Genomic DNA, 72,089 nt, shown 5'->3' with positions numbered 1-72,089 from the left:
CCTTCTTCCATTCCAGGAAAAACCTTCTTTTCTCCTTAACTGCAGCTTCTACACCCTCATCCCACCACCAGGTTACTTTATATTTTGATGGTCCTCTTGTCCAACTGCATGTTACCTTAGTAACTGTCAAGAGATTGTTCTTGAGGGCTCTGTACTGTTCATTAATGCCTCTGTCTACAGCTCCCTGTTCAGCCACCACTCTCCTCATCTCGCTGTAGAAGGCATCCCTTACTACTGTACTTGGTTTTTCAGCTTCCATATTTTCGACATATTTGTCGAAAAAGATGCCGAAATATTAAGATCATATAAGCAAACAATTGCACAATGGAAGATCGTATAGTGGGGTTTAGGTGCACTGATGTATTGAATATTGGTTAGGTAGTATGTTGTTACTGGTAATAAGGTAGAAGGGAGTGTGCTTAGTTGGTGTGGTCATATGCTATACAGGTATTTGCCACTCGGTGTCCACAGTACGTTCCGAAAAATAGGATGTTAAGTGATCTGGACATTAAGCGACTACCATAGCTTATGCACTGAATACTGTACTGTATATTGTACTATATATACAGGTATGTGATATATACTGTACTGTATATTACTTGTAAAGTACAGTATGAAAAGCCCAAATTAAGACAAAAACACATATAGCCACATGACTGGATGTGGGTGCCTGTGGCCGGTGTTGATGACACTGTTATACAGTAAACTTTTTACTGCATGTTAGTAAACTTTTTACAGTTTTTTTTTTTTTGGTCTATTTTTTACAGCTTTTATGTAAGTAGATTAGGTTAGCATAGATATGGCTAGGTTGGGTTAGGTTAGATATGGTTATGTTATGTTGTTAGGTTAGGTTAGCTTGGGTTAGGTAAGATTATATTACCAGCATGTTAAGTTAGATTACCTTAGATTTACCGGTAGTAATGTTCAGTTAGTGAAGGTTAGGTCAAGTTAGGTTAGGTTAGTAAGAATGAAATGACTTAGGATGGATTAACCTTCGGGGTGAATTGATGAGAAAACCCTCTAATCTGACGCCTCTCCCCAGGTACTGCACCCATGTTGTGACAGATGAAATTAATGAAGTGGCAGCAGAATTGCTCAAAGCTGTGGTTCTGTTCCAGAGGCGACTGTATGCACGGGACCCTGCCAAGGGTGCCATCAAGTCAGTTGATAATTTTTGTTGTTGCTGTTGTAGCACAGGTAGTAGTAGTAGTAGTAGTAGTAACTGTGACCCCAGGCCTATGTAAACAAGAAGCCAGTGGACTGTAGGCTGAAGCTGACATTTTTCTGCAGTCCACCATTTTTCAATTGGGGGATGGGAAGGAAATTGATGGTTGTTTGTAAAACCAGGCAGTGGAACCACCGAGTTATATAGGCACCGGACTACTGGCACATGAAGGCGTTCTTTGCCAGCACCTGCTTCAAGTGAAACCGCCCTAAGTGAGACATATTTCTGGTTTGTGACTGAGTGGTTAAAGCTTAAAAACATTCATTTCTAACTTGCGAGCAACTTTATAATGAATCATAAGTAACTTTAAGTGAATATCGTCATCATCATCATCATCATTATCTAATCCTGTGTTGCCCCATGTGGAGTGTAGGAACCCAGGGCTAGGCAAGTTGGTCCAGACATTTAAGATGAGAGTGACCAGCCTCACTCATCCCTGAGTGGCATTACATGAGCAATAAGCCCCAACCATCCCTTTGATGTAAACCTACATTGGCTTAATCTGGCAGGAGTGCCTTAGTTACCCACTAAACCACCAGGTGCCATAGTTTGGTTATGTGGTTATCACCCAGCGTAGTAAATGGTTTCCTAATGTACAGGAGACCATTTGCCATGTCAGTCAGTGGAGAGTCACCTGTAGACAGAAGGAAGAAGAAAGAAAGAAGGAAAGAAAGAAAGAAACAAGAGGAAGGAAGGAAAGAAGAAAGGAAGAGAGGAGAGAACAGTCACCTGAGAGCAGCACTACGTCGAGTGAGTGGATGGTGAGCGCCCCCACCTACCACTAATAGATGTTAATTCATCAGCAGCAGAATAATGAAACAGCTTTTAAAGTGAAACAGCTCTAACCTATTAAAGTAGAGTGATATTTTCTATTTTATTCTCTCATGATACAGTTTTATTCAGCATAAGAGAGACTTTGAAGTAGAGAGGTTAGAAATACCCTCCATCAACCCCATCACCATAGAAAGTCTTCCAAAGGAAAATGAAATAATCTGGTAGTTATGAAAATACAGTTGATTAATACAGCGTTGGATTCATGCTATTAATTTAGGCCAAATTGTAACTCCCTCTTTTTTGACAGGCAGAGGTTTGTGTGTGGGCTGAAGCAGACAACCAAGTTAATGGGCAAGATGTCATGCATCATTATGGCACCAAATATACAGAAGTGCTATGAACCAGGTAACAACATATTTGCATGTTTCTTTTAACCCGGCTCAGATCCTAACCTCTTTCAGCTCAGTTGATGGCCAAATGTAGTTGGATGAGAGTCAGTTTGACAAGCAACCAAGGAGATTCCTACCTCATAATGAAGGCTTACAGAATTTCATATGCCCTTGACTTGGTATTCAAGGTGTGGAAGTGGCCCAGCTTTGTCAGCTGAAAATTAACCAACAATAGTGTGTCAGCTGTTATTATATTACTGTATCCCTTTTCTATGTGCTTAATTGAGTGAAGTAAGCGGTGATTGATTATTTATTTCATGTCATTGTTTGGTCCAATAAATTTTGGGTTAAGAGTGAATGCGTGAGAATGTTGTACAGTGTGGTACAGTACAGTACAGGTACTGTAAGTAGTGTTATAAACAGTAATGTAGTAGTAACCACAACCCTAGGCTTATCTGAATGTGAACCCAGTGGATTACAGGCCAGAGATGCCATCTTCTTGTAGCTCACCATTCTCCTTTTAGAGGAGAGGGAGGGAGTTGAGGGAAGTATGTATAACTGGCCAAGTTAGAGTAAAAAGAAAATAAGCTAAAAGGGGAAATCTTTGAAACCCCTGAATTATAAGTCATGTGTTATTTTATTTATTTATTTACTTACTGCATGAAAAAATATAATGGAAATTGGCTGTTTGGGTTTGGTAATGTGTACTGTATTGTAAATGAGTTTTTATTCCTGTAGAACAGTAATAATTGGATGAGAATGAATGAATGAATGAATGAAAGAACAGTAATGAGAAGCTGCACAGTCTGTTGCATAACACAAGCACAGTGGCTGCCCTGGATGCTGGTACCTTCAGCTGGATGTGGGTCTTCCAGTCTGCCTGCACGTTTTTCTTTAAAGTGTGTGTATGTGTGTGTGTGTTCTTACCTAATTGTATCTTTACAGGAATGAGTCAGGCTCATACTGTTCTGTGTATTAAACCATTTTTATCATACATGTCCATAAATTTGTGAATAGTTTTGGCACACACTATTTCATTTGGTAGTGCATTCCACTGATCAATTGCCCTATTTGGGAAACTAAATTTCCTTGCATCTTTATCACCTCTCTTTTTACATACATGTAGTTTTTTGCAGTGTTCTCTTGTTGATGCTTCCCCATAGGTTATATATTCATTTATGTCTATTTTCTCTTTCCCTGAGATGCATTTATATAGCATAATCATGTCTCCTCTTTTCTGTCTCTCCTGTAGTGTTGGTAGATTCAGTTTTTCTAGTCTTTCTTCGTAGCTTAGATCCCTTAAGCTTGGTACCCATCTTGTAGTTGCCCTTTTTACTTTTCCAGTCTTATCTATGTGTTTTTTGAGATGAGGACTCCAGACTACTGATGCATATTTCAGGGTTGGTCTGATGAATGATGTTATTATCTTTCTCAGTGTGTCTTCATTTATATATGTGAATGCTATTCTCATATTAGTAAGCAGTGAATACATGTTATGTAGCTTCTCACTGATGTGATCATCTGGAGATAGTTTGTTATTGATAATCACTCCTAGGTCCTTCTCCCTTTCTGATATGTGTAGGGTTGACCTTCCTAACTTATAATCCCAATCTAATCTTTTCTCACTTTTGCCACACTTAATTACATGACACTTGTCCACATTAAATTCCATTTGCCATTTATTGCTCCACTGTGTGTGTGTGTGGGGGGGAGGGGGAAGCAGAAACCAGAGGCCAGTGACTCTCTATGTTGTAGGAATGGCTCTGTTCCATTGGCTGAAATCTATGTAGTATTAACTCAGAATTTTCCACCCACAGAAGTTCAGGCCCCTGTATCTGCTGCCCAAGAAGACCCGTGCCATCTGATGCAGCCTGACAGCGGCAGATGAAGCGCCTCACACCTAAGATATCTATCTATCTATCTATCTATCTATTGCCAGATGCCACAATCCCGTAAGGGATGGCTTTTTGACTTTGAGTTATTTGTTTTATGGGGAGGGGCACTAATCCTCCACCAACCCACTTGCTGACACATAGGGAGCACGTATGGTTTGGTTATATTGTTACCACCCAGTGTTGTAAATGGTTTCTTGGCTTACAGGAACCATTTGGCTTGTCACTCAATGTAAAGCCACCTGTAAAGGAAAGAAAAGCAATAAGAAGTGACAGGAGAGATGGGAGAAATAGGAAGAGAGAAGGGCAGGCACAGAAAAATAATGATAAAGGCTAAGGAAGAAGTAGGCAGCACTACATCAAATGTGTAGATGATGGTCGCCACCACCTACCACACACCTAAGATATCAAAGAGGCAAATTTCCCACCCCAAAGGTATGCCGTCAAGGCATAAATGAATGTCGGAATGTCTATTCTTTGACCCCCACTGAACTGTTTTTAATTCCCCCTGAAGAGTTAGATGACTCCAACTGTGTGAGAATGTTAGATGTCTGAGCAATTGTGTGAGAATGTCAGTTGACTGCAGTTGTGTAAGAATGGTAAGGAATGTTTATTTATGTATCTTTTGTCATTTTTTATCCCACAGTGAAAAATAAATTGTCCATCATGTGAAATGTACGTTTTAGTTGAGGTTTTTTTAGACTCAACACATCTCTTTGATTCATTCTCATTGCATCTCAGCATCCTTTTGTATGCACCTAATAATGAATACAATGATGCAGGAGAATACTGAGTTGCAAAAAGGAAACTAAATCACTAACAAAAAGGAGCTACAGTGCCTACCATACAACTTTTAATGTGGCCTCATGTAGGTTGTGCCATCCACTCGTGCAATAGTTTTTCTTTGCTATTTACATCTTATGCTTATAGATTAGTCACTTACAGGAGCAGCCTAGCATGGACTAACCTACCTTAAGTTTTCCCTTCATATGCTTTTTGTTTTTCCAATTTCTTGCAGTTATCCTTTCATGTTTTTTGTTTATGTTTTGTTCAGCCAGTCTTCTGCGGTTAAACTTGCATGTTCGTGGTTACGTTCTTTGTTCTTCCAGGTTTTTGTAGCTACACTTTCATGTTCTTTATGTGCTGTGTTCTGTCAGTGTCATATTGTGTGTTTATGTGCATTTTTCTGCCTATCTTATACTGTTGTGTTCTTTATGTGTTTGTGTTTTTGTCTGCCAGCCTTCTTCAGTTATCCTCAGCTATGTTCTTCTCTTGACTCAGTGCTTAGCCAGAGTTTTAAATCATGGCATACACTCTAGTCAGTTAAGGCAGCTTCCTAACACCTCTTCCCAAGCATTTCAATTTTTCTCTTCCTCCTCTTTCTCTTCCAAGTCCTCCTCTTCCTGTTCTTCTTCCTGTTCTTCCAGTTCCTCTTCTCTTTCCTCTTTCATATCTCCTTTTTCCTCTTCCTCTTTCTGTACCTCCCTTTCCTCTTCTCTCTTGTCATCATGTTCTTCCTCTTGTCCTTTCTTTTCTTCTTCCTCTTCTTGTTCCTCTTTCCCTTTCCCCTCTTCTTTCTCCTCCTCTTCCTCCTTTTTCAGTTCATCCTTTTCCACTTTTCCTCCTCCTCTTCTCTTGTTCTTCCTGTTCCTTCTCATCCTCTTTTCCCTCTTCTTCCTCTTCCTCTTCCCTTCTTCCTCTTCCCATTTTTCTTCTTCCCATTCTTCCTCTTCCTCTTCCTCTATTCCCTCTTCTTCATCTGCCTTTTCTCTTTCCCTCCTTCGTCTTCCTCTTCCCCTTCTTCCTATACCTCTTCCTCTTCTTCCTCATTCTTTCTCCTCTTCCTCTTTCGCTTGTCCTTACCCATCCTTCCTCTTCTGCCTCCTTCTCCTCCTCCTCTTCTTCTTTCTCCTCTTCCTCTTCTTCCTCCTTCCTCTTCTTTCTTTCTTTTTTCATTTTCTATTTTCGTCTTTCTACTTTCTTCTGTTTTATTCTTTCTCCTTTCTTCCATTTCCTCTTTCTCCTTTCTTCTATTTTCTCATTTTTCTTCTTTCCCCCTTCGTCTTTCTTTTCTCTTCTTTGTCTCATTTCTTTGTTCTTTCTCCTTTCTTCCAGTTCTTTCCTCCATTTCCTTTTTCTCCTTCCATTTCCTTTTTCTCCTTTCTTCCATGACTTCTTCTCCTACTTTCTTTCTCATTATTTTCTTCATTTCCTCCATTTCTTTCTTTCTCCTTTCATCTTTATTTCATTTCTTCTTTCTTTTATTTTCTTGTTTCTTCTTTCTTTGTCATTTCTTCTTCCTCCTTTCTTCTTTCATTCCCCTTTCTTCTTTCTCTCGCATTTCTTCATTCTTGAATGAAGTACAAACTTTTGTATGAATGAATTTAAAGGTCTGCAACGTAAACATTGCCGTAACGAGTAAATTTAAAAGGCTAATTATGAATGGAACAACGTAAACAAAGGGTGACGAAACATGAATGAACGACAAGAAAATCTCTTCATTTGTAGCCTAATCATTTCAGTCTCACGTTTAACTCATCTCAGAAGCGTTTATATATGTCCTACCACATCATTACACACTGCAGAAGCATTAAGGTACAGTAATCAAGCGGAAATATGTTAAAATATGAACTTTGAGAATGTGTGTTTTGAATGGACCGCTCGTCAACTCGTATTCCCATATGGTTCTATTTGCATGCTTGTTGATTCTGGAAGAGCTAGTATATTTGAACTTCTGGACAAAAAAAAGGGCATACTAGCGTGGTTGAGCATTATGTTATAGAAAAACTAGTATAATCTCCTCTCTCAGTACATCTGATTAGCACTGAAATCATTCCAGATAATTATATTACTAGAAATGTATGGTAACTTTTCGGGCTCGCTAACATCGGCGGTTCAATCCGAGTTGATTTTTTTTTTAGGCATTTTTTTTTAGATACAGTGCCGTGACATTGCACAAAACTCCTGACCTACTGCTGACAGTAAATGCTGGCTATATATTACAGACTATAAGGGATACATAACTGCCTTTCTCGCTGAAGAAATAATAGCACAGCTGGGGCGGATGTCCAGGCCTTACGAGCCCTACGTCAATCAGCTATAGATGCCGCTGCAGGGTGGGCCACGGATCATGGCTTTAAATTCTCCCCCACGAAATCCTGTGCTATAACTTTTACGAGCCGTCATTCAATCCCTCAACCCCCTCTTACACTGTATGGTACTCCCCTGCCATATCGATTATCAGCCCCTTTCCTTGGCCATATCCTTGATTCTCGACTGACTTGGTCCCCGCATCTCACTTCCCTTAAGACCTCTGCTTCCCTCAGACTTCGGTTATTACAAACTCTCAGCCATATGTCCTGGGGTGCAGACCGTACATCTCTGCTCCGGCTCCATACAGTCTTAGTTTTGTCGAAGACTGATTATGGCTGTCAGGTTTATGCATCTGCCTCATCTGCCTCCCTTTGGCGCCTAGATTCTGTTCACCATCATGGCTTACGGCTGGCGTTGGGTGCTTTTCGCTCCACCCCGGTTACGAGCCTATATGTCGAGTCGGGTATGTCCACTCTATCCTCCAGACGTGACAAGCTGACTCTCCGTTACCACATTCGCCTTCTGCAGGTTTCCCTTCCTCTGTTACGCACCTGTCCCCTCCTTTTCCGCCCTCGTTAGCTTCATCTTTTCCTTGTAGGGTCTCCAATTTATTTCCATCCCCTTTTTTCCCTGATATTTCAGTCCTCCCTCTGCGAGATTCTATGTTCCCGCCTTGGCTTCTTCCTCGCCCTACTGTCTGTGATGTCCTGCTCTCTTGTCCAAAGTCCTGTTCCACCCCTCAGGAACTCTATCATCTTTTTATGGACCATATGCATTGTCACTCCTCAGCGACCCCAGTGTACACAGACGGCTCTAAGTCTTCTGTGGGCTCGGGTTTTGCTGCTCTTTTCCCAGACCATACTGTACCTATCAGATCCGCCTTCCACCAGTCGCAAGTATTTTCACTGCTGAATTGCTGGCCATTTTACTGGCCCTTCGTGTTATATACCAATCAAGGTTACACACTTTTGTTATTTTCACAGATTCACTTAGTGCACTACATGGTATTCAGTCTATCCCTGCCAGCAACCCGCTAGTGCTGAAGATACAGGAATGGCTGTTCCTCATTAACATCAGATTGAAGTCTGTCTCCTGTTGGGTCCCAAGCCATGTTGGAATACCGAGTAGTGAGAGGGTTGACTGCCTAACACGTGCAGCTGTCACCTCTTGCTCTGTCACACCTCATCCTATCCTGGCAACTGATTATTTCCCGATTGTTACCCGTCTCCTTGGCCAGCGGTGACAAGCAAAATGGACGTCTACAACTGATAACAAACTCCGCGCCATCAAACGTACTGTCACTCACTGGCAGTCGTCCTCCCATTGCAACAGGCGTTGGGAAACAGCCCTGGCCCGTCTGCGCCTTGGCCACACGCGGATCACACATGGCTTTCTAATGTCAGGAGGCACTGCTCCGATCTGTCAATGTTTTCAGGCCCTACTCACGGTCCACCATCTTTTGCTTGACTGCCCTTCGTTCCACGTCGTGCGCAGACGGACTCTCCCGTTCCTTTACTCCCTTGGACGTGCCCCTACCTTAGCCGATCTTCTTGGTGAATCCCCTGTGTTTTACATCACACACCTCATGCGCTTCCTATCTCAAACCCGTATCTTGCCTCACATTTAGTGTCTTCCCCGTCTTCCCCTCTACCTTTATTCCACCACAGCATACTCGTCATTTTTATGCAGCGGTTTTAGTGCCATATACTCCTCTTGGGCTTGGTGCCAGTCCTTATTACTTACTTACTGTCATCTACAACTACACACACACACACACACACACACAAAACATTCCTTTTACACAACCACCACATCCAACGCCACTTCTACCTTCTTCATTCCCTACCACTGTCATCTACAACTACACACACACATACACACACACACACACACACACACACACACACACACAAGATTCCTTTTACACAACCACCACATCCAACGCCACTTCTACCTTCTTCATTCCCTACCACTGTCATCTACAACTACACACACACACACACACACACACACACACACACACACACACACACACATACACAAGATTCCTTTTACACAACCACCACATCCAACGCCACTTCTACCTTCTTCATTCCCTACCACTGTCATCTACAACTACACACACACACACACACACACACACACACACACACACACACACACACACAAGATTCCTTTTACACAACCACCACATCCAACGCCACTTCTACCTTCTTCATTCCCTACCACTGTCATCTACAACTACACACACACACACACACACACACACACAAAACATGTATGTGAGTGAGGTGCAGAGGGGAGAGGGAAGGGGAGACCGAGGAAGAGATGGGGGGATGGAGGAGAGAGGTATGAGACACGGGGTGAAAGCTGGGAGTATGGAGGGTGAGAGACTAACTAGGAGAGTGTACGTGAATGAGGTGGAGGGTGGAGAGGGAGGCGGAGACCGAGGAGGAGATGGTGGAATGGAGGAGAGCGGTAGGATAGGGCCTATAAGAGAGAGCGAGGGATGTAACTTGCGAGTATGGAGGGTGAGAGACTAACTAGGAGTGTATGTGAGTGAGATGAAGGGGGGAGAGGGAGGGGGAGACCAAAGAAGAGATGGAGGGATGGAGTAGAGAGGTACATAAACGGGGGGGTGTAAGATGGGGGGAGGGTAGCGACATGGCAGGGGACAGGGTGACATAGAGACGATTTGTTTGTGGCCACTCCTTACGCATATGAAGGCGTCTGACTATAGATGGATATATAGATAGGAATAATACTAAAGGTAAACATTAATCAGCATAATAAAAACAAGTAATTTATCTCGACCTAGAGAAGCTTCGAATCCCGTCAGTCACCCTCTAACCGTGAGAGGGGAAGGACGCTCGAGCTGTGTGTCTATTCTCAGTGTTGATAGTGTTTCAACAGCTTGCCCATCTTGCCGAGATGAACAAAGGTGAGGCAGGATATTGTTCATCAGTTCTTTGATACTGCCTGTTCTTTCAGTTGAACCATCTATCATTCTACAGTATTGCCACACGCCTTAATTACGTAAGGGGTGGCCACAACCTAATCGCCTCCTTGTCGATCTGTCCCCCACCAGTTCACTGCCCTGCTCCCAGCTCACACCGCCCTCTCTCATATACCTCTCCACTCTAACCTTCCATCTCATCCTTGGCCTCGCCCTCCATCTCCGCCCCTCCACCACACATACACTCTTCTCGTCAGTCTCACTCTCTCCATCCTCTCCACATGGCCAAACCACCTTAATGTGTTTCTCCTAACCAATCTTTATTCGTGTGAAAAGTGGTGTGGAAATAAGTTATCTGAGAGGAATGTGGAGCTACGTGGAGAGACAGACAGGCTGAGAGGGTTGCCGCTCCGTGGAAATCGTCTGCTAATGTAGAAAAACAAATAAGCGACGGACATGCAGTTCCGGTCTAGCACCCGTAGGAGGATCACTGCCGGCTTAGTGAGACCTTCCCAGCTATGCCCGACCAGCGATCTACTGCCACCGCCTACGACCCGTTGCGGGGGGCATCCAGCAGTAGTTCTAGGCCGCCGGGAGTCACGAAGATCACAGGTGCGGTGGTGTGGTTCAACGTGAAGTCTGGGTACGGCTTCATCAAGCGCCGGGACACCGGTGCTGATGTTTTCGTGCACAGACTCCGGATCGTTGCACCTAAACCCCGACACTTTCGGCGCTCTCTTGGCGAGGGTGAGGCTGTGGAGTTTCGGCTCCGTCAGTCACCCAAGGGTCCCGAGGCTACGGATGTCACTGGGCTGGGAGGTGCTGCTGTGCAGGGCTCTGCCCATGCACGGCGGCGCCCCACGGCCCAGAGACGCCAGTCTCGTGATCCTGGGTGTTCTGGGGAGACTAATCTCCTGGTCTCGATGTGCGTCGCTACGGCACAGGCTTTTTGTGGGGGTGACAAGGCTCTGTTGCACGTTCTCCTCCCTCAGATCTTTGAGGAGAACGGGCTACCAAGACTTGTCATCCCCCAGAGCTTTGTCGGAGACGCATATTCAGCCCCTCGTCCAGATCGTCGTCCCCGGCGGCCTCCTGCGCAGCCCAAGTCCCGGCCACCTCCACCTCGGCCCCGCTGCACACCGCGCAAACGGCTGTGCCTGGACGGACCCCTCAACAGGGCGACTGGCTCGTCTGTCTCTCCCCCTACCGACCCGGCACCGATCACGGCCATGGAGCTTGACACCATCACCACCGTTGCTGAGATCCACTCCTTGCCGTCTGCAGCTGAGGGGGAAAGGGCTGCCGTCCCCGTTTCGCCCGACCACCGCGACGTCGAGGGCCCTTCCCCCCCCCCCCGTTTCTCCACCTGCTGCTGAGGGAGTGGTTCTTACAACTTCCGCCACCGATCCGCCGCCAGCAAGCCCCTCACCTGCCCTTGTTCTGCCATCCTCTGCTGAGTCCGACGATGCTGCGTGTACTCGTGAGCTCCTCGCCGCCAGGCTCGAACGCGGCATAACTCTAGCTCTTAGCCGGGTCCTTCAAGACTCCCCATTAGGCGTTCCACCTCGCCTTAGGGACTCGGGGGAGCTAGAGTTGTACGAGGATATAGATCGCGACTCCGAGTACACAGACATCTCGGACTCTGATGGGCAGACTTGAGGTGCTTTTTTTTGCCCAGCCGTTTTTCACCACTGACCATCGCACCTTCCCCTGCCCCTGCCGCCTTCCCCTGCCCCTGCCGCCTTCCCCTGCCTCTGCCGCCTTCCCCTCGTCCTTCCGCCTGCTGTTCCCGCTTTGCTCTGAATCGAGAGCTTGATTCCGCCATTTCCCTGACGGGCTCTCTGTTTGCCCGTGCCCCTACATGTGCTGGGCGAATATCAACACACACACACACACACGACGGACATGCACGTGGGAAAAATTACACGCTACTCATTTACAGAGCCGAGGAGAGGAGGGGGGGGGGTGTCAGCTGGGGATAATGCCATAGCCCGCGCCCTCCAAGATAGTGTTAAGAGGGAGTACAAAGGAATACAAAGAACAGCAAACAGCAACAGACCTTATGATCCTTTCGAGGCTTTTTGTTACAGAGTAGACTATGACTACGAGATCTAATTCTAAATGCTGAAGGATAAGGAGTGTAAAGCAAGGAGGAGGAAACTACAACATAGCGTAGTTCACTGTATGACACATTGGGTTCTAAAGCAAATATATAAAATCAAGTAGGAATAGTTATATGTAAACACAGTAAAACAAAGCTGTGCATAACACTTACCGTACAGAGTTGTGTATTACTGTATCTTTAAGCCATATTGGACATGTGGAGAGAATGGAGAATGAAAGACTGACTAAGAGGGTGTATGTAGGTGAAGTGGAGGGAGGGAGAGGGAGGGGGAGACCAAGGATGAGATGGAGGGATGGAGTTGAGAGGTAAATGAGAGGGGGGTGTGAGCTGGGAGCAGGGCAATGAAATGGCGGGGGACAGGGAGACATGGAGGCGATTTGTTTGCGGCCACCTCTTGCGGGATTAAGGCGTCTGGCAATAGATAGATAGATAGATAGGGATGTGAAGAACCGCTCACCCTCCATCTTCTTATGTAACAACTTCCTATAGACTTATCAATCCATCAGAAATGCATCTACATAAACAAACACATACTAAATAGTTTTCCTCGCTGTCTTTACATATACTATAATTTCCTTGTATTTATTATCGTTGTTTTATAGAAGGAGGGGAAGGTGGTATATCTCACTAGGATCCTTTGGGCAGTCCTTCATTTATGCAACAAGTCAACTCTGGAACTGTCTCCCCCTGTCTGTATTTCCTACATCCTATGATCTCCAGTTTTTCACACGCAGTGTGTCCAGGCATCTCGAAATGAACGGATCTTGAATTTGGCTCTCCTTTGTTTTTTTTTGTTTTTTTTCTTGGAAGGAACGGTTTCCCGGCTCCTGGCCTTTGGTTCCTCCTTCCTTGCACAAAAAAAGAAATGAGAGGAGCATGTGGAGTTACATGGAGAGACAGACTGACAAATGAGGAAGTGAAGGACCGTTGTGGTGTGGATGTGGATGTGATAGGAAGCGTTAGGAGAAACACACTGAGGTGGTTTGGCCATGTGGAGAGGATGGAGAGTGAGAGACTGACGAGGAGAGTGTATATGAGTGAAGTGGAGGGGGAGAGAGGGAGGGGGAGGCCAAGGATGAGATGAAAGGATGGAGTGGAGAGGTATATGAGAGAGGGGTGTGTGAGCTGGGAGCAGGGCAGTGAAATGGCGGGGGACAGGACGACATGGAGGCGATTTGTTTATGGTCACTCCTTGCAGGATTGAGGCGTCTGGCAATAGATAGATAGATAGACAGTTATTCGTCCCATCTATCTATCGCCAGTCTCCAGAATCCCGTATCTATCCATCTATCTGTCTATCTATCGCCAGACGCCATAATCCCGTATCTATCCATCTATCTATCCATCACCAGACGCCAAAATCCCCTATCTATCCATCTGTCTATCTATCGCCAGACGCCATAATCCCATATCTATCTATATATCTATCTATCGCCAGACGGTATAATCCCTCATCTATCTATATATTTATCCATCTATATATCGCCAGACGCCATAATTCCGTATCTATCTATCTATCTATCGCCAGACGCCATAATCTCGTACCTATCTATCTATCTATCGCCAGACGCCATAATCCGGCAAGTGGTGGCCATTTGTCTCTTGAGTTACTTGTTTTACGGGGAGGGGCACTAACCCTCCGCCAACCCACTTGTTGACACTTAAGGAACACGTATGGGCTGGTTATATGGTTACCACCCAGCGTTGTAAATGGTTTCCTGGCTTACAGGAAACCATTAGGCTTGTCACTCAATGTAAAGCCACCTGAAAAGGAAAGAGGAGTAACAAAAAGTGACAGGAAAGATGGGAGAAATAGGAAGAGAGGAGGACAGACACAGAAAAAGAATGATAAAGGTGAAGGAAGAAGTAGGCAGCACTCCATCAAGTGAGTGGATGCTGGTGAGAAATAGAAAGAGAGGAGAGCAGACACAGAAAAAGAATGATAGAGGTAAAGGAAGAAGTAGGCAGTACTACATCAAGTGAGTGGATGATGGTCGCCACCTTGGAATCATATCCATTAATCCTTGAAGTAGTCGGTCACCTTCAATATTTTGCTCAGTTGCCGCTGTGTTGGTCTCGTCATTACCGTATGTGTTGTGTCTTTGGCCTTCTCATGTTTACATTGAGTGCGGTAGGTTCCTCGTGCTCCATCTCCTGTTTGGTTTTGCTGAGTGACATGTCTTGGTGCTGTGGGGTAGCCAGATAATGTCACTCATCATATCATCAGTCAGACCTTGCCCCGGTGTTCTTTTGGCCCCTTGCACTGGTTCCCTAAGTGCACCAGTGAAGGGTGTTGCCAGGACTGACGTGTGCACGGGTGCTTAGCGTCACCCGCGTTGGATGGCTGCCACAGACGCTGCCCCTCACTGACACTATGTTTATTATCATATCCTCTCAGTGGCAACACTTCCACAATGGCTGGAGTGTCGTATCATGAGCTCTGACCCCCTGCTGTGGTGGTAAGTGAACCTCTAGGTCACCCCAGTCCTCTGTGATCAACCCAGTCACCTCCAGCCCCGTGTGTGCATTGCCTTACATGGCCGTGCACAGTAAACACTCTGAAATGTACTGGTGTTGTGATGAGGAGGGGTAGACTGAGATGGTTTGGGTATTTGAGGAGGATGGGGAATGACGGTTGGGTGCAGAAAGTGAGAAGTGTGTTGGAATGATCTCCTGACTGAATGGCTACATCAGACTGGTGGTGTTTGGTGGGAACAAAATCACTTTTACTGTTGTGTGGCATCTACAGTATAAGTGCCATGTCCAGGCCAGCTGTACGGTGCTATCATCGCTTTGTTTTTCGTCTCGTTTCGTTTATAAACGCTCCAACCTGTTTGCATGCATTGCCTTAGTCACCTACTGGCGGCTTTCCATGATGCTTGGTCTCTGGCAGCCTCCCTATTCAGTCCCTTATCCATGAGGTCGCAGCCAATGACTTCGCCCCGGTTTTTTTTTTTTTTTTTCGTTCTGCTTCTCGCATCCCTAACTCTAATGTTCACATTTCTCACTTTCTGCACCCAACTGTCATCCCCCATCCTCTCCACATGCCCAAACCATCTCAATCTACCCTTCTTCATCACATCAATACACTCCAGTCCCATCCATTCTCCCAAACCATCTCAATCTATCCCTCCTCATCACCACACCAATACACTCCAGTCCCATCCTTCCTACCAAACCATCTCAATCTACCCCTCCTCATCACACCACAAGTACACTCCAGTCCAATCCTACCTCTCAACTCTTCTGTCACAAAATTAGCCCCCCCTCCTCCCCCAGGCCTCACACTCAGGGACGCACTGCACATCCACCTAATCATTGTCATTTCTGTACGTTTGAGTCTGTGAATATCCTCTCTTTTTACTGGCCAGGTCTCACTACCATACAGCATTACACTCCTAACACATGCCACATACAAAGACCCCTTAGCACGTAGGGAGAGACCTCTCAGTGTCAGGAGAGGCAACAGCTTCCTGAACTTCTTCCAACCACTGCTCACTCTAGCCACAGAGCTGCTCCAGCCCCACCTCCAGCACATAACATGTGTCCCAGATAACAAAACTCTTCCACACACTCAAAAGACTCACCAGAAAGTTCAGTCCTTTCACGCCTCACAATTTCCACATAATAATAATGATAATAATAATCATAATCATCATTATCATCATCATCATCATCATCATCCAGACCTCCTTTACCACCCTACGGCAGGGTGAGAAGTAGCAACGTCCAGACAACCTAAGTTTGCCCAGTTCAATGGACCACGCTTCCATTCACTCATTAGTCAAGCCCCCGGAATCCTGGCTCCATCAGATAAACCAAAAATACTTTCACCACGTTCTGTAGCTTCTCATATCTGATACAGTCAGTTAGAACGCTGTCACGTTAAAATGAGGTGCCAAATTCCTGGTTATGCACTTCTCACAACATTCATCCAGCCAGGCTCATCGACTTCCATACCTCTCATCCCAGCACACTCATCCACCATATCTCTCCACCTTCTCCTTGGCCTACCTCTCCTCCTCCCTCCTTCAAATTCGCTCAGATATACCTTCTTCACCACTCTATTGTTATCCATTCTCTCCACATGACCATACCATCTCAGTACACTCTCTTCGATTCTGGTGTCCACCGACTTCTTCACTCCACATCTTCCGCGAATCGTTATTTCGTATCCTATCCACTCTCTGTACTCCACATACATTCCTCAGCAGTCCCATCTCCACTGCTCTCACTCTTGACTTTTCATTTTCATGCCACACCATGCATCATCAGCATACAACAAATTTGAGATATTCCATCCATCACCATTCATTACCAACGCCATCCTTGTCCCCATTACTCGTGTTTTCACTTCGCGCGCACACACACACACACACACACACACACACACACACAGTACAGGGAACCTCTACAAATGATAAGAAGCAGACAAGAAACATTCAGATATTATGGATCTACAGTAAGAAGTGTGAACGTCGGGGGTAGGGTTGCGAGAGGCAGACCGAAAAAGACCTGAGACGAGGCCATAGAGTGTGACCTCAGGGATAAGGGACTGAATAGGGAGGCTGCCAGAGATCAAGCAGCGTGGAGAGCCATCATGTAACTAAGGCCGACGCATGCAAGCTTATTGGAGCTTTTATAAAAGATACGATACGATCACAGTACAAAGCAACTGATTAAGCAGGAAATAACTTAGTGTAGAATCCGAATGCAGTATAGATATCGCTGGGAAATAAGCCAGGAAAGATGTGATAAACTGTAGATTAGCTGGAAAGAATGGAAAACACAATCCACTGAGTGTCCACATATAGAGCCACATGGAAATATATATCAGACCACCGCCATTAAGAAATAAAAGGACCTTTGAACATGAGGCAACGTAAGAACAAGAGAGAGAGAGAAAAAAACGAAAGGAAATTGAACAGTATAAAGATTCGTCAAAGTTACATAAGGGTCCCCTTTATTTTGTGGGAATTTTCTTTATTGCAAGCCCCGCCCCCAATGCGGCGTCAACCAGTCTGCCTCAACCCATTTAAAACCCCCATGCCCAGTCAGCGACCTTCAGTGTCGCTCTTGGAAGGGTGGGGTGTACTTCTGCTTCGGTTAGGCCATGGCGCCGGGCCGTCTACCCCTTCATCCCACATCTCGCTGCTACACCAGCCATCACCGCCTCAGTTACCCAATGTTAGACGGGGAGTATATACGCACGCCGCCCAGCTCCGCGGTGCCTCGCTGTCTGGTTACCTCACAGGGTACCAATGCACACCAGTCTCGCGTCATGGCAAGGGCGGAACATGTTCGTGTTTCGCTGAGGGTTCACTTAAGCACCAATAGTTTATTTATTACTGACCCTTTTATTAATCAACTACTTAGTTCACACCCTGCAATTCACTTAAGACTCTAAACCACCCCTACACCCATTATCAAGATCACGGCAGCCACGTAATAACCCGCCATCCTCATATCCAGCACCCCCGCCTCACACCCTCACCCCCCCATACTCCCCTTCCTCCACCCCTCCCCTTTCCTTATCCCCCTACCCAAGCCCCCCAGGGCCACAATACCTTACCCTAACACCCCTATCCTACGTCATTATTATTATTATTATGTGGGCCTGACGCTGTGCGGTGAATGCAAGTCCCGCTCTCACTGGTAGGTCTTCCCATGCTTGACTTCCAAGTCCACTGATGATCACGGTCAGTAGGACCTGTAAAAAGGGTCAACTTTTATTTTAGGTATTCTATAGGCCTATCCATAATATTAGGTAAGTTTGTTACCTGTCCCGTAGATCTTAAACTATAGGTTTTTCTTCCTCCTTCGGCATCATCAATCGAATCAGCCATCGCACCTTCTTCTTGCTCTTCGTGCAAGCTCTGCACGCTTTGAGTACTTTCCTCTGTTTCCTGCAATTGTGAGGCGTTTCCTTCGTCCGCTCTTTCTACGTCTAAAATATCTCTCTGTTCATATTTTTGCACTTCCTCTGGTGGGAGAGGATCCTCATGGAGGGGATATGCTCTCCGTACATTACCATTCATTGTCTCGTCTAAATTATCTTCGTGGGCAAGCCTGACTCTGTCTGTGTGGACTTTCATGACTCTCCCCGTGTTTATGTCTACCAGTTTTACTATCACATCACTAATTTTCCCTTTCACTCTAAAAGGTCCATCGTATAGAGGTTGAAGTTTCTTAGGCTCTCCTGGCTTGGGAATCTTTCGTACATAAACCCTATCTCCTGTACGAATCTCTTTTACTTTTGCTCTCGATGTCTGTTGATTCTCCATGGCCTCTTGACTTTCCTCAATGTACCTTAAACATCTTTTAAAGGTACGATTAGCTTTAATGGCCATCTCATTTTTATAGTTATCCAGATCATAGCAGATCGGTTCCTGTTTTACGACATCATACGGGACACCAGGGTCCCTTAGGAACATGAGGTAGAATGAGGATTCCTTTAACACTCTGTGATACGCTGTGTTATATGCCCATGTGGCAAAGCACAACATTGACTCCTATATTTGTGGATTATCCTCTACTAAACTCCTTAGGTATTTCATTATCGTGGCATTGGCTCTCTCAATAACCCCATTGACAGACGGGTGATACGCTGTTGTTGTTGTCTTTTTCGTCTTTAGCAACTCAGCTATTCCTTTAAGAGTTGCATTAACGAACTCTGTTCCTTGGTCTGTGACCATCCAGCGTGGTGCTCCATGAACACACACGACATTTTTAACGAATGCTCTGGCAACCTCATCAGCAGTCTTCGTGCGAAGCGGGACGGTTATCAAATATCGTGTCATCACATCTATTACTGTCATAATATATTTATATCCCTCTTCACGTGGATTTATAGGGCCGATCAAGGCCATAAGAATTCTCTCAAAAGGTACTCCTACTCTAGGGTATCGCTGCAACGGCGCCGGGGCGTCCCCCGACGGCTTGAAGCGGTTGCAAGTAAGGCACGCCTTGCAATAATTCTCAACATCTGTATTCATCCGTCGCCACCAACTAAATCGCTTTAGTCTTTCTAAAGTTACTTTGATTCCCCCATGACCTACAGTCGGTAATTTATGAGCTATCTCTAAAGCACTCTGTTTGCATTCATCAGGAGTTACAACTTGCATTAGGCTCTCATCATAGTCATTTGTAGCGAAGTGATAGAGTAATCCATCCTCAACCATGAACTCACTAGTACTAACTCCTAGTGCTCTATGTGCATCTTTAATTTCTTCTCTAGTCACTTCTACTTCTCCATCTCGTATACATTGAAGATACTGTTCCTTCATTCTTTTATACAGTGGATGCGCATCCTGTCTGGGTCTCACTACCAACTCTCTCCATCTTATTATATCTCTTTCTTTATCTTCATCGATCCTGGATATCTGATAATCCTCTTTCTCGCACTCACTATCATCATCATCATCCTTGGTTCTCTCTCTTATCTTTGGTTTTGTACCCGTAACTGCGAGAACTCTGTCCTCCGATAACACTTGGCCTCGATGTCTAGATAAGGTATCCGCTACAACATTATCCTTGCCGGGTATATAGGTTATCTTAATGTTATACTCGGCAACCAAAAGTTGCCACCTAGCAATTCTTCCACTAGGGCTGGTTGCGTTCAGCAGCCAGACCAGGGGTCTATGATCCACACGAACTCCACCTCGTAACCCAATATTAAGCTACTGTTTACCTGGAGACCATATACTATAGCCAAAACATCTCTCTCTATAGTGCTATATTTCACCTCAGCAGAGTTTAACCGTCTGCTAAAGTAGGTGATAGGCCGTAAATGACCTGCGTCGTCTTCCTGCTGCAATACTCCTCCTATAGCAGAAGAAGAAGCGTCTGTAGTCAGCACAAATTTCTTTGTGAAGTCTGGAAACTGCAAAGTCACTCCTTCGAGCAACTCTTGTTTCAGTGTTTGAAACGCAGTCTCTGCTTCAACACTCCATTGTATCGGGGTGTTATCTCTCTTTTTATTCTTTCTACCACCTGTCAATTTAATGAGTGGTCCAGCCTTCTCAGTGTAACCCTGAATATACCGTCGGTAGTAATTAGTCATTCCGAGGAAGGACTGCAATTCACAGACAGTTTTGGGAGTGGCTATATCACGAATAGCATTCACCCTTTGGGGTTGTGGTTTTATTCCTTTGGCACTAACAACATGTCCCAAATAGTCCACTTCTGATTTAAAAAATGACACTTGGACAACCTTAGAGAAAGATTGGCATCACTCAATCTTCCCAGCACTATATCTAAATTCCTTAAATGTTCCTCCCAAGTCTCGCCCTGAATGATTATGTCATCCAGGTACACATGTGTGATGGAGCCCGTAAGCCCAATTAACACATGGTTAATCACTCTGAAATGCAGCTGGTGCTTCTTTAAGTCCAAAGGGAAGCACATTGTACTCCCAGTGACCTTCAGGAGAGGAAAAGGCTGTCTTTTCCTTACAATCCTCTGATAATGGTATCTGATGGTACCCCTGACGGAGGTCCAAACAGCTGAAATAACGACTCACACACACACACACACACACACACACACACACACACACACACTCTCTCTCTCTCTCTCTCTCTCTCTCTCTCTCTCTCTCATACTAGTGCACAGAACGGGCGAAACTGGAATGTGACACCCGTAGACTTTCCGGCAGCAAAATTTATTAGGGAATTTATAGCCGATCGAAAGTTAGGTTAGGTCACTTTGGGCAGGGTTTGGTCTGATTAGGTAATTTTTGGTTGGGTTGGCTTCAGATCGACTAGATATAGACGGATTAGGTTAGATTGCTTTAGAATACGTCGGTTTTGATAGGTTTTGATTTGGGTTTTATTTCGTTGGGTTAGGCTGGGTTTGGTTTGGTTGGATTAGGTCATTTTAGGCTTGACTGGGTTGGGTTAGGTCGGGTATGGTATGGTTAAGTGAGACTGGGTAGGGTTAGGTAGGGTTAGATGCGGTTAGGCTGCTGCAAAATAGGTTAGGTTATGTATGGGGAGGTTACGTGAGATTGTGAGGTTAAATACAATTAGACTGGGTTAGGTGAGGTTAAGCTAGATTAGGTTGGGTTGATTTAGGTTGGATTAGGTCATTCGAGGTCAGGCAGGGTTCAGGTCGAGCAAATATTGATAAGTTATGTGAGACTGGGCTAAAATAAGTTGGTTTAGATGTGATTAGGTTGATTTGGATTAGGTGAAGGTGAAATAGGTTAGATATGGGTAGGATTAGTGAGATTAGTACAGATTAGATATGGTTAAGAGGGATCCGTGCACCATAGCATTGTCCTCCTCTGGTCAACCTACATTTTCGTTTCACTTTTCTCTGTATATTTCAATTTCTTTTTTCGACTCATCTTTCCTTGTAGCCTCACTTCATCGTCTCGTTTCCGATTCCCATATTCCAGTCAAGTTTCATATCCTTTTCCTTTTCCCTTTACGTACTTTCCTATTTTCATCATTTTTCTTTTACTCGTCTATGCATTATTTCCATTAAACTTCAGTTCCTAACGGTCCTTTCTTTCTCTTTCTCGTCCAGCCAGCCTTGTCGTCCCTCTGTTTTTATACTCACAGTTATACAAACGTTCCTGACTTTCTTCCCTCACCCCCGAGAGGAGAATGGTGGACTGCTGGAGAAGTGCCACGTAAGCCTGTAGTCCATGGGGATCATGTTCAGATAAGCCTCGGGGTACAAAGAGGATAATGATGATGATGAGGAGGAGGAGGATGAGGAGGAGAAGCAGAAGGAGAGACATGACGAGGACGAGGACGACAAGTGAATTTAAAAATATAGAGAGTCAATCAAGCATACACAAACAAGGCTCATAAAACCTTATAAACACAACCCCCTCCTCCCATCTGATTCTGTGACCTACGTCTTGGCTTCAGTCTTTCTCTCCCTATTTCACGCTCTCGTAAAAGTCTTGGTCCCTGTCGAAACGCCTAAATTTACTGCATTGTCAAAGTGGTTTATGCATTGCGGTCTTTTGTTGGTCGGTCCTTCCAAAGTCAAGTATCGCAGGAGGTGGACGTGGTTTTGTGTGTGTGTGTGTGTGTGTGTGTGTGTGTGTGTGTGTGTGTGTGTGTGTGTGTGTGCTTCGTGTTCCATGTATTTTCTGTATCTGGTGTTCCGCTTTAAGGACACACGCCATCCCTCCACACAAAACACCCACTCCTTTACATGTCCAAACCTACACACGTAGCCCTATCGCCACCTACGTAACTCCAACCTCACCTCACACACGTAGTTCCACCTCAGCAGACATAGCCCCACCTCCAATCATTCGTACACAATGACATCTTGACAATGTTGATGCATGTCACTTATGGCCCAAGTACGATATGGGACGGGGACAGTGCAGTGAATGACTAATGTGGAAGAGTGTGACGAGAGAGGACCTGACGATGATTTTTTTTACTCCTGCCAACAATATTAGCATCATCATCATCATCATCATCCGGACCTCCTTTCCCAGCCAAGGGCAGGGTGAGGTGTAGCCATGTCCAGACAGCACAAAATTGCCCAAGGTATTCTGAAGGCTTACATGTTTTTATGCTCTCGAGTTCCTTTTTCTTTCTCTTTTTTTCCACAGTGTTGTAGTTCTCGTTGGCTGTTTTGTGTTTGGTTTTTGTGCTCTCTCTCTCTCTCTCTCTCTCTCTCTCCTCTTTGGGGTGTTTATGCTCCTCTCCTGAACAGCTGTCTTCCTGAACTAAATCAAACAGAAAGGTAACGAACTCTCTCCCATCCATGAAACTGAAACCAAACAGTATATTCCCATACATTTCAGCGTGTATGATAGTTCTGAGTAGCCAAAATATATGTTTATGCTAAAAAAAAAGTTAAAATATAATATATTTCTTGAAATGTGAGGTGCATAGTTATTTCACAGCTCTGTCTTCTGTTCAATTGTTAAAATTTAAACAGAAAGTGTTGTATTTCACAGCTCTTCGCCTTACTTCAGAATGCAAAATATAGTGGGAGTGTAAATATTCTTTGTTTACCTCGCTATCACTGTTCAGATTTCACTGCCTGACGTCTGTGTTGGTACCAGGACACTATCAAGCATTGTCTTGCCTTCCATGTATGCATTTCCTGCTTTCAAATCACTATTTTCCACTGCTTCTCATTAATAATCTTTTGTCTTCCTGTCTTCCACATTTGCATTTCCTACTTCAATTCACCATCTTACACTTGGTCATTAAGTAACTTATTTTCTCCTTCCTCTTTCTTGCTCCCATCCTACGCACTCTTTCAGCCTCTTCCATTTTGGACTGAAAGAATCGTTCCATTTCCTCCACTTCCAAACCCCGCATCCTCTCACGTTTACCTCATTCAGTTGCATGCACTCACCTCTGCATCTCGTTCTCTGTCTCTACCTCCTTCTCTCTGTCTCAGTCTCTCTCTTTGTCCTTCTACCCTGCTCCTTACCTGATTTCCTCTCCTCACTTTTCCCTGTCCTTGCAACTGATCCAATCTCTCTCTCTCTCTAAATCTTCCTCTGCCTGTGCCTCTGTCTCTCTGTTAGTCTCTGCTTCCGTCTGTCTCTTTCTTTGTCTGTCTCGGCAGTTCCACTTAAGGTGAAGAGTTTTGAGATGTCATAAGTTGAATAAAATCTCCTGGTAGTTGCAATAATTAAATCTAGTAGACATCGTATTGAAGGGGTTCATTATAGTGTGGATACCGACAAGCAATTGTATTCATTTAGGAAGCAACCTTTCCTAATTGAAAGGGTGAGCTTTAGTCTTCACTTCCCCCTCATTACTGTCCTAAAGAAATACTAGTTTCAAGAATATCATCATCTTCCTGACTTCTTTCTCGAGGTGGGGATGGATTAGGAATAATTTGCCTTCTCATCATCAACTTCTTTGAATTATGTAAGCGTATCTGACTGTGGCGCAGACATGAAATACTCTCCAACTCTGGCACTCGCAAAATACGATCTCTCCAAAATCGCATTATGAAGGATGCAGCAGGAGGAAGATTTATTAGGAAAAAAAGTGCAAGGCAATCTCATCACCAGGAGAGAGAGAGAGGGATACCGAGGAAAGAACGGAGAGTGGAAAAGCTTGCGTAAGAACAGGGTCCAGTGCAAGGGGGAAAAAAAAATCCCAATGAGAGGACTTGAGATGAAAAGAAGGAGGGTTAATCTTAGTGTGTGAGACCGGGTGACCTGCCAGGTGATGTATGAAGCGGAGGTGGGCAGGAAGGGGAAGTTTGCTGACCTAACATTTGCAGGTGGATGAGAGAGAGAGAGAGAGAGAGGTATGGTTAGGAAGTAGGAGGGAGAGAGGTATGTTGGGAAGCAGGAGGGAGAGTGGTATGGTTAGGAATCAGGAGGGAGAGAAATATGGTAAGGAGTTAGGAGCGAGAGAGGTAGAAAGAAAAGTTTAATGGATAATGGGAAAGAGGTAGAAAGAGGTGAGGCTGGAGGAGTGAGGTCCAGATGGGGAACGTAAAGCAGAGATGCAGGATTGTAGTAGAAACGAGGTCAGAATGGAGAGGGGAAACAGAGACAAGGAAAGGTAGAGAGACATAGGAGGAGAAGGAGAAGTAGAGATAAGGAGAGGCACAGATAAGGGAGAGGCACATTAATATTGCTACCACCTGCCGACCCTAATCAGCTTCGAGGATCCCTCTACTTGTGAAAGGTTTATGAAAGTCACTAATAATGAAAATTGTCTGATGGTTTCAAGACTTCAATTAAAAGGTGTAGTTTTAGTGAAGGTGTCAAGATAGTATGCATGTCGTGTTTTGTATGCAGTAAAAAAAATATCGTGCACTGTTATTCGGAAAACAGTTTTGATAATAAGGTAATTAAAAACAAAACTATGAGAGTATGTAACCTAGATCCGTATTTCTGAACCGTTTACGTGTATTTTGTGGCTGTGCTTGTTAGGGAAATGACTAGAAGCAGATGTTATGGCGAGAGGAGAATGTTAATGAAGTGTGATGATGATGTTGAATGCCTGCGAGTGTGGTCTGCTGGAGTGCAGACAGTGGCAGGTTGTGTCTAGTGAAGATGTTTTGTGTTTGTTAGTGTGCTCTGTTGAAATGACTGGACTTTAAGGTGGTTGTGTGTGTGTGTGTGTGTGTGTGTGTGTGTGTGTGTGTGTGTGTGTGTGTGTGTATGTGTGTGTGTGTGTGTGTGTGTGTGTGTGTGTGTGTGTGTGTATGTGTGTGTGTGTGTGTGTGTGTGTGTGTGTATGTGTGTGTGTGTGTGTGTGTGTGTGTGTGTGTGTGTGTGTGTGTGTGTGTGTGTGTGTGTGTATGTGTATGTGTGTGTGTGTGTGTGTGTGTGTGTGTGTGTGTGTGTGTGTGTGTGTGTGTGTGTGTGTGTGTGTGTGTGTGTGTGTGTGTGTGTGTGTGTGTGTGTGAGTGTTTTGCTGATGCTGGCGACGTTTGCCCTTGCGTCACCTTCCCTCCTACATCTCAGCGCTGTCGAAGAGGGGGGAAGGGGTCGTAGGAGAGAGAGAGAGAGAGTGAGTTAGGAACTAGACAGTTACACACACACACACACACACACACACACACACACACACACACACACACACACACTTCAGCAGTCTTTACACTACTAGGGCGCTAGAGGTTAAAGATGTTAGAGGAACCAAATATACTCAGCCCTTGTTAAAAACGAGAGAAAAAAAAAAAACTCATCTTCCAAGTCCTTAGTCACATGAATAATTGAGTGACCTCCTGGAGCTGTCTTATTAAATCGAGTGAGGAGCTGGAGGATGCATCGGATATTCTCTCTCTCTCTCTCTCTCTCTCTCTCTCTCTCTCACACACACACACACACACACCTCCCCCTTCCTCTCACCACCCCGTCTCCCTCACTTCACCTGTCCCGGCACCACCTGGCTCTCGTTGTTTTGCCTGGCTGTGTTAAAAGCTCCATTAGTCTGAGTATTACCAGTACAATGAGATCCAGACGGCCACCATTGTCTTCACGCTACACCCTCATGCTGGGGTGTAGTCTACCGGGGGCCGTATTTACCAAGGCTCTTAACCAGGTTTCAGGATAAGACGGGTGCGATGGGAGGCTTAGTAACATCTCTTCCTTAGCGATTCATTTTGCTTATTTCCTGGACATTCTCTTCTCTGTTATTGATAGTGTCTTAATAGTGTCTTAATAGCGACTTAGTTTTCATTGCTAACAAACAAAAGGATAATGAGGTGCTATGTGTAGAATTAATCGCCAAGGAAGTATTGTTGCGGCATCTCCAAAGCCACTTATATCCCTCCTTGGACCTTACGTAAACAGTGAATTATCATCAGGACTCTTATTGCTTTATTGCATTTTTCTACTGCAAATATTCACGCTTGGTTGATTCTAAAGTATTTGATCGTCGTGTGAGAGAGAATGAAAGGAAGAGCAGGTAGTCTGACACACACCTTAAGTTCAAGAAAGTCCACGAATACGACTAAGGACCAAATCTTACCGTTCCAGCTCGAAAATTCTCCCGTAAACTGAAGATAAAAAACTGTAATTAGCCATCGTAGTGAAGTGGTTAACCAGGTGACTATAAAGAAGTCTCCATAGCGGCGTACTGTTACCATTTGTAATTTTTTATGTATTTGATTCTGCAGTTCTTCACTTTGAATTTGGATTAAACTTTGATTGTGAAGTGCAGGGTAGCAGTGTGAGTGAAGGCAAGCATAGAAACAGTCGTATTTACATGCATCCCTCCATCCTACCTTCCCACCTTCCCTCTTCTCTCACTCCCACTTTTTTCCGCTGGGGGAGCAGGTTATCGTGGGTAATGAGGGAGGATGATTGTGGCAGTGATAAGATGTGAAGAAGGAGGATTTGATTTGCACCTATCGACAGCACGAGAGTCATTAGGCCAGTCCTTTATTGCTTAGTTGCAGTCCTGCCCTTACCAACCTGCAGTAATCGGTGTATCCCCAGCTTCCCAATTGTACTGCTAGGAAGGATGCGAGCATATAGTACAGCATGTATGTATGTATGTACGTATGTATATGTGTGTATGTATGTATCTATATGTATGTGTATGTATGTATGTGTATGTGTATGTATGTATCTATATGTATGTGTATGTACGTATGTGTATGTGTGTATGTTGTATGTATGTGTATGTGTATGTATGTATGTATGTTTGAGAAGGTGGTGTGTCGTGGGAAGAGGGGGAGGGAGTCATTCCTGAATAGGGATAGAAACTTGTATAGGTTAGGTTGTATCGCGGTCACCTCCTTACAGGGTGCAGCGTCAGACAATAGATAAAGAAGCAGATATTTACAGGAGTCCTATCTTGGAGAACGTACCCTGCAGTATGGGTAAGATGTGTATGGGAATGATATTATCGCGAAAGAGCTATAATGAGAATGTTGACGGGAATTACAGTGAAATATACAAACATATTACCAGTTCTGTGCCGGGAATTGAACCCAGGACTCGGAGGCAGCTTTCCACCGCACCACGAGCAGGTCAAATCCTTCTCACCATGTCACACACTTATAACCAAGCTACCCTCGCCCCCAACTGGGTCGGAAAGGGAAGAGAACCACCTGAGACTCGGGCAAGCAGATCCTTTTTATCGTACCCACATCACATCCGGCAAGTCAGCGTGGTGAAATAAACCTGTATTTAATTTTTCCTGTGTGAGTGCAGGTTTATTTTATCACTGAGAAGTATCAGGAAATATTGAGAGATGCTTATGAGAAAAATATCCTGGACAAATATACATTATGGGGAGTCCGTGGGAAAGATAGCTCAGAAAAATATCATTTAGGATCTAATTGCATATGAGAAGATTTAGTAGTAGTTGTAGTAGTATTTATTATTATTATTATTATTATTATTATTGTTATTATTATTATTATTATCATGAGTAACCCCTCCTTCGTCGTGACATCAATTGATTCCCCAGCCGGGATGAGCAATTTCGACACCAATTGAGCAAGTAAACAGCAATACACCTTGATTGTAATTAGCAGGCGGTGATTTAGTGGGGGTGTTAATTAAGGCTGTTTACCCCGCTGCTTAACATATTCCACGGCAGTTAGGTCGTTTGTTATAGCCACCCAGCAATTAAGTCCCGCCTGCCTGGGTGTAATAGTGATGAGGTGTTATATGAGGCTGTTATATTGACGGGGTGTTCTATGGGGTTGTTGTGCTGGTGTTATTAGGATGTTATGGTTGTGACGGGTGATGATGGTATGAAATTGCCATCGTCATCATCATCATCATCATCATCATCATCATCATCATCATCATCATCATCATCATCATCATTCAGACCTCTTTTCCCAGCCAAGGTGAGATGAGGTAATATGGTGGCACTGATTATTGTTAATGTTGGTCTGCTGGCGTCAAATATATTATTATTATTATTATTATTATTATTGTTGTTGTTGTTGTTATTGATGATGATGATGATGATGATGATTGATAGTTGTGATGGTGTTACATGAGTGTTATAGTGAGGTACTGTATGAGCCCGTTATAATGTTAACTTATGTGTAGCTGTTGTGACGGGTTGTTGTGGTGTTATAATTGAGTTAGGTGTCATGTGTTTGTGTTGTGGTGATTTTTATATGAAGCTAGTATGAAAGGAGTCTATGGTGATAACACTGAATTGTGGTGATGTTTGGTGATGTTATAGTGGCATTATAGGTGGGGGTGTTATATGGTGCTGGGATAATAAGTTTGCATGTGTGTATTGGTTGATTATGGTGGTGTTGGATGATGGAATAGGGGGGAATGGTGCTCTCTTATGGTGGTGTTACACGATACTGATTGAGAGGTTTATGACGGTGTTAAATATAAGAAGAAAAAAGAAAGGAATTTGGGTAACAGTGCTATATAAAATCACACTGAAGAGGCTAAGGTGAGCGTTGCGTTTTACAGATACAGTATGTTGTTGGAGAAAGGGGGTTAATTGCACACGATGTAAGGAGGAAAAAATATGTTTATATATGTGTTGTATTTAGGTGATGGAAGATGGTCGTATATAATAGTGCATACTTCTCACTACAAGCTTCTTTCGTAAGGTGATTAAATTCGTCTTGTGGTATCAGGAATTAAAATAAGAAAGGTATCATTATTGCACAGGTTAAGCTGGCATAAGAGTGGTAATTAAGTTAGGTATGTTGTATTAGGACTGTTATATAAGTGCGCAGATGCAACAGTGTTTAAACCGGCGCAGGCAGAGTGAAATGTACGATGGCTGCGTAATGGTGCTATTTAGCTTATTAATGATGGTACAGGCTTGGTGCGTACCGTCATTACCGAGAGAGCGTATTGCAGTGATGAGCTGAGGTGTGCACGGAGGTGAGTGATATAATTAACCATTTCACTAGGAGAGCTCTTACCTCTGCCGAACAAAATCGGTTGTCGGTTGAAGATCAAGAATATAATAGTGATTTTTGTTTTCCTAACCCTTCACTAGGAATGGTCTCTAAGCTGAATGAAATTCCCTGCCGGTAGTACGAATTAATTGAATGTTTTCGTATTAAGGTGGTTAATCAGAAATGATGAGGGGTAGTTAGGGAGAACGTGTGTTTGAGCTGAGGAAAGAAACATTCTGAAAGGACCCTAATCAGAATTAAAGGATGAAAGTTGGAATTGATGAAGGCCTCCTTGATGCGGGGAAGAGGGTGTTTTTATTACTCCTTGCCTGTCTGTTGCCTCTGGTGTTCACTGGTCCACTCACTCCCTGACAGATCACACCATGTACTGTCACCAGCAAAAGTTGGCATACGGCCCACCGCAAGCATCATATTTGCGAACGTTTCTCGTTCCTCCCGAACGTCAGCTTACTTGTCACTTCTTGTTGTGTACTTTATGCAACTGCCTGTCCCACACGCAGATTTTTCATACAATACCCTGTGTCGCCACAACCGGCATGAAAGTGTCGGGATCATTTTGATAGTGATAATGTATCCACAACATAACAATCTGAACATTGTTTCCATCGCTAACGAAACGTGAGGGATATCACGTGTACAATAGGTGTATATTCTGTTAGTAGAGGGACCTTCACGAAATGCTAATGGGCATTTGAAACAGCAGTTTTGAACCACTTAATTTGATATCAGAAGTCCACTCTACCACTTTTTAGAAAATTAGTCATTGGCTTCTCTTGTGACTTATCTGTAAAGTATGGCGAGTCCGATGGACTGCTGATGTCTGGTTGCATAAGCTGGACGTTGCCAGCGTTCTTTTGTGACGGTACTAGTGAAGGGAATGTCTGTTGTGAGTGACAGGCATGAGGTGAATAAGTGTGTTTTGTGTGTGGGTCGACAGAACACAAAAGATCCAGTATTTTTATGTGACCTGTAGTCCTACTGTGGTTTAGAGGGCTTAGGGTGGAGGGTGATATAAGAGAACATAGCAATATAAATGTGTAAAGAGTAGATAGATGGAAGGGGGGAGGCGAGAGAGGGGAACCTCAGTGAGGCAGATGAACTTGAAGGAGTACCCCCAGGGAACGGAATGATGGGATCCGAGGAGTCGGATGCAAATGAAAGAAATCACATTCAGTACGTGAATGACGGCGTTTGCCTATTGAACGGTGGGAGTCTCGAGTGGGAGTGTGTTGAGGAACGCTGCGAAGGGCTTGTTGAAGTGAGGGTGAGGGAGCCAGAGTACGCCTTCGACTCAGCTGGGTTGTCAGATGAGCGAACAGAGGGTGAGGAGTGGTGGGGATAGGGGATGAGAAAGAGGGGGGGGGAGTAGGAAATGTGTGAGAGGCTAAAGTTAGATAGGAAGGACAGGGGAACTGTGTGTGTGTGTGTGTGTGTGTGTGTGTGTGTGTGTGTGTGTGTATGTGTGTGTGTGTGTATGTGTGTGTGTGTGTGTGTGTGTGTGTGTGTGTGTGTGTCAGTATGCAAGTGAGTGAGTGACTTATTTAGTTGCGACGATAAAAAAGGGATTTGAAAGAATATGGTGATAGCTGGTAGGGGATGTACGGTGTGAAAAAGGAAGAAGAACGTGGTGACTGGGGCTGGCCTTTTATAGATAGCTAGGCGTGAGAGGAGAGGTGCGAGATAGAGTTGTGCGAGGGTGTGAGATGGAGTTGGATGGGGTAGGGGGGTGGGGGGAGTGAAGTGGTATGGGAGAGGCTGTTCCATGAATCACTGATGAGCTCTGGGACCCTGATGCACCCCGCACCCCCATCTCCCACCCCACCCCAAACCCCGGCCCTGCTCACACGATATCGCCTTCACTCAGTTACCCCGCCAATCAGACACACAGGTGCTCCATCCGTCAGCTGAGGTATTTGCATGTTGTCAGTCAGTCACCTGTCTCAAGCTACCCAGGTGTTCTCACATTTAATTATTCGGCGCAGGCAGTTGCCCGGGTCGTTAGTCAGTTGAACAATCCTGTCTCCTACACTCATGTCAAGTCAGTTGGTTACTCGCTCACTGACATATGTTCGCCTCATAAATTAGAAATGGGGACCGACAGAGTGTCAGCTGCTCTAAAGTTTGTTTTTTTAGTTCGTATCCGACACTAGATTTCTGTGTGTCATGTAATATCGTCTGGCTTTATGGAGAGTGAAATGTTTAAGTCATTAGCCGTGATGTAAGTGTAAATCTATACAGTTTTTAACTCCTGGATGATGAATGATTTCCCTGTGATGAATAAAATCGTCTCACCGTATCCAAAGTAAAGTAATACATCTGTAGCTTTCATTTAAGAGTGATTCAGTGAGACATTCGCTTAAATACAAACGCCCCTCACTCTAATCTGGCATTTTAATTTGACTCCCTGTTACTCAGACCTACAGATATTCAGTAAATTAACCGCTTAGACAGGGAAGTGCTTTGTCTTTCTGCTGTAGCGCTTCTATGCGCAGTTATTTAGCCAGTCATATAATCAGTAATCAGTACACACGCACTCGCTTGTGTGTGTGTAATTCACCGGGTCGGTCAGGATCACTTGATGGTCGTGATGGTCAGCTTTTACCCTCCCGGAAGGGAGCTAAGAGCTCATATAGTCCGATCTAAGGGCAAGGCTGTGACCTTCACACACGCACACACCCGTCCCCTTGCTCAAGGGGGACAGTAACCACCCACTTCGCCAGTGAAACTTTTCGCAACCTGAGCGAAGCGCGAACTCCCGTCCACCAGTTGGCAAGCGGGAACGTTACCACTGCACCAGCGAGCGGTCGTGTGTGTGTGTGTGTGTGTGTGTGTGTGTGTGTGTGAGAGAGAGAGAGAGAGAGAGAGAGAGAGAGAGGAGGGGGGGAGGATACATGTGAAAAGTTTGAATTATTGAACGAAGCATTAAAATGTAAATTACGTGAAATTGAAGACTCATAAATTTGTAAAAGTTAAAGAAGCGTTAAATGGGCAGAAAGTTAGGAAAAGAGGAAAGAATATGGGTAGAAAGAGGACAAATGGAAATCAGAAAGTAGAAGGGAAAATCAGTATAGAGATAGGGGGAAAAAATCAGCAGCATAAATACCGGTACGTAATGTGTGAATCACTAACGAGAATTATGCATCGAGAATAATTAGTGGAAAATTTAATGCAGGAAGTTTAGAGGAAATAGAATCAAAGAACATTAAACTGGGAACAGACACAATAATATCAAGCGAAGTTATATCTGAGTGGGGAAAATGTTTTGAGTGATAGGAAAGTGTGTAACTGGAAGGTGTTTACAATCGAATGAAAAAATAACTATTAAAGTAAGTAATTGTAGAACAGAAGAAGAAAAATTGGGCTTTTAGGTAGTAGTGGTACTTTTGGGGCACCGGAAGAAGAGGAAGGGGAGGAAGCAACATAGGTACTCATAAACAAACTGGAAATAAAAGAGACAAGCAATAACCGAAAGGAGCGAGTCGGCGGGAATGAGTGCAATGAGAAAAAGGCTAAGAAATGTTAATGGAGCAATTAGCTGTGAAATACTATCTCTAATTAGATGTGAGAGACTGGCAAAGTACCCTGGGCGAGAGTAAGAAACTGCAGTGGTCTGATACTGCGAGAATATTAATGAGAACAGTCGCCGTAAAAGTTAATCCTTTGAGAGTGGAAACAAAAGTACTCTATTCCTGCTAACGCCTCTTTATTCCCCCTATATATTCTCTCTCTCTCTCTCTCTCTCTCTCTCTCTCTCTCTCTCTCTCTCTCTCTCTCTCTCTCTAACTTGAGTGTCTGTATTATCATTCAAGATTGTTAAATTTTAGTGAAGGGAGTGATGGATTATTTTAAAGACGACCGGAAGGAAATGGAGAAAAAGAAGGTTAGGATATCAAGTGTAATGCTCGTGGCTTAGGAGACGCTTAGCACATTTTTATTGGCGATTTATTTTGCATATTACCTTTTTTATAATCCCAAACGTTACTGAGGCGAACTCTGTCAGTACTAGAAATATAATGCATAACAAAAATTAAAGTGAAAATCAGAGTGTAATGTCAATTCACTGAGAGGACTAAGCATCAAAGCTTCCAGTGCTAAACTATCGGCCTGGGAGTTAAAGGCGTGTACAGTTGTGTGGGCGTTTGGGTACATAAGGTAAACAAGCGGGAGCAGCAGTGAAATAGACATTATCGCGTTGTTAATGGTAATGGAGAATCTCTAACCCTTTCAAGTAGGAAGGCCCGTCTCCAAAGCTGAGTAATATCGTATACTGGTGGCAGGGCAGAAGACCAACATTATTTTGTGGCATGAAGTGAGGGGGATACTGACCGGGCCCTATTGAAAACTCATCGGAATAAATTTTTTCAGATGATCAAAAAAACTTTTGGTCATTGATCAAATCCAGTCTTATTACAATAGAAACTACTGTTCTAGATAGACAAATAGATGGCTGAATAAACAGATGGGGATTTTTAAGATGTTGCAAGGGAATATACAGTAGTAGGCCTACTCCTGGGAAAAAAAAAAACAGCACATGGAACATATGAAAATTTCCCATTAAATCTTAAAGTATACAACATTTTGGGGCTTTGTTAGTACCCTAGCGACGACATCCGTGTAGTAGTACGGAATTATTCGGAGACGAATCCCTTAACCAGATATAATTATAAACCATGCGTTGGTGCTTATTCAGAACTTTATGGTTAAAAGAGCCAAAGAAAACTGAGATGAGAAACTGGAGAAGGTTTACTCCAATTAATTTTCCCATACCCATGAAGGTGGCAAGACGGGTGAGAGTGACTTGATGGAGGGACAAGAAGCCACCTAGCGCGGAGGGAGGATCGCTAGACTGACGGACTCTACAGTTTGTGGTCGTTTCAGGTAATAAGAACATAAGAACATAAGAAGAGAGGATAACTGCAGTAGGCCGGTTGGCCCATGCTAGGCAGCTCCTAGAAGAGTAACTGAACTACTAGAATGAGATAAGGATAGCAAAGAAGAAGGCTCTCCCCCGCCCTCCAAACCCTCCAGCCGAAGCCGGCAGGAAAAAGTCAGAAAGAACACCACGCCGTATAGAAAAACTGGCGTGGACATTTTACAGGAAAGTGTGAAAGGAGAATAGAGACTATCACAGTGTAACCTGAAAATGGCGTGTCCTTTGTTTGGGTGCCTCAGAGTGCAAGTGTAAATGGGTGGGTTTGTGTCTGATGCCAGTTTATAAGGTTTGTGGCTGTTTTCATAATGGTCTCAGCATCGTGGTGCAAGACTGCTATGTATTGACGCAGTTTCTTGGTTTCTTCAAAACACTATTCAGTTTGTTGCTGCTCCTTCTTTTCTTCTTCACATCAAACCTGGCACAGTTGTTCCATGGACGTGTACCCCTCACACATTTTTTTCCCTCAGGCCTCATTGAAGAGTGTTATGGAGTCAAAAGTCAAACCAGTCATACACACATATTTATGGAAATGTGGCGCCGTAGTGCAGCAACTTTTACCAGGAATGATTGGACGAGATGTTTTTTTTCAGACCTTCCTGCCTTCCATAGAGAATGTTGGCAGTCTTAATTAAGTTTTGTTTTCACTGCCGTGATAACTATACATCAGTTAGGGTATAGGCTTTTGATGATAACTGATGTGGTTACAGTTTTACATGTACATGAAATGAAAATTATCCTAGTCTCTTGATACTGAATGAATCAACCCCGAACTGTTTTATTGTAATTCTCTGTCCCTACTAAACACACGATCTCACTAAGTGCCTATGTCCCCAGAGAACGAAGTGAAATTTATTATTATTATTATTATTATTATTGTTGTTTTTGTTGTTGTTGTTATTAGCATTTATTTGTATTTATTATTTTTTTTAACCTCTGCCAACGAAGTTGAGCGGAGGCTACGTATTCACCCGTTTCTGTATGTTTGTATACAGGATAGGCTTTGCTTAAAAAGTTGTAATCGGATTTCAGTGAAACCTGGAGCATAGGTGGGCAACGGGTCAAGGAAGATTTGGTAAGCTTTTGAAGTGGATTCGGATGCAGGAATGAGTAATAAACTTTTTAAGCGTTGACAGAGGTTTGCGCTCTCTGAGCCTGTGTAATAGGGAAGATGAAGACCGTAGAGTAAGCCGACTGTGTGAGACCTTTAAAATATTCTTCTGGTAGAAAAGGGAAATTACAGGCGTAAATCATACGCTTAAATTGGCGTTGGCATGTTTCCCTTGAGTGCTATTCAAACTTTTATTTGTATTTACACAGGTCAGAGGAGACTTCTCGTAGTTAAGTGGTTAAATAAAAAGTGTACTGCGGACGTTGGCATTCCTGAGGCCAGATATTAGTAGGTACAGTGGACGCAGCCTGCAGTGTATTTGATTCCGATAAGCAGCTTTAATTATTGCCCTATTGGTTACGCTGGCGGGGAGCGGGAAGGAGTAGGAGTGGAGGATTGGGGTGGATGGGGAGGAAGATGAGGGAGGAGACTAGTCGAGGTAACGGAGAGAAGAGCAAGAACAGAGGCGGGAGGAGACGGGGAAAAGGAGAGGAGGGAGGTAGGGGAAGAAGGAGACTAGATAAACGTAACGGAGAGAGGAGGGAGGAATCTAAAGGAGAAGTGAAGAGATCCACTGAAAACTGAGAGAGAGTGGAGGAGACGAGGAGATTGTGGAGGAAGGAGACTGACTGGAAGAAGAACGGAGGGAGTGGAGGGATCTCACGATGAGGAAGGGTTTTGTGGAGGGATAGTGAAGAGGACAGTGGGTATAGGGAGGAGGGAGAGGCAAAGGGAGGTAGTAGGGTGGAAGAAGGATAGAAGAGACAGAATGGAAGGAGAGCGAGGAGATAGGATGGAGGGGACGAAGGGAAAAGGAAATAATATGGGTGGCGTATACTGGGAGAAAAAGGAGGGGAAGAATTTGAAAAGGAATGAAGCTAGCTGAGAAGGGTGAGTGGAGGAGGTAGAAAGGAAGACAGAGAGTGAATTAATGTATGATATTTATGATATAGTGAAAGAGTTTATATTTACCCTGGTGTACGGTAGTTATATACAGTGTATATATATATATATATATATATATATATATATATATATATATATATATATATATATATATATATATATATATATATATATATATATCGTTTGTGTGTGTGTGTGTGTGTGTGAGAGAGAGAGAGAGAGAGAGAGAGAGAGAGAGAGAGAGAGAGAGAGAGAGAGGCCGTGTACCTTGAAAGTATTATTACCGTACTTGTTTGTTTAATTTTTAAACTTTTTGATGTCTGTACTATAGGTCTTGATGTCGCTAATGAAACTATTGTTAATGAAGTTTTCAAGCGTATTTTTTTCAATTACAAAGGCTGGGCTGAATAACAATGAAAGCCTTTTATCCCTGCGAATCCTTTATTCTTTGTCTCCCACCCCCACCCCACTCGCTTGTCTCAGGTGAGCTTGGACGTAGGTGCATGTAAATTGGGTTTTGTTCTGTAGGGGGGGGGGCTTTGTTTGTCTCTCTCCTCTCCCTCCCAGTTTTCGCCACGTGTTCTTACCTTTCCAACCTATCGAACCCTTCATCACCTCCCCCTCTTCCTCCGCTCTCAGTCTTTCCCGTACCCCTACATACCCACCCATCACTATCCCGTCTTCCCCAGTCCTCCATTTCTCTCTGGCCCCCTCCTTCCCTTCCTCTTTCCTTCCTGTCTGATCCCTCCCACCTCCTGCCATCCATCTCTGCCCTCCCTCCTCCCTCCCAAACACTGCGCTTCCCCTCTTTCCTACCACATCCCCCCTCCCAGTTCCAATTTACATCCCTCCTGCCTCTATTCCCTCTTCCCACCTTTGCTTCCCACCAGATTCCCAAACCACCACCATTTAGTCGTCCCATCTCCCCCAGCCCTCCCTTCTCACTCCACAATTACCTCCCAGATCTCCCCATGCCTCTTTTCTCCCTACACGCATACCTTCTGCACATCCCTCCCCACCACCACCACCACAGTGTCTCCTTCTTCAGCCCTCCATGTCTCCCGTATCCCTTAACTTCTGTCACCACTCTGTCCCTACCTATATTCCCCAGCCTGCCGTCTTTTCACACCCGCACTTCTACCTCCCCCTCTCAGTTTTCTCTCCTCCCCCCCTCTCTACGTCCGCTCACCACCCCTCGTTGCTTCCCTCCAGGTGAGCCATTGTAGCGAGTCACCTGGGGGTCGCTAATTGCATCCCCACAGATAACGACACAGGTGCAGACTGAGGAAAAGGTACTGTTACGCTTCCTGTTAGCGGTGACTGTACAAGACAGTTATTGTGTGCATTAGTTCTTTCCCGTCGTTTGTTCACGTCCATGCGAAGAATAGAAGAAAATCGTCTGGCATTGAGGAAAGAATAACAAGACGTCTCAGGCCTCAGGCGGTTAATCTCATGTATGTTTCCGATGCAAACTATATGCCGGTAATGAACAGATAAAAATAACACGCAGGACAACAACTGGGTGTAGGACGCAGATAATAAATAAACAAAAATCTATCGCTGAGGAATAAGTGCTACGAAGTCTCATACACCTATACTAGAAAGCCTTTTTTTTTTCCCCCTCCCCTCCGTAACTGATACGCAGCCCGCCCATTGCCTGCTGCGTGACGAGAGGCGCAATTAAGTGTTCACCAGAGATTTCACCTCTTCTGCGTCACACCTTCCTCTGCTGGCTAATATTCCTAAGCAGAGAGACATCAGATATTTGTCTTTGTCCATAGATGATGCACTTTGATATGATACGTCAGGGAGTAAAGTGGCGGGCATGCCTTAAGTGTAAAGTAGACCCAGTGCAATGGTATTAGAACTTTTGTACCTGGGTGTACTTGATTGGGGACCTGGTGTATGACTTAAGTTAGTATTAACCCTTTAACCATCAGAAGGCTTTATTAGGTTGAATAAAATCGTTTGGCGTTGGTGAAAAGTAAAAGGCGTCGTCGCACTGAAAGGGTTTAGTGGAGGATGCTTTACCCCTCCGTCATTAGAGCTCCTTCCATACCTGAATTAAACTGATGGGGACAAGCATAGAATTTACTAGGCGTTGTCGTGCTGAAGGGGCTAGTAAGTTGAAACATGATTGCAGCTTAGTGCAACAATGGCATCTGGAAGTCGATGCCGCTGTCCTCGAAAAGTTTGCGGCTTCTAAGTATATTTTCTTGTAAAGTTTGACTCAGAGATGCTTGAGGTGGTGTGAGGTAGGAAAATAAAGGAACAAGGCGTGATTATAATGAAGACACTAAAGGCAAAAGTGTTTCTAAATTGTCAGTGATCCAGAGAAAATAGAATTCTGTAGGCAAACTGATAAATCTGAGTATACAGTAAATATTTTAGGCGATTAATAATGAAATTGTAACACCTGAAGTAGAAACTACAGAAATGAAGGTGGGAAAAAAATGTTAAAGTGAAGGGGATGAGAGGGAGGAGTAGTAACATCCTCAGGTAGGAAAGAAGTCAGTGATGATGATGATGGTGATCAGGCAAAATAATGGAGCATTGTTTATGAGAAAGCAGAAATTCCTCCCTCTCTGTCTGCCGCCGCCATTGGAGCAACGAGTTGTTGGTGGTGGGTGTGACAGTAGGCGTGAGGGGAAGGGGATGGAACACAGGCAGAGGTGTGGCTGACGTAGGGAAAAAATATTTGGAAGGAGTCTGTGCCCTTCGGGAGACCTGTGACAGTGTGTTTGTGTTGAGTGGAGACATGTTGGCAGAAAAAAGTACAAAGTTGCATCTTGCCACTGCTCTACAAGACTTCATGAAAATTTCAGATTGAGGTGTGACACCAGCGACAGTACCCCAGGAGCTACATGTTGCACCAGTACGAAATCTGATGGTGTATCTGGAATCATGTTCTTATCAGTGTGGGCACGACAGTATCTCCCCATTCCTCAACACGGTGTATCTGAAGATAGTGCGACATCAAAGCAGATCAGTGATACGGTGTTGTCAGTGCATTGTGTGTGTGTGTGTGTGTGTGTGTGTGTGTGTGTGTGTGTGTGTGTGTGTGTGTGTGTGTGTGTGTGTGTGTGTATTCTCTCAGCTTCAGTTGGTTTAAAAGGAAAACAATTCTCTGGTCTGTGTCGCAGCTTGAGCCAGACTTTTATGTATTTTTCCGCAGGGGGGGAAGAAAGCGACCTTGTGAATTCCTTTTCCATTTAACGACAGGGAGCTAGTTTTCGTCTCGATTTCTGTTATATATATATATATATATATATATATATATATACACACACACACACACTATATGGTATAGTGACTCTACCATCAGGCGTCATCTGGTTAAATGGTTACCACTCTTCGTAGCAAGTGGTTTCCTGGGGGTACAGGAAGCCATTACGCCCGTCACTCAGTGTCGAATCACATAGAGAGAGAGAGAGAGAGAGAGAGAGAGAGAGAGAGAGAGAGAGAGAGAGAGAGAGAATGAGAGCGAGCAGTACATAGTGTAACTGGATGATGGACTCCCCCACCTGCCACAGAATACATAACATACATGAGATAATCTTAGTTATTTGAATAGTAGATCGGTGAGGAAGCAACTCTATGAAGTCTCCTGTTGCAGCGAGATTCTGGCTCACGCATCTCTTCAGTTCGATGTCGTGTTTTGTCAGTGTTGCTACCCCCAGACAGTTATATTCGGCTTCAGATAGACTTTTAGATTTGAAAAAAATTACATATTGCCTTCACTCACCCCTTCACTTCAAGAGGTCTTCCAAAGCTGAAGGAAATCGTCTGGAGGCAGCAAGAAAGAATCAACAAAACGCGCCACCAGGTTGAAGGGATTATCACACTTATTGTTATCTTATCCACTGCGACCTTCGTTAATTCTAATTTCCAGAACAGTTATTGCATTCTCGAAGTAAGTCTAAAGTAATCTAAATCCTTTATTATAGTCATACGTTTATAATTACATTCCCTTATCATGTATCGGCTAATGTAATGTTTTGAGTTCAGGCCATGAAGACTTCCTCTTCACCCCTCATGGTGTAATTAATTACAGTAATCATTATCAACCATTATCCTTATCATTAATTTGCATCTAATGAAACTGTCACATCCCACTCAGTCATCTCTCATCTACAGTTATCCATTTCATTTGGTTGGGTAATTGTCTTGGTTTTCTCCATTTCCCCACGTTGATGGAAGAGAACGGCCTAAGATCAATGCCTATCGACAGCTTAAGGCTCATGACGTCAGAGGGTCAATTTTGCTGAGCCCCAGTCTTATCCTGGAGAACTCTGGCAGTAATCCACCCAAAACCCCAGTGGTGCTGCAGGATGAACGGGGACAAAGGGAAACAAATGTGCAGAAGTTTGTGCGGCCCGTGAAATAGCCTGAATTCTTTCGTTCAAGAGGTGGACGTGGACCATCGACAACCTCCCCCAAAATAAATAAATAATTTGACAATAATAATAATAATAATAATAATTTGATAATATGTGACATGCTGAAGAGGTATGCACTCTTGTGATGGCACAACTGTTACCGCGAACCACAGCTGTCTGATTATGCAAGAGTTCCTCACGTCCCTCCCTATCCCCCGAAGGGAGCGTGGTGGACTGTGGGAGAATGGCAACTCAGCCTTCAGTAGACACAGTTCACATTTCAAGTGAACCTGGAGGAACAACAACAACAACAGTAGCAGTGTCATTGTTCTTGTGATGTCCACTAATCTTCGTCTTATTTGCTATTGTATTTTCCCACACGCTATCTAGTCTATACTTCTACATCCCCTGCTTTTTGTTCATTTGAGCTGTTGCCCTGCAAGAGGTGGATTAGTATTACTTCACACATGTCATTTCCTGTTCGGTCCATGTCCGCTAATCTTCCATTGATTTGGTTTTCTGTTTTTACATTCGCTATATGTTACTTCCGCGTCATTTCCCTTTCCTTTATCAGAGTATTCCCACCCACACGTAGCCCACCCTCCCCCTCGCTGCAGCTCGCCGCCTTCCCCTACCCCTTCCCACCCTACCCACGCCTACCACCCTCTTTTCTCCTTCCCTTTCCCCCCTTTTCCCTCTCACACATTCCACCCTGTCATTCTGCCTTTATCAACCTCCACCACCCTACATTTCTCTCATGAATTTCCTTTTAAGTTACCCCATTATTTCCTCGTTTTTCCCTTTATTAGTCTGTTATCTTTATTACCCTCCGTCCCACACACACGTTACAGTAGTACCGTAATAATATCCTGATCATTCTCTTGCTTGCCATGGCTTTCCCTCCCCTGATTTAGATTTTAACCCATTTTACGCTTCACATAATGATATTTTCCCCTAAATATAATCGTTAACAGATAGTCAGGGTAAAATTCCAGTACAGGGCCAGGGAACACCACCTAGAAAGACTACTATTCACCAGCAGAATATCTCTGGTTTAAACGCATTTTTCTCCCTCTCCATTATCACCCTCATATGCACCTCCAAGTAGGTCTCTGCCACACTTACAACTTTCCCTCCCATCATCATCGCTATATTTTCTTATCAACCTTTCGTCGGGGCCTCTCGCGCGAACGAGTTGTGGGTACATTGCTATAAAGATGGCCAGAATAAGAAAACAATCTTACGCTGGATCTTGTTTGGGTCTCTGATGACTTGCTTAGTTACCTCTCTTACACTCCTCCGTCCTTAGTTGTCTGTTTTACTCTCCTGTGTCTTTCTTCCACCTGTCTTTATATTTCCCACGCATTTTCCGCTCTTTTTGTGTCTCTCCTCACTGTCCCGGACTTCTGTATATGTTTCTAGTTTTCTCATGATAATTTAACCTTCAGTACGCTTACGTTTTTCAGTTTATTCTTGCTATTACCAACTGTATTCAGCTTAGGAGAGACCATTGGTAGTAAAGGGGTTATTACAACAGCACCCACAGAGCGAGAGCGGATTTTATTGTGATGGACATGTTTCTCGTGTGTGTGTGTGTGTGTGTGTGTGTGTGTGTGTGTGTGTGTGTGTCTTTTTCTCCAGTCTCTCCTCCATCAGTCTCCCTTTTCCCCGTTTCTCTTCCCTCTCTATCTTCCGTCTCTTCGCGTCTCATTAATTTCATTTCTGTTTTTGTTTCTTCGATTTCTTCGTCCCTTTCCGCCCATCTCCTTTACGTGTGTCTCGCCTCTCAGTCTTCTTCAGCTTGTCTTTTCATCTCTAAGTGTTCGCTTCCATCTCCCCTTTCATCTCCTTCTTGCATCGCTGTGTGCTTCGATCTCATTGTATATCTCCTTCCATATCTGCTTTTCCTTCTTCCATTTGTCTGTCTTTCTCTCTTCAGTCTCTCTGTCTCTCTTATTTCCATTTGTCTTTCTTTCTCCGGCCTCTCATTTCTCCCTCTTTTACGTTCCCTCATTCCGTCTCTGTCTTTCCTTCCATCTTTTTATCTATATTACTATATTCTCTTGTCTTCATGTCTTTCCTACTATCTGTTTCTCCATCTCTCCTTCCATCTTTCAACCATCTCTTTATTTTTCAATCGTCCCTTCTCCAGCCCTTCTCTTTGTATACTGTATGTCCTATTTTCGTCTTTTTCTGACTAATTCCATCTCTCTTTCTTTTTTCATTTCGTCGTGTATTTCTTTTTCTCTATCATCCGTATCATCTTGCCTCCCTCCCCCTGCCTCGTAACAAGGCAAAATTAGTTATAAAATTATCTGTTTCCTTTCTTCCATATCTGTCTCACTCTTCTTTTCTCCTTCTGTCCAGCTCATTCTTTCTTTTCTACCTCTCTCACCATCTTTCCTTCTTCCACGTCTCTTTCCATTTCTCTGTTCTTCCTTCCTCCATTCTCGTTTTCAGTCCTCTCCTCCTTCCACATCTCTTTCCGTCTCACTTTCACTCCATCCTCTTTTTCATCCCCCGCCGCCTTCAGCATCTCTCTCTCTCTCTCTCTCTCTCTCTCTCTCTCTCTCTCTCTCTCTCTCTCTCTCTCTCTCTCTCTCTCTCTCTCTCTCTCTCTCCCCCCCCCCCGTGTCTCTCAGGGGCTTGGGAAGACACATCGCCCTCTTCCATCTGGCCAGCTGACAGCCTTATTTTATCCCGTCCTTACCGCCCTATCTTCATCACTCCCTTCATCATCCACTTTATGTGTGTCTCTTTCCATGTCTACACCTGTCTCCCTGTTTTCCTCCCTCCCTTTGTCACCTTATCAGCACCTGTCTCGGTCTTTTTCATTCCCTGTGTCACCTTACCAGCACCTATCTCCCTCTCTCTACTCCCCTCACTTCCTTTATTTCCCTTTCTCCACTTCTCTGTTTACACCTCTCTCTCCTTGTCTACACCTTCCCCCTTTCTATCGCCACTACAGCTCTCTTTTATTGCTGTCTGTCGGTTATCTCATATGCACTTCATTTTCCTCTGTTATCTTCTCACACCCTTTATCACCGTATGTACGCCTGCCTCCTTTCTATCAGCATATCAGTTTTCTCATTATTTTTCAGGTCCTTCGTATAATATCCAACACTCGCCTTTTATAATGAGCTGCGTCAGTCTGTTTATTCCCAGAGACCAAGTTGAGGGCCGTAGGAGGCTGAGCCAGAATGGCAGGTTTCTGTTTGTCCATTAATCTGCCCTTTCGTTTATTCGCTGGAGCTCTATAAGCCGCACTTATGGACCGACCTTGACGAATTAGGTGTCAGATGAAGCTTTTCCAGCTGACAGTGTGCCCTTCTCTTAGTGGTCGACACGCTCAGGTCAATCTCAAGGTTACAGTGACCATAAAACAAGGCCAGGCAGCAAAATTCTGTTTTTACAGGATAATAGGTAAAAATGGGAAAAACATTCCAATTGTAGTAATTGTTGTCTACATTGCAGTTCTGAAATAAACCACTGGATATTAACAATATTTTACAAACTTGAGATACTTGCCTGTGTCGCTGCCTCGTTAGATGATGTGGAAAGTGACAACAAGGTCATGTTAATCCTTTATATGCTGAAGAATTAATTGGCACCTTAGTATTTCCAAGTGAAAGGATCACATAGTCGTAGAGTGATTTTATAAACCTGAGAACTGCACACTACAAAGAATCTCCCTCACATGGCAAGGATCATGCGAGACTTCGTCTTCGGGACCCTAGCGAGGCAACACACAACTGATATACCTTTAATTTCCGTATCTCCACCTTAGTCTTACCGTTCATCACTTCAGATGTCTTCATTCACCCTTTATCATTGTAGTATGTCAGTTTTTTTCTCTGCATTGTATATGTCTTTCTTATACCATCCTTTTAAAACCTGTCTCACGTCCAATCAGTGCCTCATCCTTCTTATGTACACTCCCTTCATACGCCTGTTATCGCATTTTTTTTTTTTATATAGCCTACTGCTCCTGTCTACACACCCTTGTTAACCTTGTCTGCACTGTGCCCTTATAACTCTCCCTCTGTTCATGCCATCCAGTTACTTTTTCATGCATTGCAAGACGACAGTTGCATGAGAGTGGCGGCGTGCTCACCAGCTTCTTCGTGGAGAAACTTAAATCGTTCACCTCCCATCCCATATGCAATACCTTCGTACATAAAAAGTTCATTTTCACTGGGTATTCTCCTCACTTATCCCCATCATCCATCACCTTCCCAGTCTGTCCTGCCCACGCCACTCCACCCACACCACCCTTTACTGTCGCGTCAAAAAGAAAAGTCATCCGTTTATATCTTTGGATCCTGTTGCCTTGACAGAACTGAATTGCTGCACACGCCTTCAAGCCCTTGGTTCTTTCCATTGAAAAATATAAAATAAAAAAATAAAGCTGGACCCGATTCAGCATAAAACAACCTTAGTGGAACTCTTGAACTTGAATTGATTTAAGAGGACTTGAAATATTTATTTATTTAGATTCCGTTGCGATAGATGAGGGTGCCCACAGTCCACTCACTCGTGCTAGTGCTGCTTACAGGTGACTCTACACTGAGTGACCTGCTAAACGGTTTCCTATAAACTAGGAAATCATTTACGACGTTGGTTGGTAACCATAGAACGTAATGACGCCTGGTGGTTTAGTTGATTAAGGTGCTCCTACCGGATAGAACCCGTAAGGGTTTGTATCCGAGAGAAGGCTGGAGATTATTATCTAGATAATAGGCTGGTCACCCTCGCCTTATATCTTGGTACTGAGTAGCCTAGCACAGGGGTACTGCGCTCTTGAGGGGACGATAAAGGGTTGGAAGATGGATGGATGATGAGTCTGTTACCACTCAGCGTTGTCAGTGAAGGTCAAGCAGGAAGGAGTATAATACGGCAAAGTGTTGCATTGGCTTATACATGGTGTCAAAGTTGTCGTACGTGTTTCAGCCATGAGCCAAGTAACAATGATGATTAGCAGAACGACAAAACAAGAGAAAGAAAAAACAGTAAAGTTAAATATTGTAGAGCCTACTTAGTTCCAGATTAATTCAGGTCAGGTGCGGATGGCAATTATGTGAAATTGACTCCTTAATGATGCACAACTGAACGCAGTGGACCTGCACTAACAAAATTGGTCCTGTTGGCAATCATGAAACTGTATAAAATTCCCAAACACGCCCACATTGTCTCGTAAGATTTGCCCACACCAACAGAAACATCGCGGAGAAAATTTTTGTTGACACTTGGGATAAAATCTGTCATCATTGTTGGCAACAAAGGCAGACCTATGAATACAGCAGTGTGTGTGTGTGTGTGTGTGTGTGTGTGTGTGTGTGTGTGTGTGTGTGTGTGTGTGTGTGTGTGTGTGTTAGGGGATGGACTTACTGCCGTCACATTCAACACCACTGCCACAAGCGTGTCATCTGCCAGCATGAGAGTGAAACATTTTCTTCTCTCAGCCTTGTTCTCAGTCACTAGCATTTGGTACATTTTCACTTTCTTGTTCGTGACGGAAGTGTCACGGTGGATAAGACGCCTTACTATACCTTCATTACTGTGGTCGCATCCTTAGAGGTTACTGGAGATTTGCTATAAAAAAAAAAAACAGCAAATCAAAGTAGAGGTAGCTATCTCAACCTAGCGTTTTAATTACCACAAGTATTCACACACACACACACACACACACACACACACACACACACACACACACACACACACACACACACACACACACACACACTAATACTAAGGAATACTAAGGAAAATACATCGCTGTGAAAGACATGCTACGAAGTCTTCATTGCCCACGAGAATGTCATGTTATATATTCAGTGTGTTTTTCTCCATTGGTTCAACAGGTTGCTTTGTTTTATTTATTTGTCCCATTCTTGCCTCGCTGTTTTTCGTTGCCTTTGGTCTAGAGAAAATAAAAGAGATTAACAGAGTAGCAGATTGTGGGCGGAGGCGTGGGAGGGAGAGGAAGAAACCAGGGTGAAAGTGGGACATGAGAAACGAGAAAAGAAGGAAAGGAAAAATGCATAGAGGAAAAAAGAGAAGAGGGAAGAGGGGGAGAGAATAGAGAGGGAGAGAGAGAAAGGAGGTAACTTGGGCAGGAGGGGTTGAAATGAAATTGGGAAAACAAGAGAAAAGAGAGAGAGGCGGAGAGAGTTGGAAGAGAAAAAGTGGAATGGAGAGAGACGGAGGGATAAACAAGAAAGATGAGAGAGAGAGAGAGAGAGTGTGTGTGAGGGAGAGGGGAAAGAGGGGGAATTATCAGATCTTCCTCTGACGCCTCCAGCTGCCCTCGTCAGCACCTCCCCTCTGGTTCCTTCCTTTATTGAGTTATCATCCTTTATTTCATTCCAGCCTTTATTAACCCCACCCTTTACACTGCCACACAAGGGGGTTAGAAAAATCGGCCACATTCTGTTGTCTTTTGTGCTTCTCAACAGTTTTGTCTTTTACTCCAGACATACGCCAGAAGCTTTGAATTTACTGCATGGTGAGAGATGGAAGGGAGTTCTTTTTTTGAGGAGAAGAGAACCACAGTAAAATGTTGGAAAAAAGGAATTAGTGGGGTTGTAATAATTGTCTTTTTTGGACTTTCCATTACAACACTGAAATATTGATGTGAGTACTAGTCTCTCACAACCTCTGCCTTTCCTGTGTTTATCAAGAAGCTTTAATTGTATTTTGTTTATACCTGAGTGGCAATTCACATTTGTTTCCAGTAGGACTCTGTCTCTAATACGATTTTGGTGTTCAGAGTTAGAAAGACATTTATTTCTGTTGACAAGCTTCCTCAAATCATCAGGCAGAAGCATCATCAGTAGGTCACTTGTCACCTGTCCTAATGTGGTTCCCAACCCTTATGGAGGTTTGGTTCCCGGATGAACGTCACAGAATGACACCAAGGTGTAATGTACAAAAGAATTCGCTATGGAAAAGGTGTTAGGAAATCTCAAGAGTCACATATAATATGGGCCAAAACCTTATGACATCTAACCTTCAATCCGATGACCTAACAGTAATGAGGGGGAAGTGAAGACTAAAGCTCACCCTTTCAATCAGGAAAGGTTGCTTCCTAAATGAATACAATTGCTTGTCGGTATCCACACTATAATGAACCCCTTCAATACGATGTCTACTAGATTTAATTATTGCAACTACCAGGAGATTTTATTCAACTTATGACATCTCAAAACTCTTCACCTTAAGTGGAACTGCCGAGACAGACAAAGAAAGAGACAGACGGAAGCAGAGACTAACAGAGAGACAGAGGCACAGGCAGAGGAAGATTTAGAGAGAGAGAGACTGGATCAGTTACAAGGACATGGAAAACTGAGGAGAGGAAATCAGGTAAGGAGAAGGGTAGAAAGACCGAGAGAGAGACTGAGACAGAGAGAAGGAGGCAGAGACAGAGAACATGATGCAGAGGTGAGTGCATGCAACTGAATGAGGTAAACGTGAGAGGATGCGAGGTTTGGAAGTGGAGGAAATGGAACGATTCTTTCAGTCCAAAATGGAAGAGGCTGAAAGAGTGCGCACATATTCATTCACGCAAACACTGATACAAGCACTGATCAGCGCATGCACGCACACTAATACACGCAGGGACTGATACACACACGCACGAATAGGCATTGATACACACAGGCACTGATACACACAGGCACTGATACACGCAGGCACTAATAGGCACTGATACACACAGGCACTGATACACACAGGCACTGATACACACAGGCACTGATACACACAGGCACTGATACACACAGGCACTGATACACACAGGCACTAATAGGCACTGATACACACAGGCACTAATAGGCACTGATACACACAGGCACTGATACACACAGGCACTGATACACACAGGCACTAATAGGCACTGATACACACAGGCACTGATACACACAGGCACTGATACACGCAGGCACTGATACACGCAGGCACTGATACACACAGGCACTAATAGGCACTGATACACACAGGCACTGATACACACAGGCACTGATACACACAGGCACTGATACACGCAGGCACTGATACACGCAGGCACTGATACACACAGGCACTAATAGGCACTGATACACACAGGCACTGATACACACAGGCACTGATACACACAGGCACTGATACACGCAGGCACTAATAGGCACTGATACACACAGGCACTGATACACACAGGCACTAATAGGCATTGATACACACAGGCACTGATACACACAGGCACTGATACACGCAGGCACTAATAGGCACTGATACACACAGGCACTGATACACACAGGCACTGATACACGCAGGCACTAATAGGCACTGATACACACAGGCACTGATACACACAGGCACTGATACACACAGGCACTGATACACACAGGCACTGATACACGCAGGCACTAATAGGCATTGATACACACAGGCACTGATACACACAGGCACTGATACACACAGGCACTGATACACACAGGCACTGATACACACAGGCACTGATACACACAGGCACTAATAGGCATTGATACACACAGGCACTGATACACACAGGCACTAATAGGCATTGATACACACAGGCACTGATACACACAGGCACTGATACACACAGGCACTGATACACACTGGCACTGATACACACAGGCACTGATACACACAGGCACTGATACACACAGGCACTGATACACACAGGCACTGATACACACAGGCACTGATACACACAGGCACTGATACACACAGGCACTGATACACACAGGCACTGATACACACAGGCACTGATACACACTGGCACTGATACACACAGGCACTGATACACACAGGCACTGATACACACAGGCACTAATAGGTATTGATACACACAGGCCTAATAGGCTCAGGTTGCGAAAAGTTTCACTGACGAAGTGGGTGGTTACTGTCCCCCTTGAGCAAGGGGACGGGGGTGTGTGCGTGTGTGAAGGTCACAGCCTTGCCCATAGATCGGACTATATGAGCTCTCAGCTCCCTTCCGGGAGGGTAAAATGCTGACGATCACGACCATCATGTGATCCTGACCGACCCGGTGAATTACACACACACACACACACACACACACAGTACAGGGAACCTCTACAAATGGTAAGAAGCAGACAAGAAACATTCAGATATTATGGATCTACAGTAAGAAGTGTGAACGTCGGGGGTAGGGTTGCGAGAGGCAGACCGAAAAAGACCTGAGACGAGGTCATAGAGTGTGACCTCAGGGATAAGGGACTGAATAGGGAGGCTGCCAGAGATCAAGCAGCGTGGAGAGCCATCATGTGACTAAGGCCGACGCATGCAAGCTTATTGGAGCTTTTATAAAAGATACGATACGATCACAGTACAAAGCAACTGATTAAACAGGAAATAACTTAGTGTAGAATCCGAATGCAGTATAGATATTGCTGGGAAATAAGCCAGGAAAGATGTGATAAACTGTAGATTAGCGGGAAAGAATGGAAAACACAATCCACTGAGTGTCCACATATAGAGCCACATGGAAATTTATATTAGACCACCGCCATTAAGAAATAAAAGGACCTTTGAACATGAGGCAACGTAAGAACAAGAGAGAGAGAAAAAAACGAAAGGATAATGAACAGTATAAAGATTCGTCAAAGTTACATAAGGGTCCCCTTTATTTTGTGGGAATTTTCTTTATTGCAAGCCCCGCCTCCAATGCGGCGTCTACCTGTCTGCCTCTACCCATTTAAAACCCCCATGCCCAGTCAGCGACCCTCAGTGTCGCTCTTGGTGTGTTGGGGTGTACATCTGCTTCGGTTAGGCCATGGCGCCAGGCCGTCTACCTGTTCATCCGCTTCTCGCTGCCACACCAGCGAATCAGACAGCGATCACGGCCTTAGTTACCAAATGTTGTAGGTGGGGTGTAGACGCGCGCCGCCCAGCTTCGTGGTTCCTGGCTGTCTGGTTACGCACACCAGTCTCGCGTCGTGGCAAGTGAGGAACATTTCCTTGTGTTTCGCTGAGGTGGGGGATGGAGAGAGGATTACTGAGGGGAGCATGTGGAGTTAAAAGGAAAGACAGACTGACAAATGAGGAAGTGAAGGGGCGTTGTGGTGCGGATATGGATGTGACAGAAAGCGTTAGGAGAAATACACAGTTGGGGTGTGAGCTAGAGGGGAGGGTTGTTGAGGTGGGAGGGGGGAGGGCACTACTGCTTACGAGATGGAAGCGTCGGTGTAGTGTTAAAAGGTGATGTAAGGTAGTGATGGTGGTGGTGGTGATGATGACAGATGATGATGCCAGCAATGTGTTAAGGGATGATGATGTGTGGTGATGATGACGATGACGATGATGATGGTGATGACGATGATGATGTCTGAGCTTCGACCCAACGAAGTACTTTGCACTGTATTGTTGCTACCGTCAGATCAGTTCATTCAGCTTAGGACAGTTCTCATATGCTAGATACTGAAGGCTCTATTTAATCCCACCAGCTCGAAAACTCTCTCTCTCTCTCTCTCATACTTAGAGACGATTTTATTCATTTTATTAGAGTGAGAGGGAGAGAGAGAGAAGTCCCAAGCTACACAAGCATTAAGAACAACGATAGGGTGGGAGCTAACGCATTAACCAGCGAGAGAAAGAGAGCAAAGGAAAAAAAAGAGCTAGAAAGGTAGGCGGCAGTGTGGGGTGTGAGCTTACTCTCTTAAGGAGAAAAGTTAACAGCCAGAAATGATGTGCGCGGAACAAGGGTGAAAAGTAGGAAAAGAGTGAGAGAAAAAGGCAGCCAAGAAGAGAGAGAGAGGAGGTAATTAGGCTGTCTTTAATTATATTCTTGTTACAACCAAACGATTTTATTGAGGTTTAAGGGAGACGTCTGGTAATAAATTGCTTCATGAAACGATTGCAAGAATATTGGAATGAAATAGCGAGGAAAGAGAAGGCAAAAGGATTATTTATGAAGTCGGTAAAGCAATCAATGTTTCAGTAAAAGACATATAGGTAATCATGCATAAAAACAAAAGACAGGGAAGTACGACAAATGAAAGCTTCGTGTAAAAATAGCCATGAATATTCGCTTCATAACTACAGAGACGAAATGTAAGAAGTCCAGCAATAGTGTGCAAAGAAGGCCCATCAGTCTTAAGGTGTGATGAAGAAAAATTAAAGGAAGGATGACAAGGGGGAGTAGGAAGAAAATGGAACGCAGGGAGGTGTTAATGCTGAAAAAATGAGGAGTCTGGAAGTCAGAAGAAGGGTGGATTTAACAAGGGTGAACTGAGATAGGAACTGATTTGTACATGGATTTCGAAATTAGCTCTCTCTCTCTCTCTCTCTCTCTCTCTCTCTCTCTCTCTCTCTCTCTCCATAACTGTCACGGCCGAGGCTACAATAACAGAAACTTACCTCATCACTCAGGTTTATGACAACAACAGCAACATCAATAACAACAACAGTAGCCTAAATTTCAGTCAGTATCGTACAAACACCACAACTACCAACTACAACATCAAGAACAAGAACAACGACAACTACAACATCAAGAACAAGAACAACGACAACTACAACATCAAGAACAAAGACAAGAATAAACATAACAGCATCGACAACAACCGGAAAGAGTAATCATATAAACCATTTTGCAAACTCATTAATTATTATAACTTTTTTTCAACATTGCAGACATTTAAATAATCATATAAACTCCACCATGCACAATCAATCACATCTTTCACAACCATAACTATTGCGACTATCACAATCACAGCTACAGGACAACAATCTCATCTACTCTCATCTACCATACTGTTTCTGACACTATTACCATGGAAATTCCGTCTACCACAATAGCAACCATTCACTACCACAACCTCAGTTACTAAGCTTATCACAGTCACATCTACTAAACCCTTCCAGTTCCAGCTACCACAACAGTCTCACGTACCACAGTAGCAACCCCCCACCACCACAGCCACATCATCAGCTTTCCGAACGGACGACAAATCAAACAAGCAACAGCAAAAGCCACACCTACCACACCAACCACACCCATCACCACCACAACCACCACGAAAATAACCACAACAACCACACCTACCACCACCACGATAACCACTACCACCACATGCACGTACCTACCAATACCACCACAACAAAGACAACTACCATCATCTCCACAAGCAAAACTACCACCACAGCTACCACAAGCATCACAAACACCACGGTAACTGCAACAACCAAGACCACCACAACCACCAGAACTATCTCCAACACAACCACCGCAACCACTATCACCACCTCTACAACTACCACCACGAAAACCACTACCACCACCAGCACCACAACCGCCATAACTATCACCACAACACTGGCCGCACCACAACCTGTCGCAGTCCCATGCCACATAAAGGAACACGTTTGCATAAATTCTTAAGTCCAGAGAAATTCCCAAGCGGTGCATCCTCTCCCTCCCCCCTCCATCTTTCCAATTTCCCTCCCTCCCCCTCCCTCTCAGTCTCTCTACCTACCATCCCTCCTTCCCTCCATCCCACCCTCCAGTTTCTCCTCCTCCTTCCTTTCGTCCCCTAATTATGTGCGCATTCCTCCCTCCACCTCACCCTCCTTCCTCCATCTCTCCAGTTTCCCACCCGTCCTCTATTCCTTTCACTGTCCCTCTCTTTCTACCTTCCTGTCTGTCTGTAATCCCTTCCTCCTTCCCTCCCTTTCTCCCTCCCTTCCTCCCATCCTCCCATCCTCTCTTCCTTTTCCCCTTAGCCTCTCCAAATACCTTCTCCCATCAGTACCTCCTGTATGTCGGCCTACCATCCCACCCTCCATCCTTGCTCTCCTGTCTATCCTCATATCTTCAATTTCCCCTCCTCCTGCTTACGTTTCTCACTCCACCCCTGCATATCTCCCTCTCTCCCACTCACCATCCCTCTCTCTTTACCTCCTCGCCTACCTTCAACCCCCTATCCCTTGTCCCCCTCTTCCTCCCTCTCACTCAGCCCACTCTATCTGTTTCTTTCCCTCCTCTCCTCCCCTCCTAGCAAGCTATCTTTCCTGCTTCTCTCCCTATCCCCCTCCCTGTCGGTTGTCTTCCTTCCCTCCCTCCTTTTCTTCCTCACTTATCTCTCTCTCCCTCTGTTTACCTTCTCTTGTTCCTAGACAATCTTTTTCCTCCCTCTCTCCCTTCATAAAGTCATTCCTTTCTTACCTACTTCCTTTCTTCCTTTCACCTATCTCCAGCGCTGCCTGCCCCCATTTCTTTATCCTTCCTTCTTTCCTTCCTTTTTTCCGTCCGACTTCCGTCCTTTCATCCTTCCAGCCTTCCTTCCTTCCTTCCTGCCTTCCTTACTTCATTCATTCATTCCTAGTTTTCTTCCTTCCTTCAGTCCCTCCTTCCTTTCTTTCTTTCGTCTCTTCTTCCTGGGAATTTGTATGTCTCTTCCCTCCTCCTTAACTCAATTTTGCTGTCAATATTTCCTCCTACCGTGCAGTTTCTCTCTCTCGCTCTCTTTCTATTTCCCCTCCTCCATCAATACTTTCTCTCTCTCTCTCTCTCTCTCTCTCTCTCTCTCTCCTCATCCGTCTGTTCGTTCATTCGTCTGTCAAACTTTTCATCTCTTCCACATCTGTCTTCCTCACTGTCCCAGTCTTCCTTTCCTCCTGCTTTCTCTTCATTCCTTCTTCTTTCCCTTTCCTCTACTCTGCCTTCTTTCTTATCCTTTCCTTACCACTTACAGTATATTCAGTTAGCCAATTATATTTTTCATTATCCTTTCCATTCCACATCTCCCCTCCCCTCTACCTTCCTCCTTCCTTCCTTCCTTCCTCATTTCTCACTTTCAGTTTTTGCATACTTTCATTTTCTTCCTCCTTCCTTCCTTCCTTTCTTCCCCCTACTTCACCGTTCATTTCTGCATACCTTCATTATTTCTTCCCTCGTACGCTAATTGCATTTCTTTCTTTCCCATCTCTCATTCACCCACTAACATTCGTTTAAATCTCTTAATTCTCCCATTATCCATTCCAGTTCTTCCCTTCTATCCTACTTATCTCCGCCTCCTTCTCCTTGCATCTCTTTATACCTCAGTTCTTCTATCCCTTGCTCTTCTTCCTTCTTTCCTGTCCTTCCCCTGCCCATAAATGCATTTCACCTGGTTAATTCTCTCCCTTTAAGAACCTCATTCCTTCTTCCCATTCACCCTTACTCTCCTCCTCTTCCTCCTCATTTCCTTCTCTGTCTTCCTTCCCTCATTCAATAGAATTTCCCTCTCAGTCTCTTAGTTCTCCTCTTCTCTATCCCCTCCCTCCCTCCCTCCTCCCTCCCCCCTCTTTCCCTTCCACCTCCTCACACCCCTCTATTATAAGTTGTGTCGAGGCCTTAGAAGGAATATACAGAGGCAACCCAACTTAACTTGAGAGGATGCTGAGGAAAAAAGAAAAAGCTGGAAGTTTTATGGTATATTCTGTTGGGGGATTGTATTGGCTGGGTGAGAGAGAGAGAGAGAGAGAGAGAGAGAGAGAGAGAGAGAGAGAGAGGGGGGGGGTCAGCATGTAAATGAACGAATGAGGTGTCACAGAGATATATAACTCAAATGAAAGAAGGGTGAGGGTGAAACACAGGAAGGAGAAAAAGGAAGTACGGATAGGATGAAATACAGAAAACGGAATACGGAAGGAGAGAGAGAGAGAGAGAGAGAGAGAGAGAGGATGCAAGAGGTAGACAGACACAAGTGCTTGTAAAGTTTCATTTTATTAACCTCTTCGCTACGAGAGATTTTACCTACGCTGAATAAAATCGTCTGCCATTAAAATTAAGCCCTTCACTCCGATGACGTACTCTTTCCATTAACCAGAGGCGTCGGTGAAGGCAATATCTAACCCATCCATTTCCAAAAGCCATCCCAGGTACCAATGAAATCGTCTGGTGGTGGCAGAGTAAAATGAAAATCATTGTATGGTTGTGGACGGTAAAAAGAAAAATAATTGTACCGAATGAGTGTGTGTGTGTGTGTGTGTGTGTGTGTGTGTGTGTGTAATTCACCGGGTCGGTCAGGATCACTTGATGGTCGTGATGATCAGCTTTTACCCTCCCGGAAGGGAGCTGAGAGCTCATATAGTCCGATCTAAGGGCAAGGCTGTAACCTTCACACACGCACACACCCGTCCCCTTGCTCAAGGGGGACAGTAACCACCCACTTCGTCAGTGAAACTTTTCGCAACCTGAGCGAGGCGCGAACTCCCGTCCACCAGTTGGCAAGCGGGAACGTTACCACTGCACCAGCGAGTGTGTGTGTGTGTGTGTGTGTGTGTGTGTGTGTGTTTTAACAAAGAGAGAGACAAACAGTTCGAATGCACTACAAAAGCCGCTTGGGCGGTAGGTCATATCTGCCAAAGCATTAGTCTGTGGATACACACACACACACACACACACACACACACACACACACACACACACACACACACACACACACACACACACACACACACACACACACACAGCTCAGGTGCCACTATCGCGCAGCACCTGAACTATTGCTTAAACTTGCCAATACGAAGGCCGCCATAAAGCTCAGGAAGCACACAAAGGCGAATAAAGCAGATAAAAGCATGTAAAGCCAGCCTACGCCATCCCTGTGACACACCTCCACTCTTGGCCTCACAAACAAAGCCTCCCACTGACCTAACGCAACTAAAGCTGACGAAAAACGATGTGTCTCTTATGTCAGATGCAATGTGTGTGTGCTCAGCCATGAATTCAGCTGTTCTAACTTGGAAAAATAATAAAGGAATAAGCTATGACCGGCACACGTGGCAACAGAAGCGCTTCCTTATGCATCAAACCCTTACACTACAATGGGTTTCTATTAATCTGAAGCAAAAAATCGTGTGGCCGTATTAAAAACAAAATATCATGCCCAGGAGACTTGGAAAATACTATCCTGCCATGAACATTTATGTATACTGGGTTGGACGGAAATACAAGTAATAAAAAAGATAAGTTCTTTGGTTTATTTCCTTCTCACACGTGTTACTCACTTCCCTCAAATGTTACCGCCTTCACTGCCAGTCTATAGGGCATTACATTTAAAATAACATGATTTGCTGAAGGGCGAACATTATTAGTTTTTCGTACATTACTATATATATATATATATATATATATATATATATATATATATATATATATATATATATATATATATATATATATCCAGCAGAGGTCTTCCCTAAGCTACAGAAGAGCACCAGGCGGTAACAATAAAACATTTAATTGGCGTCTTTGTACCGAAAGGAGTAACACATATTTATGGACATACTCGTTAGTTCATAAATTCACAAAAATCTATGCATTTTCAGGGGATACTTCTACGCAATAATATGAAGATATGTTCTCTGAGAAATACAGTTACTATTCCCGTCATCTCACATCTTCCTTCCAATTTTACCTCAGCCTAATACCTCAGAGCTCCTACGTCTCTCCCCCCTCCCCTTCACCTCTCATCCAGACTTCATTTTGTCAGTGGTACCAAGGGAGTACGATGGTTACTTACTCTTCAGCCATAGATACCAGGATGTTTTTCTATAGTATCTTTCTTCTTGCTTTCCTAAGACTTATATTCCATTTAGCAGAAACCTTGAAAGTGAGAATTGACTTATGGCCTTCACACACCCCTTCCATATCATAGGCCTTTCAAATTATTAATGCAGTCGTTAGGAAGTAGCAAGAATAAACCACAAAATAGGTCATCGTAGTGAATGCGTCAAACGTTCTAGATTATATCAACGTATCCTTGGGCCTTTACACTTCACAGGGTATATGAGAAAGATTGTTATCGTTGTTTCTGCACTCATAGTTATTGGGTATTATTGCCCTTTATCCCAGTTTATTCTACCGACATTTCATTGTTCCATTTCTTCATTCACTTCTCCTTATCCCCAGTTGCTCTTGCTTCAGTGTTCCATATCCATTTTTACTTCAGTTATTTCACCCTGCACTCTTTTTCCTACGTATGTCAGCCTATCTAACAACGAAAACAGCGAATTATTTTTACTACAATATTTCCATCTATTCATTCTTACTGTAGATTCTTTCACTAGTCCCTCTTGCACCATCTGTTCCTCCCTACCTCATCATCCCCCATTCCTATGTACCTTATGATCCACCATTTTCCCTTCCCTTATATTTCTCACTGCTATTCCTCCCTACCTCATTATCCCCCTTTCCTTTCTTTCCTCACAGTCCCCTATATCTCATTTCTCGCTGCCTTACTCTCCTTTCTTTCTCCCTTCGCTCACTGTTCTCTGTTTCTGCCAACGTTCTTCCTCCCTACCTTTATGCTCCCCATGCCAGCCTACCTGAGTGGTCACTAAGACTTCCCTTTACGGTAACCTTTATTGCCTTACCCATCTCTCTTCCCCTTTCCATCCTCTTGTGTCTGTCCCTCCCCTCTCCTTCACCCTCCCCCCCCTGCTTCTTCTCTTTCTTTCCATCCATCTCTCACACGTTTCAACTCCTTATCTTCCCCCTCCCTCCCCACCATCCACTGCCCTTCCCTCTGTCCATCTTTCCTCCTTCAACCATACCCCCTCCCCACTCACTCGCCTTTCTCCCAGCCCCGTCACTCCCCCGCTTCCTTAGCCTTCTCCATCCCTCACTCATTTTCACTCTCCATCATCCCTGTCTACTCCTCCACCCTCCCTTATTCCTCTCCCTGTCTAGCCTTCTCTTAGTTTCCCTTTCTAAATCGGTCTCCTCCCTCCCATTCCCTCCTCTCCCTACCCTCCACTCTCCCTCACCATTCTCTCTCTCTCTATCGACTCTCACACCCATTCACTCTTCCCATCCTACTTCCCACATGACTCCCCCCCCCCTCTAAATCGACCCCCTACCTTCCTCAATGACTCTTCTTTCCTCCAAAACCCCTCCTCCCCATCTATCCCTTCCTGCTCCTTCCCTTACATACGTTTATTGTTTAGTCAGGTAAGGTTACAAAGTTTACCTGCCTTCAAATAAGAGTAGATAAATACAGAGAAGAAAAAGAAGCTGGAAAGATAAATAACGACTAAAATATAACGTCATTAAATACAAGGTCACTGAAATCCGCTTTGCTGATACTAAGACCCAACGCCTTCAAAAGGTTTTCTGGGTAGGAAATCCTGGAAATACGATCGAGTATCCTGGAAAAAGCGAAGAGTTGCGTATTTTCCTGAAGAGTACAGCAAAGGGAAAGTAGTGTGGCAGGGAAGGACTGAATGGCCAATGGGTTTAGAATCCTCAATATTTTTTGGTTTATTTGAGGCAGAGAAGGGCCTGTTGTCGGTGATAAGCATTGTTTTTCCAAGTAGTTGTTTCAGAAGAGTACAAAAAACATGATTAATTTGGACAAACAGGACCGAGTAGATCATTTATTTTGAACATACTGTACGCATATTTCATTATATTACATCCTCGTCACTGTTTATGTATTTGAACTTTTTTAAAATCTAGTTTAGACGATTTTATACAGCTTAGGAGAGACTTTTATAACAGGCGTGGTGAGATATGGCAACGGTTAATGCCTCCAATACAAGAAGCCCGTCCTAACTTTAATTGAAAATCGTCCGGTGGCAGCCTGAGCAAAATGAATGTACGCCATCGTAGTGAAGGGGTTAACTGCAGTTGATGGTTAGGTTATCGGTGATGCAAAACTGAAATGTGGCGTATGTTCACGATATCTCAAGCCAAACAAGTGGGCAGGGAATGGAGGACTGTGCACTAGCAGCGAATGGGAATGGAATTGGTTACATCTTCAGCGCCGTCGGAATAACGTAAATACTCAGCAAAAACGAACTCGAGCGAAAATAAAGGAGCTAGCAACACTCTCAGGCTCCTGTGAATCTGTCTTTAAAAAAATCGTGAGGTGCTTGTTAGCAAGGAATACTAGAGTTGTCCCTATCATGAGGGGGTTGAGAATCATTACGTAAAGCTGGTTATGTTGGTCGAAGATTATACGGTGGTTTTATCGAAAGACCTGTGAATTTCTGGTGTATATTAATTAATTTATTTATTTAATTAATTATTGTGTAATTCAGCTGTATAGGATTACTGGGCAACTGTGGAAGCTGTTGAGTGCCATCATCCAGGACTGTCCCATTCGACTAATGTATAGGAGAATCACGAAGCTTCTTCCGTATCGTTAATTTGTAGACATAGAACGTTATTATATTAGTATTTGTTCATTGCATTCTGTCTCGTTATGAAAAGACATAAATACCATCAAAGAGGACAGTAGAGAGCAATAGGAAAAATAAATCTCTTAGGAAGAAATGCTGGGAAGCCTACTATGCACACGAGAATACAACTCCATTGGGGCCCGGGAGCTCGTGCAGACGTAGGAGGAATCATTACCGTGGATCACTGAATATTTAAACAGTTTACAGTGCGGTCGGAATCTCGCTACGAATACTGCATAAGGTACGCAGAGCATAATTATATAGCCTACAAGTATTTGTAAGGATACAATAATTTGTGAGACATATTAAAGGAATAAAGCAGATTAAATGAGCAGTATTGTGAATTATTTTAACTTCATAATGAAAGTAGAACTGGAAGATTTAAACTTACATCTGGAAATTATGTTTACTGAGAAGATAGTTTCCAAGTGTAGCTTGAAATGCAGGCAGGAAAGTAGGTATGGTTGTGGTACATATTATCACTGATGCAAAGTCGGGCTGGCGTGTCTTTCTTCTGTCTGTCACACCGAGCTGACGCAGGTGATGTCCTCTGTTGTCCAATCTTCTTAATGTGTATTTTATCCCTTCGGTATCACGGCAACTTTTTTATTCATCTTATTCTCGCTGTCGTCAGGTAATTTATTCAGATGAAGAGCGACTTTTCGAACTACATGGATTGGAGTGGCATTCATTAATTTCTTGCTTAATATAGTGCTCTGCTAAACTGAATTAAATCGTATGGTGGGAATTAAGGTGAAACTGAATGGAACAGGCATTGGTGTGTAGAACCGGCTCCTATGTTCGCTGAGGTAAAGTTGGCCTAATATGTATCCTTTTGACTGTCACAAAGAGTCGGAGGAAGGCAAGGATTGAGGTGTGTCCCCCTCCAGCCAATCTACCTAATGTGTATGTGTGATTACTCTTAGCGATATTACTCTCACCCTTCCTCCCCTGTGTCCCTCTACCCTTGACATCTGACCTTTTCCTTATTCATGATGCTGGTGAAAATCTACCCTTTGCTTACATCTGAGAGAATCTGGTTAATTTGTATCGGTTGGTTATTATCATCTGTCTCGCAAATTACAGTACAAGCCATCTTTCTCATCAGCCTAAAGATACTCTCCCTCACCCACCTCGCACACAATTGTAGCCTAACTTAATCTAACCTAAACTTAAACTACTACTCTCCAGCCTTTCTCTCTCTTGCTTCAAGTAACCTAACTCAACTCCCAGTTTAACCTAAACCAACTCTGTCCTCTCCCGATGACCGTGCACATAACATATCTTCTACTACTCGAACCAAACATAAGCCAATCTAACCCAACCCTACCCATCTCACCTAAACCCAGTCCAAACTAACCTAACTTAACCTGACATCGTAAATAGCCTTACCTAATTCACTTAACCCATCCTAACCGAAATTAACCTACCTTATCGGAACTTAACTTATCTTGGCACAGCGTAATACATGTCAGTTTAATTAAACTCAGCCCACCTCAGTCCATCCCAACAACACAATCTTACTTAACATAGCCTAACCCAACCTAGACTAACACATCACATTCCAACTCAGCTCAGCTAAATCTCAGTCTAACTCAGTTCAGTCTAAACCAGCCCATAGCGAGCGAGCGAAGCAAGCGAGCGATGTGTATTCTCAGTTAAGTTTGGAAATGAGCAGCCCTGCCCGACCCTGCCCAGCCCGACCCGACCGTCACGCTAAGCATAAACTAATAAATTTACACCTATGTGAAGTAGAATTGAAAGTCTTTCTGCATGTGCTACATTCATTCAATAAATTTTGTTATCAACTAAAAACTCATCAGTGAATGTGTAGGAACTCCTTGGAATCTCAAGTTTCCAAGGGAGTGTTCTGCTCTAATCGGTGAGCGCATCAATTATGAAATCAAAGTAATAGAGATTTTTCGTCGTAACATTGTTTCTTGGCATCAGCTCTAGCAATTTAATGTCGGAGATTCCGCCTATAACATTACATTAACGTTATTGCTATGTTTCGTTTTTGAAATCACCAAGGGAAAACACCCCATTTCTAGTATATTAGAGGGAAATTGTAATAACATGGGGCTCGTTCGCTCGTCATGCGCTCACAAAGCGCACTTTACTGGTTTAACCTATCTTACGACAATCCAATCCAACCCATCCCATCCCATCAAAACCTGACAACCAAACCTACCGGAACCAACCCAGATCAACCAAACCCAATCCACCCTAAGGAACTAACCTAACCTAACCTAGCCCTAGCCCAACTCAACTTAACTCAGCCCACCCTATCTCTACTTAAACAAGACTCACCTAATCTAACTAAACCGTATCTAACCTAACCTAGCCTAACTTAACCCACCCTAACTAAAACTAACACACTCTAATAATCTAACCCCTCCACCCACAGTGCCCCGGGCGTGGGTCCTAAACTCTCCCGAGATGCACGTGCACCGAGGCTCGCCCATCAACCTCACGTGCGTAGTCACCCACGGTACGGAGCGGCCCGTCTACATCTACTGGTACCATCACAACAAGGTACGTCACTTGGAGAAAAGGGTGTAGAGAAGGTACTGTTGGCGGGGTTGAGTAGAGGGTAGATAATAATGTACAGGAGAATGACTGGATCAGAGAAGGTACAGTTTGGTAGGGATAGGTAGAGGATAGGTAACAAGGTACAGGAGAATTACAGGGTAGACACAGTGGCAGAATAGATTTAGCAGATAACAGTGCACAAATTATTATAGGGAGACAAAATGATGGGAAAGAGATGGAATTTGTAGGTCATGGTACAAGGCACACAAGTTATATGCATCCTCCCCTCATGTAGCCCAGCAAAGGATATTTTACAAGGAGAGATATAAAACCTAACAAGAACAGAGTGAGAAAGAATACATCATCTCACAAAGGCAGTTGTAGAATATTACAAAAAAAAAAAAATAATGGGGAGATGAGAATTAGAGAGAGAGAGAGAGAGAGAGCTCACACGTATACTATTAACCTTTTCACAACGATGACGCATTTTTGTATATTAGTACTGTTATTTTCAGGCCATTTTACTTGGCTTTGGAGCAACATTCCGAACTGGAGGGGTTAGATTTAGCCTTCATTAACCCCTTCACTTCGAGGGGGATGTCCTGAGCTGAACTTAATAATCTGACTTTCGCTGAAGAAAATAGAAAGGAAATAAGCTAAAGGAGTCCTCAGGCTAAAGGGGTTAACGCACAACATGTTATGCAATGAGAATAAGAACAGTAAACAAACTGACAGCTACCATTAAGCCCCCAGCCTGTAAATACTTGCCCCGCCATAAAAGCTTCTGAAAAGGTTACGTAATCTGTCATATCAGCAAACCTCTTTCTTTAACTAAACTGCCGGTATACTCATTAGTGACTATAAAGGAAACTTCCTTCTTCAAGCGCATCAGGTTATGAAAGAAGGTAAATAATATGCAGGTTAAGGAAAAGTAAGTCTCCATCAGCCTTTTCACTACGATGGCTTTTCATTCTTCCTACTCAGACAATTTTGTTCAGAGTAATTCTACATCATCTAATGCTATGGACTTGTGAGATGGGTAACACTCTTGTACCATGGAATACAAGGATTATAAGTTTTTTCCTTTAGCAATGTGACACAGCTTAACCCCCTAGATGTTTTTGTCTATTAAGTCATTGCTGTCTCCAGGTGGTTATATCTTACTTAGAGAGAGCTCGAGGTGTCAGATATTGTCTTTATTCACTCCTTCATTATTAGAGGTCTTGCCAAAGCTTAATTTGGTGGTCTGGAAGTAGCATGAATATTTCAGCCATATACGTCACCGGGCTAAAGAAGTTAAGGAAGTGAGAGCCAGTTACAGAACACTGAAGTGGAGAGAGAGAGAGAGAGAGAGAGAGAGAGAGAGAGAGAGACAGACAGACAGACAGACAGACAGACAGAGAGACAGACAGACAGACAGAGAATGAAGAAACTAGAGCTGACCAAACTATACGATGTCCACTATAACTTGACCTAAAGTTAGCATCTCTCAGTCTTGAATGCTGAGGTGTACCAGGGTATTAAAGCTCTAATATGGTGCTAATCACGAAGAGGTGTCACGGAAAGGACGTAGGGCCGTCTTATTATCGTATTCGTCCACTGTACTACCGGTAATAAGCCCACAAAAACGAAAGCCTCCAGCAAGTTAAAATGGACTAATATCATAACCCAGAGATTGAACGACTGAGGAAACTGAGGAAACACAACTAAAACCCATATACGTAGACATACTGGTTTGTAGATTCGGTTACACAGAAAGACTTGGTAGGACTTTTGACTTTACAGTTTACCTTGCACATTTGACATTACTATTACTGTCTGATATTCTTTATACTGTTTAGCTTTTCAATACTGATATAATATTCATCAGCATCATACAAGGGACCATTTTTCTTTTCTCTTTTTATGGAGACATCAAGCTATTTTAGTTAGGCTTTCACTTGACGATTTTGCCCAGCTGAGGGAAAATCCATTCATCAGAGGGAGGAAAATTGGGTAAATATTTAGCAGAAACTTTATCTCGAATTCATGTACTCTGAACTTTTTTTCTTTAATGTCCTCTCCATTTGCTAACTTTTTTCCTTCTATAACACTTCATAGCAAATTACCACCTTCCCCTGGGGTCATTAATACACCCAGGGATCTTTTGCGAGGGAAGTGTCATAGAGGAAAAGTGTCAGCAAATGGCGAGGTATGCTCAAGCGAAAAAATCCATGTGCTGTTTCTACTAAATATTATCAAAAATTTGTCTCTTTTTAGTTTTTGAAATGCTAGAATTTTCCTTACATACAATGACCAAGACTTAACATGAATAAAATACCTTGAGAACATTCATTTCAACGAAGCGGTTAAGTAGCAATAGGAGAATAATTCGCTGGGGAATAGGTGTTACGAATCGCCTACGTCAGCGAGAATACGCCCCAATTAGCTGGCTCTGGGAATGCCTTTAACGACGGATTTAGTGGGGAAGGAATGTGAGTGCAAGCGAGTACCGCGTAACTGCCTTTTGATGAAGAGTAATTAGCAGTCTGGCGAGATTAGCGGCAGTTTAGTAGACTTCAGTACCAATTAAAGCGGCTATCATCTTATCACTGATTGCATTGCGCAGTTGACCCTTGTGCGGTGTGGTGCGGTGAGGATCTGTCCGTTCTCCCCTTTGGGGCTAAGATGTGAATGAATGTGTTTAAATGGATGAGTAAATGGAGAGTGTGTCGTCCTGTCTCGGCTACCTCCCTTTCCTTGGGGGAAGCAGCCTAGGTATATAGATAGATATATAGATATAGATCATCTTATAAAATTAAACTATCCCTAACCTACAGTAATTACCTGTTATTACTCCAGAAGAATCACTGTTTTTATCACTAGCCACTTAGGAAATTACTACTCCATGTTCTGTATTCTGTTCACTTTTACTTGGCTTAAAATTTCCATGTCTTCGTCTTGAGTATTGAGCTGTAACAAGAGATAAACACTAGAATATATTGCTAGTCACGAAGAAGTTCCATGGGGAGAATGTAGAGTCGTAGCATTGTCCTCTGCCACCGAACTACGTGCAATAAGCTGCAAAGGGACTAAAATCTGGGTCAAGTTAAAGTGAATGGATTATAGGAACCATTACAAGCATCTCTCCAACAACAGTATACCACTTTATTTACCACTCAAGAACCAATCTCTGTTACTTAAATGCCAGCTGATCACATCAATAAAGCATTATTTACCACTTAATTCTCTGACAGCAGCCACTTTAGTCATCTGACAAACATTACTACACCAATTTCATTACCATATTAGGGGATCTACCATTTAGTTGCCTCTTACAATCATCTACATAAACAGTATTATCAGCACTAGTCACTTTACCACTTAACGAGCACATACTATCCCAAATAAAGAATTGTTGCCCACCACACTTATGGACTCTGATTCCAATCCCTTCACTATGAGTTGTCACCAAAGAATAAAATTGTTTAGATGTAGCAAGTGAAAAAATGTACAGGTCATCGAACAGTTACGTAAATTATCACATGAATTACCGTCTCTTTCCATTTTCAGGCTGATTTGACTAGTAACTAAAGAGATTCATATCCGTTTCACAAGTAGGACTCATAGTTTCATGCAGCCACAACTTGGTATTTAGGTTGTGGGAGTTGCGCCGTTCTGTCATGTGATAACAAACCGACCATAATAACAATAACTGTACTACCAAACAAGGTCAGACAACCACCATTCCACCCACCACTGATATAATCGAATCTGCTTTGAGATAACATTAACCAGAACACACTTCCTCTATTGATTCCAGCTTCCCATTTTCATCACACCAGTCATATCACAACATTCCCAACATACCACTCACCATACCAACTTCACCACACCATTCTCATCACCCCACACTACATCACGCTCACTACACCACTCTCATTACCCCACACCACACTACTCTCACCACGCCACTCTCACCTCACCACACCACACTACCCTCACCACATACCACATTACCACACCACTCACCACACCTCTCTCACAGCACCACATCATCACAGCACCACGCCACAAGAGAACCCTAAAATTATCCCTCAGAAATCCTAATCAAGCCTTAATAATTAACACCTACACTTGACGTCCTTTAAACCACCATTACCTGTACAACTTCAGAACCAGGAACTACAAGTCACCAAACAAATTAGGGACCGTGTTCTAAGTGACTTTGGAGATTTCGTAACACCTCCCTCTTAGCGATCTATTTTGCATATTACGAGTACACTTCAGTATCCTCTAGTATGTCACTGAGGCAAGCTAGGCCAAGTTTAAAACGCTATTAATTACAGACAAGGAAAATTGAGACAGTAAGAAAATTATAAAGCGAATGAGGTGTTACAAAATTCTCCTTCTCCACTTAGAGTATGGTCCTGAGAGTCTGCAGAACGCCACTTGAATATCCTCATGCTGGTGCGTCCTTTACCATTTGCGATTTCGACTCAGTAACTCACAATACCAGAAGAGTCCAGAATACACCACTGAGAGAACCGAACTAGTCTCTCTCTTAGCACCACTTAAAATTACAGATTATACCGCCATGTAAATGATAATCAGACACTCCCCAAACTACTTAATAATCGAAAGAACAGCTAACGATTGTCACTTAAGGGCTCCACTACACTTACAATTGCAACCACTACATTACATAAGGAATCACATCACACCACTTAAGGGCATCCACTGTACAATTTAAAGACCATCAGTATGCCACTTCACCACTTAAGGGTCCCTACTACGACACTCAACCCCCACGTGGTCAGGTTAACTCTAGCATTCTATCTCAGCTCACGGTACACGATTTCATTCAGCTGAGAGTGAGTCACAGGAGCCAGCGAGTGGTAAGGGGCCCCGCAACACCACTTAAGGGGCCCCACAACTGCAGTTACCACTTAAGGGGCGGGCTGGTATCTAAGTGTGGTGGGGCCAAGTCAATTTTCCGGTGGTGGAGGCTGCACAATGCGGTACCCACTACCTCGCCCCTCAATCCTGCCTCTCCTTTCTCTCCATGTTCTCTCTCTCTCCCTCCCTCCTTTGTCTCCCTAGATTCCCTCCATCTCTCTCTCTCTCTCTCTCTCTCTCTCTCTCTCTCTCTCTCTCTCTATTTTCTACCGTACTAGTTCTGCATATTTCTCTCATCATTCCATTGCTCTTATTCTTAACCTCTTATACAATGTCTCTTCTCATTTTTGTCTCCTATCTTACATTTCTTTCCTTGTTCCTCATTTGTAGTTTCCTTCACGTTTTCACACAGTATGAGTTATTTAAGAGGAGCCTGTGGAGTCACGTGGAGAGACAGGCTGACGAATGAGGATATAAAGGAGCGTTGTGGTGTGGATGTGGATGTGATAGGAAGCGTTAGGAGGAACACACTGAGGTGGTTTGGCCATGTGGAGAGGATGGAGGGTGAAAGACTGACGAAGAGAGTGTATGTGAGTGAGGTGGAGGGGGGAAGAGGGAGGGGGAGGCCGAGGATGAGATGGAGGGATGGGGTGGAGAGGTATATGAGAGAGGGGGGTGTGAGTTGGGAGCAGGGCAGTGAAATGGCGGGGGACAGGGCGACTTGGAGGCGATTTGTTTGTGGCCACCCCAAACGGGATTGAGGAGTCTGGCAATAGATAGATAGATAGATGTTTTTCTTCTTGTTTCTTTTTAATTCTTCTTCTTTTTTCTTCTTGCTTCTTCTTATACTTTATATCCTATGTCACTTGTTCATTATTATCCCCGTTTTCTTTTTGCCCATCTTTTTCATTTGTTAGTCACATCCTTTTGTTTTGTTCCTTACCCCACCAGTTCTGTCTGTCTGTCTGTCTGTCTGTCTGTCTCTCACTCTCTCTCTCTCTCTCTCTCTCTCTCTCTCTCTCTCTCCCTCCTCCCCCACATTCCCAGTACCATCACAACATATGAAATATTCAGAACATTCTTATTTGGTCCGCCGGTATTCTGCTGTCCCTCTCACCTCTCTCTCCCTCTCTCTCTCTCTCTCTCTCTCTCTCTCTTTAGTTTTCTGTTTTTCTTTCAGGTTCCTTAAATATTATAAAATTATTCTCTGTTTGCCCTCACCTCTCGTGTTCCCTTCCCACTCACCCCCATTCCTACTCCAATCCCACCTCACCCACTCCATTTCCACTAAATCCAGTGCCACTCATCCCTTTTCCGCCCCACTCCATCCACTCCATTTCCATCTACTCTTTGCCCACTCATGTCACTTTCACCTCACACACTCCATTTCCACTTATTTCAATCTCACACGTTCGTTTCCCGTCCCATCCCTCCCACTCACTTCCCAACCCATCCCATTTCTACCCCTCCCAATCCATTCCCACGCCTCCTCCCCACCTACTCGCCCCCCCTCTATCCCACTCCATTCATACCCCATCCACTATTCTCCTACTCCTTCCTACCCTCTCCAATCCCAGCTCACTCAGTCTATTCCCATCCCTGTCACTCCATTCCCATCCTATCCCACTTCTACCCTTCCCAGTTCATTTCCACGCCTCCCCATCCACTTCCGCCCCATTTATCCCCCTCCATTCCTACCCAACCCACATTCATTCCTCCCCACTCTCTCCTCCTGAACTCCCACGCCTCCCCAGCCCCACTCCATCCCCGCGCCGGAGTGAGAGAGGAAACGGTGGAGCCTGAAGAAGAGAAGAGGGTGTAAAAAAGGAATCAAGAAGACACCTGCACATTGGATTCCACCCCAAGGACTACACCCACGAAAAAAAAAAAATAATGTATATCAAGTCAGAGCGGGGTTGGTCTGACTGCCCATCTTATACTGGGGATTACTGTTATTTCATTGCCTGTGTGTGTGTGTGTGTGTGTGTGTGTGTGTGTGTGTGTGTGTGTGTGTGTGTGTGTGTGTGTGTGTGTGTGTGTTTTATGGGATCGATTTTTGTCAACTGTGATAAGCACTTGATGATCTCCAAAGAGGTTACATTAACTGACGAGAACACGCAATCATGGTTTTCTGAGACGGTGTTGCATTTCGTTTTTTAATGCCACACCTCTCTAGCTTATGTTTTTTTATTTTCATCAGATGCTGTCACATCAGGACTTAAATTAGTCAGGTTTGCCTCATTTATCTCAGGTTTTCCCACTTCATAAGAAAATCGACTGTTGAAAGGGAACGCTAAAATCCTAGAGTATGTTTTGGTTGGAAAAGTACTGAGAACTGTAAATTTCTTCCAGTCTTTCTTTTTCTTCTTGATATATTAAACATTTTATTATTTCTTAAGATTATAATGACAGTTGGGTGCGGAAGGTGACATGTGTGAAAGTCGGGAAGAGTTGAAAGAGGCAAACCAAAAAAGACCTGGGACGAGGTCATAGAGTATGACTTCAGGGATAAGGAACTGAATATGGAGGCTGCCAGATATCGAGCAGCATGGAAAGCCGCCATTAGGTGACCAAGGTGACGCATGCAAGCATGTCAGAGCCCCTATAAACGAAACGATACAGTACGATGATAGGGTGCCTTATAAACATTGTTTTGCTCTTTTTATTCCCTATTCCTCCATTCCACCCTGTTCTGATCTTTTTATTCCTGTCTCTGAACTGTTCTCATTTCACCCCCGTCCATTCTGTTGTTTCATCCTATTGTGCTCCACGTTCCCCAGGTGCTGGACTACGAGGGTCGCGGTGGTGTACGGGTGGAGACGGTGACGGGGCGGGACACAGTGAGCCACCTGCTGGTCGAGAGGGCCGGACCCAGGGATGCAGGACGGTACACATGCTCCCCTTACAACGGGGTAGACGCATCCATCAACCTACACCTACTCAACGGTTGGTAGTATTAATTATGCGCCTTGGTATTAGCCATGTTTATGTTTGCAAGAACGTGCATGCCATCGACATCATCTAACCGATTACAAATAAATGCTAATATATGGAAGAACCAGTATATATATATATATATATATATATATATATATATATATATATATATATATATATATACTCACCCTACATACACTCTCTACCAGACAGCCTAAGCCACATGGTAGAGATACATTGACTTTATCGTTCCCTCTTCGGTCGGGATAGACCGGTCCTGCAGTGGACACTCAAACGGCTGATGAGATGAGATGAGATGACTGTATATATATATATATTGTGTGTGTGTGTGTGTGTGTGTGAGAGAGAGAGAGAGAGAGAGAGAGAGAGAGAGAGAGAGAGAGAGAGAGAGAGAGAGAGAGAGAGAGAGAGTCATAATATAAAAATGGACAAACAGGATGTACAGGGGGGAGGGGGGTTAAAAAAGCAATGTGTCCGGGAAGAGTGTAGAAGGGGAACCGGGAAGTGAACTCCTTGGAGAACTAACCTGCATAATGCTGGAGCAAAACTTCTTTAAACTTCCTCAACGAAACTTTCTGAAACGGATATTGATTCATCGGGAGGGAGGACGCAGCAGGTGTCCTCAGTGGGAATCATTGAATATTATCCTTTACTAGCTGCGGGTAAGGGACACAGGCGGTAAAGTTTAAAGCCTTTATCATCTTCCTGGCTTCACTTCGTTTCTCGGAATAAACATCCTTTGTCATGTCTCTCTCACATTCTTTCTCCCTACCTCCTCTGTCTCATTCCAACTGGCTTTCCCTTCCTCCCTCCTTACCTCCTCTCTTTGATATAATTTCCCTCCTCTGTTTCACTCTAGTTCTCTCTCCCTCTTTCCTGTCTCACTCCAAATTTATCTTCCTTCTTCCTCTGCCTGCTCTATTTCCCTCTCCCTCCCTTCTCTGTCTTATTCCATTCCTCGCCTCCCTCTTCCTTTGTCTCTCTCCCTTTCTTTCTCCCTCCTTCCTCTGTCCCCCTCCGTTTCTCCCTCCCTCCCATCCTCCTCTACCACAGCCCATTTATCTCTCCTTCCCTCCTTTGTCACAAACTAAATTCTCTCTCCCACCCTCGTCTGTCTCATTCCATTTCCCTCCCCTTCCACCTTTGTCTCATTCCGTTACTGTTTCACTCCCTGATCTGTCTATTTTTCTCTCACTTCCTCCTCTCTCTTACTCCATTTTTCTCTCACTTCCTCCCCTGTCTTGTTCCATCTCTCTCACTTCCTCATCTGTCTCACTTCATTTATTATTCCTGCCTTCCACTCTCAATCCACTCTCTCTCTCGCCTTCTTGTGTATCTCCCCGTTTCTCTCTCAGTGCCTTCCTAGCCTGTCTTCCCTCATCTACCCACTTTCGTCTCTCTCTCTCTCTCTCTCTCTCT

At 44.0% G+C, this 72,089-nt stretch overlaps 1 protein-coding gene across 1 annotated transcript; it reads left to right on the top strand.

The window, feature by feature from the left end:
• Window positions 1–30,908: 30,908 nt before the first annotated feature.
• On the top strand, window positions 30,909–70,658 carry LOC145419047 (uncharacterized; the record flags this gene model as incomplete). The annotated part of the gene is made up of 3 exons (XM_080287292.1): window positions 30,909–31,101; window positions 62,710–62,837; window positions 70,493–70,658. Coding segments are annotated over exons 1-3 (487 nt in total), but the record flags the coding sequence as incomplete, so codon positions are not given.
• Window positions 70,659–72,089: the final 1,431 nt, after the last annotated feature.

The sequence above is a fragment of the Coenobita brevimanus genome, chromosome 117 (genome assembly GCF_032717465.1).
Source record: "Coenobita brevimanus isolate Jiangsu-jjx chromosome 117, ASM3271746v2, whole genome shotgun sequence".
Taxonomy (NCBI): Eukaryota; Metazoa; Arthropoda; class Malacostraca; order Decapoda; family Coenobitidae; genus Coenobita; species Coenobita brevimanus.
Note: the sequence above shows the minus strand (reverse complement) of the source record. Positions and strands in the feature narration are given on the sequence as shown.